The 72,089-nt window shown below is 34.4% G+C and overlaps 1 long non-coding RNA gene across 1 annotated transcript; it reads left to right on the top strand.

Annotated features, from left to right (window-relative positions):
- Window positions 1-32,367: 32,367 nt before the first annotated feature.
- Window positions 32,368-63,034, top strand: LOC103106006 (uncharacterized). Its single transcript, XR_458857.3, has 3 exons — window positions 32,368-32,452; window positions 55,192-55,272; window positions 62,765-63,034. It is a non-coding gene; the product is annotated as an uncharacterized LOC103106006 (long non-coding RNA).
- The last annotated feature ends 9,055 nt before the right edge of the window (window positions 63,035-72,089 follow it).

Below are 72,089 nucleotides of genomic sequence, written 5' to 3'. Positions count from 1 at the left end.
ATTCATTTAGGAGCATAATAGAGGCACTTGTTTTAGTCAGAAGGAAGAAAAGCAAGAAGAATAAGAGACTTTGAACCAATGGGAGGTCACTCCTTATTTAAAAGAATTCTTAAAAACCATGGGAAGTCAGAACAGCTATTATACCATATGTATCACACAAAGAATGAGAGCATCAGCTCCTAATTGGAAGGAAGCTAAAATATATTCTAGTAAAAACTCATTCATTTCATAGATGGGAAAAAAGAAAAAAAAAAAACTAAGGCCAAAAAGTTTATGTGCTTCTCCTAAGGTCATACTGAAAGTATCAGGCATGAGATATGAATGCAAGTTAGAAAGAAAATATTCAGAAGTACCTTCCTATTATGTTATATTTATATAGAGAGATGGGGAGGGTGTTATTTATCTCTTTATCTACCGAGGCATCACCTGATGGAGTGGCTAAACCATTGCCTTTGGAACAAGAGGATCTGGGCTTGAATCTCACTTTTCCACATTATATCTCCCTAAAGAATTAGCTCATACCAAATCTCCAAGTGATCTAAGATAAATTTATGAAACTCTCTGGACTCCAATTTGTTACTGCACAGTGTAATTTCCAAGGCAGTTGTGTAGATGATGTATTTAGGCCAGAGGTAGGGAATTGTGAGCTGTTATTCATGTACAAGCATTTTAACGGTTCAGTTGGGATTCCAGTAAGTGCTGTGGTTCCCTTCTGTCCACCTAAGGACACACTAATCTCCACTCTGTGTACAATCTTAGCCCTCTTCTACATCTGTAGATTCCAGTGTTTTTGAAATACAATGTACTGTAACTGAGTATTTTGTATTCTGTCCTAGCCAAGCATTTGGAAGAAGGAAAGGAGAATAATAGACCCCAAAAGCTTACTCTTAATGGAGATACTGATCTCTATTTCACTTGGTGATAGCATCAGTTCCATGCAGTTATCACCTATCAGTTCATGATTCTCAAATATACTTGTGGCTTAACTTCTCTGATGATCTCTAGTTTTTATTTCATAACCTCCTATTAATGACATCTTGAATTGAGCGTGCAAACTGTATTACTCTTTCCCTCCAAAACCTCTCTATTTTAAATTTTCTTCCTACTCTTAAGGCTCCTATCTTTGTATCCATGTATTACCATTATTTATTCCAAGTATTACCATCATCTCTGCCTCTTAGCATCACAAATGGTTTACTTTCTAGTATTCATCAACTATCATCTCCTCTACACAATCTGTAGCCAAGGTCTATTGAGTTCAACTTTGAAACATTTCTTCAGTGAATACCTGAAGATAGTGGAGAAGGTGGATGGACCTCACTGATTTCTACCAAATTACCTTCCCCAAAGCCTCAAAACAAATTCTGGAGTAGCATAACCCACAGAAATAAAAGGTGAAGTATTCTTTCAGCTCACAACAACTTAGAAGGCCAGCACAAGGGATTTAGTGAATCTCTGTGAAGATGGAGCACAGTGCACAAGTATGAGCCACACAATAGCAACATATTGTGGGTATAACTGACATAGCAGGGAAGACTTCTGGAGCTCTCATCCACAGATGATGAGATTCTGACAACTTTTGGGAAGAAGATTACAAGGGTCCTTTTGCTGGTCTGATTGCAAGATTCTTATTACATTACCCATACACAAAACCAGGTCACATCCCTGAGGAAGAGTTTCATTCTAGCAGAGCACTAGAATATATCAGCACTTTCAGCCACAGGGTATCTATATGCCTTGGTCACAGTTCCAGAGATGAAAAGGGTACTTGAGCTAATTTGTATAAATTAGCAGTGGCCCAGAGAATATTAAACAAATCCCTGCATACATGTTACAACCTTGGAAAAACTGAAAGCAGATAGATCCCCACAGCTATCTCTGAAGACATCTGCACAAAGAACTTGAATCTTGGAATAGAGTTCTTTTCACCAGAGTTACTGAACCAAACTTTAACCATTTTTTAAAGAAAAGAAAAAAGTAGGAAAATATGCAAACAACAACAACATGAAAAGTTATTTTGGTGACAGTGTAGACCCAAATTCAGAAGATAACAAGTTAATCTTGCTGCATCCAAAGCCTCCAAGCAAACTATTAACTTCTTTCAAACCCCAAAGGAATTAGTGGAGGAATTAAAAAAAAGAATATTAAAAATCAAATAAGAGAGGTAGACGAAAAATTGGGAAATGAAAAGAGAATGATACTGGAAAAATCATGAAAAAAGAGTCAACAATCTGGTAAAAGATGTGTAAGAAAATACTGAAAAATTAATAGGTTAAAAACACAGAACAGGCCAATTGGGAAAAGGGCTCAAAAATCCAAAGAAGAGAATGACTCCTTTATAATCTGAATCTTCCACACGGGAAAAAAAGATATACAAAATGTAGTGAAGTAAAAGCTTTGAGAAAGACAGAATTAATTCTTTGGAAAAAATACAACAGGTACAAAAATTGTCTGAAGAAAAGAAATTTTTATTAAGGAGGATTGGCCAAATCACAAAGGAGGCACATAAGTTCACTTATAAAAATCAAACCTTAAAAATTAGAATTGGACAAGTTGAATCTAAAGAATCCATGAGACATCAAGAAACATTAAAATCCAAAAGAATGAAAACAGAAAAGAACATATGAAACATCTTAATGACCAAAACAACTGGCCTGTAAAATCAATATAGGAGAAATGATTTAAGAATTTTTGGGCTACCTGAAATCCATTATTGAAAAAAAGCTTAGACATCATCTTTCAAGAAATCAAGGAAAACTGCCCTAACATTGTAGAACCAGAAGTCAAGGTAGAAATGGAAAGAATCTACTAATTACCTCCTGAAAGACATCCACAAAGTATAACTCCTAGTAATGTTATAGCCACATTCTCAAACTTCCAGGTCAAGGAGAAAATCTTGGAAGCAGACAAAAAAATTGAAATATTATGGAGTCACAATTAGGGTAACACAAGAATTTGATATAGAATAGAGTATTAAAGGATTTGAGGGCCTGGAATATATGTTACAGAAGTTAAACAAGCTAGGGTTTCAAACAAGAATCACTTACCAAGTAAAACTGAGCATAATATTTTAGAAAAAATGAATAGGCAATGAAATAGGGAACTTTCAATTATTCCTGAGGAAAAGACCAGAGTTGAATGGAAAATTTGACGCTTAAATACAAGACTCAAGAAAAGTATTAAAAGGTAAATAAAAAAGAGAAATCAAAAGATAGGGGATAAGGTTAAACTATTTACAACCCTATGTCAGAAGAAGTTTGTTGTAACTCCAAAGAATTTTGTCATTATTAGGGCTGTTAGGAGGAGTATACATAGACAGAGGGTGAAGGTGTAAATTGAATCTGATGTGATGATATGAAAGACAAAATAAAATTAAAGCACAGGAAAGAGGAATCTCTTGGGAGGAAAGGGGAAGGGAAAAATAGAATGGGGTAAGTTATTGAACTAAAAGAGTCATGAAAGAGCCTTCAAATAGATGGGAAGATGTGGGAAGTGCGGTGGAAATCTCATGAACCTTAATCTGATCAGAATGTTCTTAATAAAGGAAGAATATACACTATTATTTTGGTATAGAAAGCTATTTTACCCTATAGGAAAACAGGACAAGAAGAGGTTATAAGATGAGGTGTGGGGCTGACAGAAAATGAGAAAATTGGAGAAGGTGGAGGTCATAAATTAAACCAGTGTAAATAGAATGGAAAATAATAGTAATAATAATAGTATGAAAATTTTTTACAACTTCCTCTAATAAATTTCTCCTTTCTCAAATACATAAAATAATGAGTTGATACAAGGCACTCTCCATTTGATAAATGGTCAAAAGAATATGAAAATGCAGTTCTCAAACAAGGTAATTAAAGCTCTCTATCATCATGTAAAAATGCTCTAAATCCCTATTATTTAGGGAAATGTAACTCCCTTCTTTCCTTTATCTCCTGGTTTCTTGTGGCTTCCTTTATGGATCAGATCAAAAAGTCTTTCCTAATCTCTTAATTCTTGTATTTTTTTCTGAAATTATACCATTCAGTTTTCTTATATTCTCTACTCCAACACATATCTTTCAATCCAGTGAAACTGTCTTTCTTATTGTTCCAAGAAAAAAGACATTCCTTTTCATGATGCTATTGACATTTTCATTGGTTATTTGACATGCTTGCAATAATTTCCTTCCTCTTCTCTACCACTTGTTTCTCTGGCTTCCTTCATGGATCAGCTGAACAGGCCTTTCCTAATTCTTTAATTTTAGTGCCTTTCCTATATTGGTTCTATTCAATTTCTTCTTTAAGAGTCTTTAAGAGTCCATTGACTCAATATAATTGTTTTTCCCCCCTAAATTATCACTTAGTAAATTTCTGTCTCCTGTATTCTTTCACATACAAAGTAAATGTTTGAGCAATTCATATACTCTGCTATCTATGCATCTTTGATCACTTTACCATCTAAACCTAAAAATTAATTGCCTAAAATTATTCTTCTTATCCTTCAAGGCCTACCTCAAGATATCACCTTCTTCAAGAAATTTTTCTTCCCTAATACTTTCTACCATGAGACATTTGTCCCTTATTCTAAAAGTCATTTTGAACAAAAATAATTTTGTTTGCTATTATCTCACTTCTCTACATATCTTGTCAGATTATATTTTCATTGTCCTCAAAGAATATGTCTTTTTCAATCATAGTTCCCTAGTATTAAGCATAGTACCTTATACATCAATTAATCAGAAGGTTCTTCCTTAATAATAATACCTGGGTATTATGACTACAAACATAATTATTAAACAATCTCAGGAACCTAGATATATATAAAATTATATATGAAATATAAATAAATCACTGGTAATAAGGTTAGAGAATAGCATACTAGATTGAAGGATTAGGATTGGTTGCAACAGTGAGGTCCTCACTGTTGAAGGAAATTCATGCTTCCAAGAGGTCAAAGTAAGGAAAATGTCCAGTGGGAGATGGTCATTACAAAGGGTCAGAGATGATAAATGGAATCCTATTTTATGAGAAACAAGTTTAAGTGAGCTATAGATGGAATAGTGTGATAAATTATGTAATAAGAGTGGAGAAATACAGTCAGGTTATTAGTTGATTTAAATATCCAGCAGGATAATGTGGATTTGATTCTAGAGGTTATAAGACAGTTATAGCAGTTTACCAAGTAGGAAAGATTTAATAAGACCTGAACTACATCAGTGAGATAAATATTCCAAACTCTATTCCAATTTGATTTTCCCATTTCAATAAAAACCCAAAAGAAACCATATCATTATCTCAGCACATGCAGACAAAGTCTTAGACAAAACACACCCATTATTTATGAAAACATCAGAAAATATAGCAATAAATAGAGGCTGAAGCAAAGATGTTCATTATCAAGATTACTATTGAATATTATACTTGAAATGACAGCTATACCAATAAGAGCAGATAATGACATGGAAGGAATTAGAATAGTCAATGAGGAAACAAAGTTAGCACTCTTTCTTGATGATAAGATGGTTTACATAGAGAAAAGCAGAGCAGTAACCAAAAGAAGTAACAGAAATGAACATTAGCAATTTTGTAAGATATAAAATAAAGACACACAAATCATCAGCATTACTATATGGCTCCAACAAAGTCCAACAGTTTGAGAAAGAAAAGTAAATTCCATAGGCAATATAAAATACCTTAAAATATCCTTACTAAAATATTCCTTGTAACTATATGAATGCAACTGTAAAACACTCTTCACACAAATATAGTCAGATCTAAACAATTGTAAAAACATTATTTTCTAGTGGATAGGCTAAACCAATACAATAAAATGATCCTGCCCTCATTAATTAATTGTTCATTGAAATAATAATCAATCTGGTTTGTTGCGACTTCCGGTTAAGATGGCGGCTTAGAGATAGCTAAAGCTCAGATCTCCGGAAAACCCTTCCCGACCGATCTCAAAATATAAGCTCCTAAGGCGCCGAAATTCAAAACGATCAACAGCACAGACCCTGGGAACCCTCCTCCTGGACCTGGACCTGGATCAAAAGGTACGGCTCCCCTCAAAAGCCAGAACCCGAGATCACTTGGACCTCAGGGGTAGGACCGCAGAGTCCAAGGCTCCCGGAAGCCGTAGCCTGGCCGGGCTCAGAGAGCAGAACCCTCAGGGCCTTCTACCCGAGTCCGGGTGAAAGTTACTGCCTGGGGCTTCCGCTGCAGAGAGCTGGTCGAAACAACAGCAACCCTCAGGGCGGGCAAAACAGCCTCACGGGCTGGATCCTGCTATCCAAGTCTCAGTGAAAGTCCTTGCCCTCAGTGCTTGGGGAAACTGCAGCCCATCCCCCCGCAGGCCGATGAAACAGCCTCACGGCCAGCGATTCTGAAGGTAATTTCCGGAAAGCGAGCGGGGGGGGGGGGGGGGGGGGGGGGGGGGGGAGTGTGGCCTCCTGGTCCGACCCTTCCATTCCAGTTCCAGTGAGGCATATTCAGTTTAACCCAGGGAAAGCTCATAGAACCAACAATCTGCCCTGGACTAAAGCCTCTGATCACCAGACAGAGATAAGAAAAGCTAATCCTCCACATTCAGAGATGGCAGCAAACTCCACAGAAGCACAGAAGCCCCAAAATACCAAGAAAAATAAGAAGAAAGGGGCGACTCTGGACACATTCTATGGAGCCAAAATACAAAATACAGAGCAGATAGAAGAATATATACAAGAAAATTCTCCAAAATCTTCCAAAGGAAATAGAAACTCTCCACAAACCCATGAAGAATTTGAATCATAAATGACCAAAAAGATGGAAGCCCTCTGGGAGGAAAAGTGGGAAATAATGCAAAAGAAATTCACGCATCTACAAAACCAGTTTGACCAAACTGTAAAAGAAAACCAGGCTTTAAAGCAAGAACTAATAAAGCAAAGCCAAAACACCAAGAAATTAGAAGAGAACATAAAATATCTCACCGACAAGGTGATAGATCTGGAAAATAGAGGGAGAAGAGAAAATTTAAGAATAATTGGACTCCCAGAAAAGCCAGAAATAAACACCAAACTGGACATGGTGATACAAGATATAATCAAAGAAAATTTCCCAGAGATTCTAGAACAAGGGGGCAATAGAGCCACTGACAGAGCTCACAGAACACCTTCTACACTAAACCCCCAAAAGACAACTCCCAGGAATGTAATTGCCAAATTCCAAAGCTATCAAACAAAAGAAAAAATCCTACAGGAAGCCAGAAAAAGACAATTTAGATATAAAGGAATGCCAATCAGGGTCACACAAGACCTTGCAAGTTCTACTCTGAATGATCGTAAGGCATGGAACATGATCTTCAGAAAGGCAAGAGAGCTGGGTTTCCAACCAAGAATCAGCTACCCAGCAAAACTGACTATATACTTCCAAGGGAAAGTATGGGCATTCAACAAAATAGAAGACTTCCAACTTTTTGCAAAGAAAAGACCAGAGCTCTGTGGAAAGTTTGATACCGAAAATCAAAGAGCAAGGAATACCTGAAAAGGTAAATATTAAGGAAAGGGGAAAAATGTTATTTTCTTTTACTCAAACTCTCTTCTATAAGGACTACATTTATATCAATCTATGTATACTAATATGTGGAGAAAATGTAATGTATAAATAGGGGGTAAAGAAAGACCAAATAGAATAATGGTTCTCACACAAAGATTCACAGGGGAAGGGGAGGGGAAGAAAACTCCTATAAGAAGGAGAGGAAGAGAGGGATTTTTTTTTTTACTTAAACCTTAATCTCAGGGAAATCAACTCTGAGAGGGAAAAACATCCAGATCCATTGGGATCTTGAATTCTATCTTACCCAACAAGGGTAAGGAGAAGGGAAAACCGAGGGGGGGAGGGGGAGAGGGAGAACAAAAAGGGAGGGAAAGAGAGGGGGGAGGGGGAGGGAACAAAAAGGGAGGGACTAAAAAGGGAAACATCAAGGGAGGGGACAAGGGGCACTGATTCAAAGTAAATCACTGGACTAAAAGGTAGAGCCGAAGAAGAAAAGGTTAGAATTAGGGAAGGCAATCAAAATGCCAGGGAGTCCACAAATGACAATCATAACTTTGAACGTGAATGGGATGAACTCACCCATAAAACGTAGACGAATAGCAGAATGGATTAGAATCCAAAACCCTACCATATGTTGTCTTCAAGAAACACACATGAGGCGGGTTGACACCCACAAGGTCAGAATTAAAGAATGGAGTAAGACCTTCTGGGCCTCAACTGATAGAAAGAAGGCAGGAGTGGTAATCATGATATCTGATAAAGCGAATGCAAAAATAGACCTGATCAAAAGGGATAGGGAAGGTAATTATATTTTGTTAAAAGGGACTCTAGACAATGAGGAAATATCATTAATCAACATGTATGCACCAAATAATATAGCACCCAAATTTCTAATGGAGAAACTAGGAGAATTGAAGGAAGAAATAGACAATAAAACCATACTAGTGGGAGACTTAAACCAACCATTATCAAATTTAGATAAATCAAATCAAAAAATAAATAAGAAAGAGGTAAAAGAAGTGAATGAAATCTTAGAAAAATTAGAATTAATAGACATATGGAGAAAAATAAATAGGGATAAAAAGGAATACACCTTCTTCTCAGCACCACATGGCACATTCACAAAAATTGACCATACATTAGGTCACAGAAACATAGCACACAAATGCAAAAAAGCAGAAATAATGAATGCAGCCTTCTCAGATCACAAGGCAATAAAAATAATGATTAGTAATGGTACATGGAAAACCAAATCTAAAACCAATTGGAAATTAAACAATATGATACTCCAAAACCATTTAGTTAAAGAAGAAATCATAGAAACAATTAATAATTTCATCAAGGAAAATGACAATGGCGAAATATCCTTTCAAACCTTTTGGGATGCAGCCAAAGCGGTAATCAGAGGCAAATTCATATCCCTGAAAGCTTATATTAACAAACAAGGGAGAGCAGAGACCAATCAATTGGAAATGCAATTGAAAAAACTCGAAAGCGATCAAATTAAAAACCCCCAGCAGAAAACCAAATTAGAAATCCTAAAAATTAAGGGAGAAATTAATAAAATCGAAAGTGATAGAACTATCGATTTAATAAATAAGACAAGAAGCTGGTACTTTGAAAAAACAAACAAAATAGACAAAGTACTGGTCAATCTAATTAAAAAAAGGAAGGAAGAAAAGCAAATTCACAGCATTAAAGATGAAAAGGGGGACAGCACCTCCAATGAGGAGGAAATTAAGGCAATCATTAGAAATTACTTTGCCCAATTATATGGCAATAAATACAGCAATCTAGGCGATATGGATGAATATATACAAAAATACAAACTGCCTAGACTAACAGAAGAGGAAATAGAATTCTTAAATAATCCCATATCAGAAATTGAAATCCATCAAGCCATCAAAGAACTTCCTAAGAAAAAATCCCCAGGGCCTGATGGATTCACCTGTGAATTCTATCAAACATTCAGAGAACAGTTAATCCCAATACTATAGAAACTATTTGACATAATAAGCAAAGAGGGAGTTCTACCAAACTCCTTTTACGACACAAACATGGTACTGATTCCAAAACCAGGCAGGTCAAAAACAGAGAAAGAAAACTATAGGCCAATCTCCCTAATGAATATAGATGCAAAAATCTTAAATAGGATACTAGCAAAAAGACTCCAGCAAGTGATCAGAAGGATCATTCACCATGATCAAGTAGGATTCATACCAGGGATGCAGGGCTGGTTCAACATTAGGAAAACCATCCACATAATTGACCACATCAACAAGCAAACTAGCAAGAACCACATGATTATCTCAATAGATGCAGAAAAAGCCTTTGATAAAATACAACACCCATTCCTATTAAAAACACTAGAAAGCATAGGAATAGAAGGGTCATTCCTAAAAATAATAAACAGTATATATCTAAAACCATCAACTAATATCATCTGCAATGGGGATAAACTAGATGCATTCCCAATAAGATTAGGAGTGAAACAAGGATGCCCATTATCACCTCTACTATTTGACATTGTACTAGAAACACTAGCAGTAGCAATTAGAGAAGATAAAGGAATTGAAGGCATCAAAATAGGCAAGGAGGAGACTAAGTTATCACTCTTTGCGGATGACATGATGGTCTACTTAAAGAATCCTAGAGATTCAACCAAAAAGCTAATTGAAATAATCAACAACTTTAGCAAAGTTGCAGGATACAAAATAAACCCACATAAATCATCAGCTTTTCTATATATCTCCAACACAGCTCAGCAGCAAGAACTAGAAAGAGAAATCCCATTCAAAATCACCTTAGACAAAATAAAATACCTAGGAATCTACCTCCCAAGACAAACACAGGAACTATATGAACACAACTACAAAACACTCGCCACACAACTAAAACTAGACTTGAACAAATGGAAAAACATTAACTGCTCATGGATAGGACGAGCCAATATAATAAAAATGACCATCCTACCCAAACTTATTTATCTATTTAGTGCCATACCCATAGAACTACCAAAATACTTCTTCACTGATTTAGAAAAAAACATAACAAAGTTCATTTGGAAGAACAAAAGATCAAGGATATCCAGGGAAATAATGAAAAAAAACACATATGATGGGGGCCTTGCAGTCCCTGACCTAAAACTATATTACAAAGCAGCAGTCATCAAAACAATTTGGTACTGGCTAAGAAACAGAAAGGAAGATCAGTGGAATAGACTGGGGGAAAGCGACCTCAGCAAGACAGTATACGATAAACCCAAAGATCCCAGCTTTTGGGACAAAAATCCACTATTCGATAAAAACTGCTGGGAAAATTGGAAGACAGTGTGGGAGAGACTAGGAATAGATCAACACCTCACACCCTACACCAAGATAAATTCAAAATGGGTGAGTGACTTAAACATAAAGAAGGAAACCATAAGTAAATTGGGTAAACACAGAATAGTATACATGTCAGACCTTTGGGAGGGGAAAGGCTTTAAAACCAAGCAAGATATAGAAAGAATCACAAAATGTAAAATAAATAATTTTGACTACATCAAACTAAAAAGCTTTTGTACAAACAAAACTAATATAACTAAAATCAGAAGGGGAACAACAAATTGGGAAAAAATCTTCATAGAAACCTCTGACAAAGGTTTAATTACTCATATTTATAATGAGCTAAATCAATTGTACAAAAAATCAAGCCATTCTCCAATTGATAAATGGGCAAGGAAATGGATAGGCAGTTCTCAGATAAAGAAATCAAAACTATTAACAAGCACATGAAGAAGTGCTCTACATCTCTTATAATCAGAGAGATGCAAATCAAAACAACTCTGAGGTATCACCTCACACCTAGCAGATTGGCTAACATAACAGCAAAGGAAAGTAATGAATGCTGGAGGGGATGTGGCAATGTAGGGACATTAATTCATTGCTGGTGGAGTTGTGAATTGATCCAACCATTCTGGAGGGCAATTTGGAACTATGCCCAAAGGGCGACAAAAGAATATCGACCCTTTGACCCAGCCATAGCACTGCTGGGTCTGTACCCCAAAGAGATAATGGACACAAAGACTTGTACAAAAATATTCATAGCTGCGCTCTTTGTGGTGGCCCAAAACTGGAAAACGAGGGGATGCCCATCAATTGGGGAATGGCTGAACAAACTATGGTATATGTTGGTGAAGGAATACTATTGTGCTAAAAGGAATAATAAAGTGGAGAAGTTCCATGGAGACTGGAACAACCTCCAGGAAGTGATGCAGAGCGAGAGGAGCAGAACCAGGAGAACATTGTACACAGAGACTAATACACTGTGGCATAATTGAATGTAATGGACTTCTCCATTAGTAGTGGTGTAATGTTCCTGAACAATCTTCAGGGATCTAGGAGAAAAAACACTATTCATAAGCAGAGGACAAACTGGGAGAAGAAACACCGAGGAAAAGCAACTGCCCAACTACAGCGGTTGAGGGGACATGACAGAGGAGAGACTCTAAACGAACACTCTAATGCAAATACTAACAACATGACAATGGATTCAAATCAAGAACACATGTGATACCCAGTGGAATCATGCGTCAGCTATGGAGGGTGGGGGGGAGGAAAAGAAAATGATCTTTGTCTTTAATTAATAATGCTTGGAAATGATCAAAAAATATTATTTTTAAAAATGGAATGTCATAACTTATCCAAGGTTTCACAGTGAATATGTGTCAGAGGAAGAAATAGAATGGAGGCCTTCCATGACTTCAGTGTGACCTCTCTATTAATGATTCAACATTGCATCTCCTCCATTAAAATTATTAAAATTCCTGAATATGTTTTATCATATAGACATTTCATTTCTTTTTTTAAATAATTTTTGAGCATTTCCAAGAATTCCAAGATTCCACTGGGTTTCACATGTGTTCTTGATTCGAACTGATTTCCATGTTGTTGGTATTTGCTCTTGAATGTTCATTTAGATAGAGTCTCTTCTTTGTCATTTTCCCTCAGCCTCTCTAGTCAAGCAGTTGCTTTTCATCAGTGTTATTACTCCCACAGTTTATCCTCTGCTTGTGGATAGTGTTTTTTAGATCCCTGCAAGTTGTTCTGGGACATTGCATTGACCCTAATGGAGAAGTCCATTACCTTCAATTGTACCACAGTGTATTAGTCTCTGTGTACAATGTTTTCCTGGTTCTGCTCCTTTCACTCTGCATCACTTCCTGGAGGTTGTTCCAAGCTCCATGGAATTCCTCCACTTTATTATTTCTTTTAGCACAATAGTATTCCATCACCAACATATACCACAATTTGTTCAGCTATTCCCCAATTGAAGAGCATCCCCTCATTTTCCAATTTTTGGCCACCGCAAAGAGTGCAGCTATGAATATTCTTGTACAAGTCTTTTTCCTTATTACCTCTTTGGGGTACAAATCCAGCAGTGCTATGGCTGGGTCAGATGGCAGACAGTCTTTTATCACCCTTTGTGCTTAGTTCCAAATTGCCCTCCAGAATGGTTGGATCAATTCACAACTCCACCAGCAATGAAAAAGTGTCCCTACTTTACTGCATCCCCTCCAGCATTCATTAGTATCCATAGCTATCATGTTAGCCAATCTGCTAAGTGTGAGGTGATACCTCAGAGTTGTTTTGATTTGCATCTCTCTGATTATAAGAGATGTAGAACACTTTTTCATGTGCTTATTAATAGTTTTCATTTCTTTGGCTGAGAACTGTCTGTTCATGTCCCTTGCCCATTTATCAATTGGAGAATGGCTTGTTTTTTTGTACAATTGATTTAACTCTTTGTAAATTTGAGTAATTAAACCTTTGTCAGAGGTTTTTATGAAGATTGCCTCCCAATTTGTTGCTTTCCTTCTGATTTTAGTTATATTGGTTTTGTTTGCACAAAAGCTTTTTAATTTGATGAAGTCAAAATGATTTATTTTACATTTTATGATTCTTTCTATGTCTTGCTTGGTTTTAAAGTCATTTCCTTCCCAAAGGTCTGACATGTATACTATTCTGTGTTTGCCTAATTTACTTATAGTTTCCTTCTTTATGTCCAAGTCATTCACCCATTTTGAATTTATCTTTGTGTAGGGTATGAGGTGTTGATCCAAACCTAATTTCTCCCACACTGTCTTCCAATTTTCCCAGCAGTTTTTATCTAATAGTGGATTTTTGACCCCAAAACTGGGATCTTTGGGTTTGTCATATATTGTCTTGCTGAGGTCACTTGCCCCAAGTCTATTCCACTGATCTTCCTTTCTGTCTTTTTGCCAATACCAAATTGTTTTGATGACTGCTGCTTTGTAATATAGTTTAAGGTCTGGGACTACAAGGCCCTTATCATATGTGGTTTTTTTTTTTCATTATTTCCCTGGATATCCTTGATCTTTTGTTATTCCAGATGAATTTTGTTATGTTTTTTTCTAAATCAGTATAGAAATATTTTGGGAGTTCAATGGGTATGGCACTAAAAAGATAAATGAGTTTGGGTAGGATGGTCATTTTTATTATATTGGCTCGTCCTATCCATGAGCAGTTAATGTTTTTCCAATTGCTCAAGTCTAGTTTTAGTTGTGTGGCGAGTGTTTTGTAGTTGTGTTCATATAGTTCCTGTGTTTGTCTCGGGAGGTAGATTCCTAGGTATTTTATTTTGTCTAAGGTGATTTTGAATGGGATTTCTCTTTCTAGTTTTTGCTGCTGAGCTGTGTTGGAGATGTATAGAAATGCTGATAACTTATGCGGGTTTTTTTTGTATCCTGCAACTTTGCTAAAGTTGTTCATTATGTCAAATAGCTTTTTGGTTGAATCTCTAGGATTCTTTAAGTAGACCATCATGACATTTAATTTCTTAAAATGAATAAAAATCACACCCAAGATTTATTTCTGCCTTAGAAAACCAAGTTTCCAAATGAATTTTTCCTTTATTAATATAAGCGTAGCATATTCCATGCATTTCAACTTCTCCCCTATTTAATACTCTCACTCATCTATACCACAGAATCTGAATGCACTCTTCTTTTCTTTCTCTGTTTGCTAACTTTTGCAGCATTTAAGACGTGGACGATCACAGAAGCCATATGGTGCATATGGTCTTGGACAATAACTGAAACAACGGCCACCCACAAAGTCACATTGAAGATAATTTTCAGGTTCCCGCATCCCTGTGGATAGAACATGAATGTTTCAGAACATTTATTTACAGCCATAGAGAATTTATACTGGACTCTGAAACAGAAATGAGAGAATTTAGCCATAAGCCTTAGATTTTTTAATTTGATTTTTTTAACTTTTAAGATTTTTTTCAGTTACATGTAGAAAATTTGACAATTGTTATCTGACATCTTGTTATTCAGATTCTCTCTCTCCCAGACTTCCCACCTCCAAAAGGCAATAAATTGTCTGATATACATTATGACATTATTGTCCTGCAATACATATTTCTATATTCCTCATTCCATGAAAGAAGACAGGTATCAGACAAATAACTTAAAAAACCTCATGAACAGAATTAAGTGCTAAATGTCATATTTCATCTGTAGTCAAACATCAACATTTCTCTTATTAGTTATATAGATCATCCTGAGTCCCTTGGGGGTAATCTTGGAACCATGCTATCCTGACAATATTTCAGTACTGTGAAGTTGATCACCATAAAATATTTCTGTTATCATATATAATGTTTTCCTGGTCCTCACTTCATTTTGCATCAGTGCATAAAACTGTTTTCAGCTTTTTTTACAGTCATCCTGTTCATCATTTTTGTAGTGATTGGTCCTTTTCCCTGATCTCTGATATCTTTACTATATAGACCCACAGTGCACATAATTCTATGATCCTTTGAGCTGGGTTCCATGTTGCTGTCTAGAATGGTTATATCAGTTCACAGTTCCACCAGTTGTATATCAGTGATCCAGCTTTTCTACATCTCCTCCAACATTTATTGGTTTCCTTTTTGGTCATGTTAACCATAAGTATGAGAGGTAAGATGTGATATCTTGGAGTTGTTTTAATTTGCATTTTTAATCAATACTAATTTGGAGCATTTTTTCCTTATTACAATAATAGCTTTAATTTCCATTATCTAAGAAGTGCCTATTTGTAACACTTAACTATATGTCAATTGGAGAATACATTGCATGCTTATAAATTGCAGTTATTTTTCTATATGTTTGAGAGAAGGGACCTTTGTCAGAGACATTTGCTATACTTTCCCTACACCCAATTTGTTATTTCCCTTCTAATATTGGTTGCACTATTTTTTTCTCTGCTTTTTGTAAATGTCATATAATCAAAATTACTTATTTCATTTTTGTAATGTTTTCCATTTCTTGTTTGGTTATTAAATCTAACCAGCAAACTCTGCTGTGTTAATCTAATTTATTTATGATACCACCTTTATATTGAGAATAAATACCATTTTTGACTTTATCTTATTATATTGTTGGAGATGTTTGTTGATGCCTAATTTCTGCCATATTGTTTTCTAGCGTTTGCAGCAGTTTGTGTAAAATGGTGATTTCTTTTCCAAAGAGCTTGGATTTTTGTGTTTATCAAATAATGGGTTACTATGGTCATTAACTATTATGGTTTAATTATCTATACTACTCTCTTCCTTAAGAAATACAAGATTATTTTGATAATTGCCCCGTTATAATATAGTTTGAGATCTGTTTTTCAATGGGCTTCTTTCCTTCAAATCTTTTCATTAATTTCTCTCACATTCTTGAAATTTTGCTCTTCCAGATGATTTTTTGTAATTTTTTCTAGCTGTGTAAAATAATTTTCGGGTAGATTTATTATTATTTCTTTTTTTATTTAAATATATTTTATTTGATCATTTCCAAGCATTATTCGTTAAAGACATAGATCATTTTCTTTTCCTCCCCCCCCACCCCCCATAGCCGACGCGTAAGTCCACTGGGCATTAGATGTTTTCTTGATTTGAACCCATTGCTTTGTTGATAGTATTTGCATTAGAGTGTTCATTTAGAGTCTATCCTCTGTCATGTCCCCTCAACCTCTGTATTCAGGCAGTTGCTTTTTCTCGGTGTTTCCACTCCCATAGTTTTTTTCTCCTGGATCCCTGCAAGTTGTTCAGGGACATTACACCGCCACTAATGGAGAAGTCCATTACGTTCGATTATACCACAGTGTATTAGTCTCTGTGTACAATGTTCTCCTGGTTCAGCTCCTCTCGCTCTGCATCACTTCCTGGAGGTCGTTCCAGTCTCCATGGAATTCCTCCACTTTATTATTCCTTTTTGCACAATAGTATTCCATCACCAACATATACCACAATTTGTTCAGCCATTCCCCAATTGAAGGGCATCCCCTTGTTTTCCAATTTTCAGCCACCACAAAGAGCGCAGCTATGAATATTTTTGTACAAATCTTTTGGTCCATTACCTCTTTGGGGTACAAACCCAGCAGTGCTATGGCTGGATCAAAGGGTAGACATTCCATTTTATTAGACTTGAAGTAATAAAATTCAAACTGCATTGAGAGATAAAGATTCCTCACCTAGAATTTCCCTATATTGAGGAAATCCTGGATCTTGTTATTCTTCCTGTTTTATTCAACACTTCATCCTATTCCAGAATTTCACTGCTGTTTTTGTTTCTTCTACTGATAATTTGAAGTCTCCCTAAACCTAGCTTTAGTTATGGTCTTTGGAGTTCTTCTGGACCAATTATTCATTTCCTGTTAGTTCTTTAATAATCATCCTCTTATTCCTAAATGTGGCTAAATCATAAACATATAAGTGCAATTCATTAATGGGACTCTACTGAAAGCCTCATTGTCTTGGAGGATTTTCCAGACTTTGCTCATAAAGCCTTCGAATATCAAGGATCACCTCTATACAAAATTGAGGCATTATCATAGAAAACTAATATCTAACCTAGGTTATTTTTTGTATTTTTATTCTATGAAGACCAATAGCATCAAGAGATGGTATTAATCTTGTAGGAATTAGATTTAAGTGATGTCAAGTTATAGAAAATCTTCAGCCCCACTTCTCTTTATGAATCTTTAGAGTCCAGGGCCAAGACAAATGGCCAAAAGATTGACTGGATGACCTAGGATGTCTTTTGTGTCTGTGTTCTAAGCTTTCTATACTCCGTTCTGTGATAAGGAATTCAGAGGAAGAAATTCAGGTTGGCAGCAAAAGGGAATGGCATTGGATGTACTTACACAATCAGGGGTAAACTTGTTTAGAATTGTGGAAGGAAGGGGCTGGAGCATTTAAGGGTCAAGCTGGGGAAGTCAGTTGGAGGCTTTAGGGCTGAAGAATTCAGCTCTGAACTCCTGGTCTTCTCTAACCTGCTCCCAATCCATCCTGGTTCCATTCCTGTCATCAACTGAAGTTGCCACCTGATTCCTCTCTACTACTGAATATGAAGAGCTAACCTGAAGGGAGGAAGAAGTTTGAACTGCTTAAGGGAGCCTCTGAGGGGTTTTCTTCTCAGAGGTGAACCAGACCACTTCAACTCTGGATTTCTTGCACTACAAATCTATTCTAACCAACTCTAACCCCTGAGTGGGTTTTAGTTAGGATTAGGCATTTTGGCAAGTGGATCCACGGTTAGAGAGAGCAGTAGTGAGTGGGTTTAGCTTGGCTAAGCAAAGAAGAGTCTTCACAGGGAAGACAGAAGGTGATTTCAAGGTAGCCATCTTTAGAGATAAGGATTTCTCCTCAACCTTCCTATCTAATAGCCTTCCCTAACATCTCCCTGAATAAACAACTGTTATTCTAACCCGGAGTCAGATCTATCTCTTTGGCCTCGGTTGAGGGTGATGGCAGCCGTGCTCTCAGCCAGTGGAGAGAACTGCCCTCTCTGGCAAGGTCTGTCAAATCCTAGAAACCTTTACAACATTTATTGCAGGGTCTCTCTTCCACATAATAGTGTTATCCTCCCCACCTGATTGTATAGGCCTAGGGCTGAGAGTGTATCCATCTTTGCTTTCTTCCTCATGTGATAGAAGAATAATCCAGAGACTTTGAAGGACAGAGCCTGGAAGGAATGCAAAGTTTTCCATTCACAATGGGGGGTGGTTGAGAAGGCTTGGAATCTGGAGGGAAGAGAGATTCCAGGGAGAGGTAGTCGGTCTCTCTCCATCTTGAGATAGCAAAGGTGATGGTCTGATCAGAGACTGAATCCTGAGCCATAAAAAATCCCTCATTGAATTTAGCCATCATCCACCCCCCCAATATATGAAGAGGTGTGGCAGAAATCTGAGAAGAATAAGAAACAGCGTAAGAAGGTCTCATACAGCTCCTGGGACACCCTGGGTCTGGACATTGGCTCTGCTGTGACAAGAGACCAGGGGTCACAAAACCTGAACTCTCAGAGACCAGGCTGTGAAGCCTGAGTCTCTCAACATTGGAGGGAGGGAAAGGGAGATTTGAGACAGACACGGATTTCCTTTCCCCTCTTTCCTATAGACCCTAACCTTCAGAAATCTTTCTAATTCATTCCTACCCACAATTGTTAGAATAAAGTTGTTATTTATCCTAAATTGACTTCCTAGTCATAGTGGAAGAGGGAAAGAGCTGATTTCTCTCTTTCCTGAAGAAAAGAGGTTCATCTATAAAACCAGTTATAAGAGGCGAGTAAAGACAGGGTTAGTGGAGATACATATTTGAAGAAGACTAAAGGGGGGAATCCATCTCACCCTCCTTCCACCTTCTGGGCATATATTATCAACTCTTTCAGCATAATACCCAAACCAACCCTCTAATACACTCATAGGGAGTTACCTTGTGGGATCAGGATATGCAAAATCATGATCAATTGTCTCTTTTAATACCACAAGATCTCCCTCCCTTATAACACTTCCACAGTTGGTTTTATATGGACTTTAGAAAAACAATATTCCCATCTGCCCATTCTGCAAGGGAAAGTCTGCATATGTTTTTGGTAGACATTCTTCAATCTCACTGAAGGATTTGAGGTCTGTGGGTTACCATCACTTGATTTTAGTTCATCTGCTGAGATGATTTTACTAGAGTATGGCTGATATGCTTGCCATAGGGACAGTTGGGTGAAAGATGGATGTTGAAAGTGGATGGATGAACATCCTGAAAAACACTTGAAGAGTCCTTCCCAGAAGAGGTGCCAATCTTGTCTGAATATCTTGTACACCTATCAAATCAGGTGGGAAAAGAAAACTATAAAACAAAACCAAAAATCAATTATGAATATCTATACAAATGTTTTTAGCAAAAATTTGGTAAATAGACTATTAAATTTTTTTTCAAATATACTTCAATTGCCATAGCCAAGTAGGACTAATTGAAGTTAGAAGAACAGTTTAACATTATGAAATCAATGAACATATTTTGAATATTTATTAACATTTTAATATTAATTAATATTGATTATTGATAATTGATAATTGATATTGATTTAATAATGATAAAACAATTTAAGCTACAACTATATGAATATAAGCAAAAGTTCTTTGAATGCAGTATTTATGAATTTTGAAAACAATAAGCATAGGAAGAAATTTTTGTAATACAAAATAAGCATATGCTTATGAATAAAATCTATATCATCTGAATTAGCAATTACAGACTTAAAATGTGGATCTTCTCTTCTTCTCTGTCCAGTATAGGCCAGAGCTCTATGAGAGCTAGTTAGAGCAATAAGAGAAGAAAGATAAAACAATTAATACATTTGCAGAGATATTAGAATTATCATATGCAGTTTATGTGGTGATTAACTCAGAAAACATCATTTAAGTGGTAAAGGAACTAATTAAAGTAACAGTGACAAAAACAACAATAGTAATAAGAATAAGAATAATAACATTTTCCAAGTACCTGCTATATCTCAGGGACTTATTTACTAATCATCTCATTTTATATCAGAATTTGTGCAAATCGTTTTATAACTGTTGTACATTTGAGGAAACAGAGATAGTTTCTATAATATTTCAATAATCACACAATTTGTGAGTATTTAAGGCAAGATGTAAATGGAGATTTTCTTGATAACAACCATAGCACCCTACCACAGGGTCACCCAACTGCCTCAGAATTTGTCACTATTTTAAAAAATCTCAAAAAATTTTTTTATTGTTACATGATTTATTTTCTCTTCCTCCCCTCTTCCTCTTCCACATCTGACAAGTAATTCAACTGATTTATACATGACTTATTACTTGACACCTATATCAATAGTATTCCTTTTTATAACAGAGAAATCTTTTAAAACCAAAACCCCCAATCATGTAACCATGCAAACAAGTGATAAATCATATGTTTTTCTCCTGTGTTTCTACTACCACAGTTCTTTCTCTTCATGTTGATAGCATTCTTTCTCATAAGTCCCTCAGAATTGCCCTGGATCATTTCATTGCTGCTAGTAGAGAAGTGTATTATATCCAATTGTGCCAAAGTATATATGTCTTTGTATACAAAATTCTCCTGTTTCTGATCCTTTCACTCTGATTAAATTCTTGGAGGTCATTCCAGTCCACATAGAATTCCTCTTGTTCATTATTCCTTTTAGCTCAATATCAACTTCAACTTATTGAAACCCTTATTTTTTTTTCTCTTTCTTATTTACTTTTTTATGATTCTCTTGAATTTTATATTTGGGCATCAATTTTTCTCTTTAATTTTGATCTTTTCTCTGTGAATGCTTTGAAATCTTTTATTTTATTAAAAGCCCATACTTAACCTTGGAAGTATATAGTCAATTTTGATAAGTAGGTAATGCATGGGTTACGACCAAATTCTCTTCCCTCATGGAATATCATATTCTAAGCTTTGAGGTCCTTCAGTGGGGAGGTTACCATATCTTGAGTAATCCTGACTGGGGCTCTGTGGTATCTGAATTGTTACCTCATGTCTAGTTGCAGTATTTTCTCCTTGGCTTGGAAGCTCTTGAACTCAGACATAAGATTCATGGAAGTTGTCATTTGAGAATTAAATGTAGAATCTGTGGATTCTTTCAACATCTGTTTTTCTTCTTTGTTCATGAGTATCAGGGAAATTTTCTTAGATAATTTCTTGTAATATGATGTATAGCCTTTTTTGTCATTGTTTTCAAGTAGTGAAATAATTCTCAAATTTCTCTCTTCCACCTATTTCCCTCATCAGTTGTTTTTTCAATGGGAAATTGAATGTTTTTGTCTTCTTTTATCTTTTGATTTTGTTTTCTCATTTTCTGATGTCTCATGAAACCATTAGCTTCAACTTCCCCAATTCTAGTCTTGAAATACCAATTTTCATGCATGATTTTTTCATTCTTCTTTTTGATTTGGACTATTTTGCTTTTCATGGCACTCTTTTCATCTTTAGACTTCTTTGCCTGTTCATTCAGCAGATCAATTCTTATTTTTTAGTGTTCTTATTATGTCGTTTTATTTCAGTGTTTCTTTACATTTGATGAATTTTGCCTTTTACGCTGTTATTTTCTTGTTACATTTTTCCATTTTTCCCACTCTTCTTTTCATTTTCCTTCTATTTGTCTTAGTTTTTTCTTGAACTCCTTATGAGTTTCTCCAGAGCTTGTGATCAGATTCCTTTTTTTATATATTTTGCATGTGTTTGTTTGTTTCTCAACTTGTGTTTTGGCTTCTGTTTTTTGTTCTTTTTTATCCACAGAAATTTTCCAGCATTGAGAGCTTTCTTTGGTGTTGTTTACTCATTTTCCCCTTCAAGAAGGGGACTCCAGCATGTTGCTTGTCATTTTTATCTTAGCTTCTATCTCTCAGGACTTTATCTTGGGGCTCTCTTAACTTCTCTTTCAGAGGGCTGAGGAAGCTGTCAAGATATTTTTAGGGTAGTGACTTAAAATCTAGATTTATTTGGTCACTGGGGAAAATCCCAAATAAAATACCCAAGTCAGTCTGGAAATTTATGGTAATTTAATATAGAGGGTAGGAATTTAATGAGGAGGGGAGAGAATATAGGATTTCTCCTACCTGGCCTGTGCCAGGGGGAGTTTAAAATTCCCACCTCTAGGTCTCTGAAGAAGAATAGAGGCTTCTAAGGGGATAAAGTTGGAACAATAAAGAAGGGAAACTCAGCCAGAAACTCACCACTGTATCAGACAATAGTTTTTAGCCATGCTAAGATGTTGAAAGACCCAGCATGCTGCTAAGAGCCAATTCTCCACAGCAAAAGGTGCCAGAGAGAGGAAGTGATCAAAATATATGCATCATTCACCCTTGTGTCTCCTGCTCTAAATTTTCACATCTACCAATCACATCAAAGGCTTTTCTCCAGGACTGCCCATACTTTTAGTTCTCATTTTCTTTTGATTAAATTATATCTTTAGAGTTACTGAACACTTCTTTGTTAAGTTCACCTTTTGTTAGTTACTTGAACTTTTTGTGACTAATTTAAACTTGATAATTACTTAACATCTTTTTGTATTAAGATCCAAAAATAGACTTAGCTTAAAAGGTTCAATATAAGGTAAGAGTACCTTCATTGTTCAATCAGTAGATGACAACTGTATCTTCCCCTAAAGTATTGTCTAAGTAGGGTGGAGTAATTTTAAAGTTCCCAAGACATTCCTGATTTTGTTAAACTAAGTATCTTCATTTTTACAAATAGGGAATAGCTAAATTCCATCTTCACAAAGCCCAGTATAATTAAGCTCTGACCCTCCATTCCAGTGCCTGGGATTGCAAGGGGTAGGTATTCAGTATTTTTCTTTTAGCGTATTCCCGTTAGCAATATTTGGTCCTTAGGTTATCTTCCTTGACCCTGCTGCTGTTGCTACAGCTGCCACTACTGCCACTAACGCTGTTCCAGAGTGAAGCCAGTGGTCTAGAACTTGAACCCCCAACACCAAAACATGGGATTTCCAGGGGGTAGGTCTGTGATGTATTGTTATTTTTTTTAGTTATTGTTGTTTATGATATAGCAAGCTTTTCAGTGTTTTGCCCAGAAACTATCTTTCCTGCTTCTGTCGCTATCACCTTTGTGCTGCCTCCTTGGCTGCCACTATCACTGTCAGTACAGTGATATTAAACTTAAAGTCTCACTACCAGGACCTGGCACCTCTAGGTGTAGGTTTATAGTGCTTTTGCTTTAGTGTTTCCCACCTTATAGAATTCAGGAAGTTGCCTGGGTCCTGACTCTGTGTTAGGTGAAGTAGGTGGGGTGGGGAAGTGGTGTTGGTCAGCCTGCACTTTTTCTTGTTTGGTTTTGTCTCAAATAACATGGAAATCCCTTTTCTCTTCCTACCTTTCACAGTGTATTTAGAAGGAGACCCACTTTGCTCATTCTGCTTTAACTTCTGTCCTTTACAAAAAAGACAAAAAAGGATGACACCAAGAAAAACACTAAGAAAGAATCATAATAGCTTAAATTATTCCACATAAAGGAGGGCATGGCAGGAGGAGGAATACTTTCATGGAAGGGGAGGAAGAAAGTGTTAATAGGTAATATGTAAACATTCCTCTCAGTGGAATCAGTTCTCAGATGGAAGAACAGCCAGAGTTTTTGAGGTATAGAATCTTATCTTACAGGAAAGTAGAAAGGGAAGGGGAGGGTTGAGGCAGGGTACCAAAGGGAGGGAAAGGTTTGGGTGGGGATCAATGAATAGATCTTAAAGAGAAATAGAAGGGTAATTAGAAGGGATGGGTTGTGAAGGAAGTAAAATAAGGGTGGAGAGAAAGGGGACTGATTAAAAGTAAAACACTCCTGTAGAAAAAATATGGAAAGATAGGGTAGGAATAATAACGTAAATAAAATTGGTGGGAACTATACATGTAATCATATCTCTGAATGTTGAATGGGATGAACTCACCCACAAAATGGAAGCAGATAGCAGAGTGGATTAAAAACCAAAATAATATCATATGTTTTCTAATAGAAACACACATGAGTCATGTATACACACACAGTGTAACGGTAAGAAGTTGAAGCAGAATTTATTTGAAATATACTGAGAAAAAGAATTTAGGAGTTAAAATCATGATCTCTGACAAAGTAAAAGTAAAAGTAGATCTGAATAAAAGAGATCAGTAACAAATTGCCTTCTGATAAAAGGCAGTATGGACCATGAAGAAATATCATTACTCAAAATGTTTATACCTAATGGTAAAGCATTCAGAATTTTAAAGGAGAAACTCTTGGGATTTGAGGAGGAAATAGATAGTAAAACTATACTAGTGGGAGACCTCAACTTTCTTCTAACAGATCCTGATAAATCAAACCAAAAAATAAAGAAGCAAGAAGCAAGAAATGATTTAGAATCATTTATAATGATTTGAGTTAAGAGATATCTGGGGAAAAGTAAATAGGAATAAAAAGGAATACACCTTCTTTTTAGAAGTGTGGGAGAAAAATCTCCTTACCCCTATAAAATGAAGATTCAATTTTAATGTTATCAGTTGTCTTGAGATAATTGTATTTGTAATTCTAATATAGTCAGCATAAGTCATGATTGTAGCAGACTTTTGTGAATATTATGGTATAGGTAGTAAAGTTTTGCATTATGGAACAACTGCCAGCCCCACCCTTCAATGTTGCTCTATCAGGCACCATAACTTATTATCTATTATGTATCAGGATACCTGCCCATTATTTTAGAACCTGGTAACACTCATTACTACCCTCTATTAGCCCAGGCATCACTGCTTCCCTCCTTTCCATTAAGTGATTTTTAATTCATGAATAAAAGATTTCTTTCACTAAATAAGGGGTGCTTCCTAGTTGAACTAACCTATGGACAAATAAGGAGTGATTCCTACCAGACTTAACCAATGCTTATTTGCTTCTGGGTGTCTCTATTTTTGAGGGCTATGACTATTAGTGGTATAAAAGTTGTCTAATTCTTTGGGATATAAAGGAATGTCTCTCCCAGTTTTGGGGGTCCCCTGGTCATGACCAGGGGTCCAGATTTGTTGTGGGATAGACCCTCTCATAATAAATCTCTTTTTTATCGTTTTGATGTTTTGCTTATCATTTGCATACCTGTGGTTAGAAAAAAAAATATGCTACAGTATCACATGGAACATTCACAAAGACTGACCATGTAGTTGGGCAAAAAAAAAAAAAAAAAACCCAAAACATTAAAAAATACAGAATAGAAGAAAGAATGAATGCAACTTTTTCAGATCATTATGTGAAAAAAATTTAATTAGTAAGAGGCAAAGTAAAAATTAATTGGAAATTAAATAATCTTATTCTCCAAAACTGGTGGATTAAAGAACAAATTTTTGAAACAATTACTAATTTCACCAAAGAGAATGACAATAAAGAAATGACATATCACATTTTTTTGGGATAATATAAAAGCAATACAAAGGGGAAAATTTATATCTCTGATTGCCTATATCAACAAAATGAAGAGCGAAGAGATCAATGAATTTGGCTTACAACTTAAACAATTAGAAAAAGAACAAATTAAAAACCCTCAGAGAAAGAGCAAATTGGACAGCCTAAAAATCAAAGGTGAAATTGATAAAATCGAAAGCAAAAGAACTATTGAAGCAATAAATAAGACTAGGAACTGGTATGTTGGAAATCCAATATTAAATAGATAAGGTATTATTTAATCCAATTAAAAAATAGAAGGGAGCCAAATTAAGAGTATTATGAATATAAATGGTGATATCACATGTAATGAAGAGGAAATTAAGGTAATTATTAAGAAATATTTTGCCCAATTATAAGGAAATAAATATGGCATCCTAGATGAAATGGATGAATATTTACAAAAATATAAATTTCCCAGATTAATGGAAGTGGACATACAACAGTTAAATAATCCCATCTCAGACAAAGAAATTGAACAAGACTTCAAGGAACTCCCTAAGAAAAAATCAAAAGGGCCACATGGATTCACATGTGAATTCTATCAAACATTTCCTGATGGATTCACAGGTGAATTCTATCAAACATTTAAAGATCAATTAGTCCCAATACTCTACAAACTATTTGACAAAATAGGCAAAGAAGAAGTCTTTCCAAATTCTTTTTATGATATAAACATGGTCTTCATTCCCTATTCAGGAAGACCAAAAATAGAAAAAGAAAACTGTAGAACTATCCCCATAATGAACATAGATGCAAAATCTTAAATAAAATACTAGTAAAAAGTCTATAGCAAGTTCTCACAATGATTATTCCCTATCACCAGGGAGGATTTGTACCAGAAATGCATGGATGATTTAATATTAGGAAAACTAATATGACAGAGGCTGGCAGTAAAGGAAGAGTGCCAGGCTGAATCTTTCTCCTCATCAGGGGAGAGGCCCCAGGAGATTGGAATCTTGTGAAGCCTGAAGGTTACTTCTGAAGAGCATTTGGTCTCTCAGTTTTGAGAAGCTGAGGAGAAAGGACTTGTTAAGACTTTCTCCGGAGGGTTACCCACCTTTTTTCTGCTAATGACTGGAAATCCTTACCCCCAACATTTCCCAATTGGAAAGACTACTGAAGAGAAACCTGAGAAAAGACATTTTGAGTCTCTGTCAGACTTTATATCAGCTCCTGTTGCCCTGGGTCTGAACTGTGGCCAGGGGGCCAAACCCAGGGTCAGTCAACCTGACTCTCTCTCAGGGGGCTCAGGCTGCCAAAGCCTGAGTTCCCCTCACACTTGAGGAGGGAGGGGAAAGGGGTTAGAGAGAAAGCAACCCACCTTTTCCCCACTTTCATTTTCCATTCTTTCCCCTGCTAGCCATCCCTTTGAATTACCCTAATTGAATTAATTTACATTAAAGTGATTATCCTTTCCTAAATTTGATTCAAATGTGAGTATAACAGCTTCAGGAGAAGAGAAATCTTCCCAGGACCAAACATTTTAGGCCCTAGTAGTGGAAGGGGACAAGACCCAATCTGTGAGAGCAGCCAATGAGGACAGAAGGCTAAAGGGGGAAATTCTTCAAACCCTCTGTCCTCTCTCTGAGCCAATTTTAAACATCACCTGTCTCTCCTAGATCCTATTTCTTTTACCAACTACAAACCTTCTCCATTACACTAACCACACAATTAACCATATCAACAACCAAACTAATAGAAATCACATAATTATCTCAATAGCTGCAAAAAATTCATTGACTTTTTTGTCATAAACATAAGACATAAACACACATTCCTATTGAAAACACTAGAAGATATAGGAATAAAATGACATTTTCTCATAATTACAATGAGTAATTCTTTAAAATTATCAGGAAGTATCATCTGATATGGGAATCTGTTAGATGCATTCCCACTAAGATCAGGAGTGAAGCAGGGGTGCTAATTATCACCATTAATATTAAATATTGTATTAGAAATGCTAGCAATAGCAATTAGAGGGGAAAATGAAATTGAAGAGATCCAAGTTATGGGGCATACGAGTCAATTATCAAAAGAAAAACAAAACATAAAAAATGGAAGGAAAATGAAACTTTTTGGGAGAAAGAAAAATCCAAAATCAGAATCAAAATATCAAAAATCCATGTATACAGAATTTTGAGTAAATTAGAATCAATTCACAATAAGCCCTTCTATTAGGGTCCAATTAAAATAATTTCTATCTTACATGTTTGTAGGACACAATGCAGTAATATTTCAATTACCCAATTGTAGGGTCACATAGCTAGGAACTGTCTGTAATCAAATTTGAACCTAGGACCTCCTCTCTATAGGCCAGCCTCTCAATCCATTGAGCAACCTAGCATTGCCCAATACTCCCAGCTTTGTTTCATATTCACTTTGTGAAAAACAGACTTCATAATCTACTGATGTATTTTATGAAGGAAAATTGCTCGTAATATTGTATTATACTTCATATATTTTAATAAGTATATAGTTTTAATAAAATTTGCCTGTGGCTTCCATATTTCCCTACTTGGCACGTGGTTTTCAGAGAAGACTAGTAGCTCTGTTTCAGGGCTTCCTGAGTTCTTTTAAGAACTTTTTTTCTTTATGTGTGTCCATCTGCCACCCTTTTCTTTCTTGTAGCTGAAAAAATCTATAAAATTTGCAGTGATTGCATTCCAGCAAAATATCTCAACAGGCAGACTAAACTAGGTTGAGGCTAACTGACAACCTCAAAATTGTTGAAGACTAAGGAAGATGTCTATCTGAGGTACACGAAGACTTCTCTTACCCAAAGGGGAAATTATAACATTTTGTTGAAATGGCCATGAAGTTGGCTCTGTGGAATACTAAGAACTTGATTATGTATCAAAGAAGTTAAGGTCATCCACTGCATCCAAAGCCATCACCAGTCATCTCAACTTTTTTTTTCATGCTTCAATAATTTGATGTCTCTGGAAGAGAGAGGCTGTGAACCTTGTTTAACTCTGCCTCACTGCAATCTAATTCATGTGTGAGTCAAAAGACATCACCAGTAATATCATTTTGGTCCCCTTTGAATATGAAAGACAAAAACCAAAGAATCAAAATTGCAAGGAAGCCCAATATCTGTAGATTCAGTATTTTTTAGGCTGCTTAGATTAGAGATCACTTTATCACTTTATCTCTTTACTCTGATAATTGATAGATACTAATTAAACTGAGTGAATTATTATAACCCTATTATAGTTTTCTTTCATTTCTACCTCATTTTTTCCTTTGATAAGTTTTTTTATAATTATGAGTTTGTAGGAAATCTATTTTTTACTTGAACTTTAAAAAAATTCTTATTTGAACATTTATTTTCAATCTTTCTCTGTCTCCTGTTTTGTTCCCCATTGCCTACAAATATAGATATATGATCCACTCCAGAAAAAAAACCCCTGTAATTAATCCTTCTTTCCTAAACAACCATCCTGTTCTTTGCAGCTAAATTAATTAAAAAAAACATCTACTGAAGGATCATTTACATTCTCTTCTCCCATTCCCTTATAATCTACATTCTAATTTTCCCTCAAAATTTCTCCTGCCAAATATTCTACTGATCAGATTGATCTAGTTGACAGATACACTGGCCTTTCCTCAATCCTCATTCTTTGACCTCACATCAGCCTTTGGCATTGTTAGTCATTCTCCCTTCCTTGATACTCTCTAGCTAAGATTATTAGATACCATTTTACTACTGATAAACTATGTTTTTTTAGATACCATTTACCATGAATTACTTGTATTTTGCCTCTCTGACTCTTTCTCCTTTGTTGCATACTCTTCTATCACATTCTCTAGAGATCACATTCTCTAATCATGTGCCCCACCTTAATGTGTACTTAGCCTCACCATTACCTTTGATATTGATTCTGATAACACTAATTTGCTCTTATCAGCAGCTCATTTAATGAACAATCCCATCTTCCCCCTCACCCTGTAACAGAATACTATATTGCTTGTCATGGATATCAGATTCACGTGTTGAGGCCCTATATATGTGCCCCAATTCCCAATCTACCTTCCCTTGGAGTAAGATGGAATCTAATGGGATGTACATCACTAATTGGGATTTCCAAATTAATTGTAATATAATTGGCAATATGTGAAAAAATGTCAAAAATGAAGGGAAAATTCATTTGCTGCCATGTAATTTCAGAAGGGTTTCCCAATGATTTCTAGGTTAATTTCTTATCTTTACAATGACACAAAATCCAATCCAGACCAGCCTTGCCCATAGCATTCCTCTAGCCAAACTCTGAGTTATAAGGAAAGTCTTATAAAGGAGAAGAGATTAGAGGATGAATGTCATAATCTCTGACCTTGAGGAAGAGTGGTGATGTTATGCAAATCCAACAGCCTCATAAAGTCATTGTGGGAAATCATCTATTGCTTTCAGAAAAGTCACTCCTTTCAGGCTTTGATTTTTATTGCTTTTTTTGAGCAGAATATCTTTGTTGCCGGTATTGTGTGAGATAACGAAGTTTATAATCATTGGGGATTGCAAGAAGGAACGAATTGACTAAGAAATTTCAATCTACCTGGTACTCAAAGGAATCTATACTGTCCTGTTATGCCTCTGGTAATGGGCTGACTAGATTTTATCAAGAGCAATTCACAAGGAAAATGCTGTGTCCCTATGACCCAGTCCATTGTTTTGTGACCACATTTGTCTTTTAATGACTTCTTGGTTCCTTCTTACCTATCAGCCCCACTTAACATCCCTTCAGACAAGGAGATCCTTCATGAATTGTCAGAATAACAAGTCTGATGTTATAAACTTAAAGCTAGCAATCTGATGGGATTTTTATTTTTCAGTCTTCTGTGTCACATATAAGGTGACTATCTCTCTTGTTCCCTAATAGAACTAATCATCTAGAAAAATGAAGATGGAAAATAAGGGAAAATGTGTGTGTGTGTTTGTTTATATAAACATATTTCTTTCTTTCATCATTTCTGATTCCTAGAAACACCATTTGGGTTGTCTTGGCAAAAACAGTGAAGTAGTTCACTGCTTTTGTTTCCACCTCATTTTATAGATGTGGCAATTGAGGCAAACAAGGTTAAGAGATTTGCCTAAAGTCAAACTAAGTCAAAATAAGGGTCTTAGAACTCAGGAAGATAAGACTTTTTAGTGTTAAGCCCAATATTCTAACTACTAAGCTTGCCATATACATACATACATATATATGCAAATATATACTATCTATAAAATGTGAAAGATTATTGAAAAATTAACACTTTTTCAAGGTCAAGCTAAAACTTTTAATTGTTATTCCTTAATGTGAAAGGAGCACCCTAATGTCATGTATACAAAGCTTTACTCCTATTCAGCTAAATATCAGTATCATTATGAATGCATTTAATAAAAGTGAAGAGACCCAATCAAATAAACTGAAATAAAAAACAAACAAACATGTATATATGAGGTTTTTACACAATACCAAGGATGAATGATCCCTCTCTTCTAGAACCCGGTAATTCAGTTTAACCAAGAAGGAGTTGCAGGTGTCAACCAAGGGGAAATTCCTCAACATTTCTAATGTATATCCTAGGAGTCAGGATATCAGCAAAGGTTTATGAGCCATTACTTTAGTTTTTAAATTCTTTCACCTTTCATGAACATGATGAGAATTAGGAATCCTAAGTCTTCTCCCTCCATTCTGGAAACACAATGGTGTTCATTACTCTTTCTAGTTCTGATCAATAACAAATCTCTAATAGTAATAACTAATCCCATACAATTCACACTTTAAGTCAAGTTTACACTATTTGATATGATGACAGGGGCTGTCTTCTAACTAAAACAAGCATTGTTTCTATAACATTCTATACTTCTAACTTTAGTGTAATAATTCCAGTAATCTTGAAGCTTTGGATAAATTGTTTCTTCTTTCTAGACTTGATTTTTCATATTTGTGACATAAAAAGCTTTTAATAAGTGATCTCTAATGCCTTTTCTTCATTCAATGCTTTAGTCAGCAGATAAAAAAATGGGAGTGGTACTGAAGTAATACTGATAAGATATCTTTTGAAGGGAGGGATTTAGAAGAGATAATGGTGAAAGAGAAGTCAATTCCTTTCCTCTAGATAATTTTCCAGAGTGCCCCACAAACACTATGGATAGATGACCCAAAGGGAGCTGTTTATCTGTCTCTTTGCCCAGCTTTTGACTATCCTATTAAAATATTAATCAAATAAACTAATATCTGGGAAGCTAGTGGTGGGGGGATTTACCCTTCCCAGCTAAGCAGAAGAGTTGGGGTACCATGGTACATAGTGACCAAATATCAGCACATATAAGAGACCAAAATACATTATGAGAACACGTCATCTTGCCAAATCCTGTCTTTGTTTCTGATCAGTCTTTTTAATAAAAACAAAAAACAACAAAAAAAAACTTAGTACTCAATCATTGCATCTGGGGTTAAACTTGGTTACATTTCTTGGCTCAGAAGGACTGTTTTCAGAATGTTTTTGTTTTTTATGCCCATCGGTTTCTCTGCCAAGACTCCACCTTCTGAAAATATAAATCTGGTTCTCTGTGTGTACTTGTGGGAATGTTATTTGTGTCCAAAGATAGAGAACTAGGTGTTCTGCTTACTATAGCTCCTCTGATCTGATTGACCGAATTTTCTGGATTTCTGGTAAGGAATAGGTAATCATTATTGGTTATTAATTGGAATTAATGTTACTATTTATTGGAAATAAAAATACTATGCCTCCCAGGATTTCTCTTCTGGCCTTTACATTTATTCTGAAATATAGTTATAGCTGCAATAATGTGGCCTGAGAGTCAGGCTCAGGGTCTGGAAGTTCTGGGTTCTAGTGTTGCTTCTGACTGAAATGTTTGGGTGACATTAGTCAAGTCAATTATCTCAGTGCCTCATACACTTCTATAAGATCCTTAGTTATGACGTAGAAATCTTTTATGTTTTTGTGTGATGTCCATAACAATTATGATAGCCAGAAGATTTTCCATTATGACAGATCTCATTTTCAGCATTTTTTAGAATTTTTAATCATTTTTATTTAAGAAATGTAGAAAAATAGTATCATCTTGGTGAGTTCTAAAATTATCAAAAATTTATCAATTAAAAATCATCAATATAAATAATCAATATAAAAATCTTCAGGTAAATGTATATTTTTATTTTTGTAACTTAAAATTATTCCATCCTATATATTACATGCAGCTATTTACTGGGATATTAAAAAGACTGCTTTGACTACTAATTTTATGCCCGATGCATGAGGAATAAAGTAGCTAAATTCAGGGATTCTCTTCATGAGTCTACTCATAATGGAAAGTCTTCTGGCCATAGAACTTGTTATAGACTTCACACAAAATCAGGAAATATTTCTATGCTTATATTTATAGGAAAATTATTATCAATGAAATTAATGACTTTGACATAAAATATCAATATTTGGCTATAAGAGGCATCTGAATAATGACTTGGATGAACTAGTTGCATCAAAATAGTTATTGAGTGGATTTGAATTGAATGCCTCCATTACCTGATATATACTTTTAATAAGTCATTTTATGAGATTGTAAGGTATGATTAGCTAAAACATTGATACAAAACAAATATGGTCACCGTTTTTCTCCATTTATAACAGTGAATCATAATAATAGATATAGTAAATAATATTGTCTGGATTTGGACTTTTTACTTAGTCTTCCTTTATTCTTGCTATCTAAACTGTCTTTTAGTTGCTTATTTTAGCTTCAGTTGCTCTTCTTTATGTGGTTATGTCTGTATCACCAATTATTTTTAACTCTTTTGCTGTTTATGAACTAACTCCAAATAACTCCCCTGACTTCTCTCATATCCATGTACTCCAGGTATCCTCCTCTGGTGTTATGCCTCATCTGGCATCCTATAATTCCCGAAGCTTGTTTTATTGTCATTACCAGACACAAAGATGTCTGCATAGCCCAGGTAGACAAATACCTAAGGTACAATATGGATGAAGGATTCTTGTAATATAATTTTATCACTGACTATATGTATACATATAAATATACAAATAGATACATATTTATTTATTATATATTATGATAGGGAACTTTGTTCATAGTAGTATATAAATATTATGCAGTAAATCAGGGAAAGGTAGATGGATGTGAATTAGATGATGGGTTTTAATACTGGCTCTTCTATTAACTATGTGACTTTCAGGCAAACCACTTATTGGTTCTGATTCTCAGGTTCTTTATGAGTAAAATGAAGGTCTCTTTTGTCTCTAAGTATATTGCATATATACACATTATATCCTGAACTTGAATTTAGTATTTCTTCTTTTATTCATTTAACTAAAGTGTTTAACACCCTAACATATGGTGAATTTTGGGCAGGTACCAAGTACCAATGAGAAAATGGTATTTTTTTAAATTCCCATTCTATTCTCTCTAGATAAGCAGATCTAACTTTCTATTAATCTCTTTGACTTCATTATACTTTTAATTTCCATCTGTATACATTCAAGGAGATTAATATAATCTTAGAAAATTCATCATATATTATAACAATAAAAAGTTTTGTTAAATGTATTTAAGCAGAAATACTTAATTCATCAAATTCAAATCACGACACAATAAATCATGTTTAATAAGGGACTGTAATAACACAGATAAAGTATCAATTGAAAAGTAAGTAATCTAATCTTCAAGAATGAGTCAGTTAAAGAATAAGCCATTTAACTATATAGAAAATAATAATAATGAAAAAACATACCAAAAATATGGATTGCTAAAAATAAAAAATTAGGTGAAAATTTTTAATCTCTAAATACTTACAATCAACATACACAAAGATGAGGTCAATGAATTTAGTGTGCAATGAACAAACAAGGAAAAAATGAAACGAAAATCTCCAATAAAATACCAAATAAGTAATCATGAAATCTACATGTGAGATTAATACAATTTATATCAAAATATTGAATTAATTAATAAATAGAAAAAGGATTTAGTTTAATGAAAAATCCAGAAAATAGATCAATTATTGATTAATATAGTTTAAAAAACAGAAGAAAAAGACATCAGTAACATCAAGAATTAAAAGGGTGAATATACCACTAATCAATATAAAATCAAAGCAGTTATTCAGAACTATTCTGCCAAAGCACATGTCAACAATTTTAATGAAAGCATGATGGAAGAATGACTACAAAAATAGAAACTGCTTAAACTAAGAGGGGAGAAGATATAAAATTAATATCAACCTATCTTAGAAAAATAAATTGCACAGGCCATAAATAAACTTTTTAAACAAAAATCCACCAGGTCATGATCAACTAATTTCAATCTCATATAAATTATTGGAAAATAGGTAAAGAAAGAGTCCAAGAAAACTCCAGTACCGATAACCTAAACCCAAAATAGGAAAAACAGGAAAAAAAATTATAGAGTGATTTAATTAATGAACATAGATGCAAAGTTTTCAAATTCCCTGGTCACCTTCATATTAAAATGTACCAAAAGAGCAAAAAATTAGGAGAGCTTGATAGCTAAATCAGGTAGGAAAAAGCAGAAGGAAAAATACAATATTTGTCAACATCAATACAAGATTAAAAAAAAACTTGCAAAGTGACTATTTATACATGTATTTTCATATATAGCAGTTACTCTCCATCTCCAAGTTTACATACTATTAATATTTGTAGTAGAGTAATCTTTTAACACCAATATCCCAATTCTATGACCATACAAATAAGTGATAGGTCATTTGTTTCTCTTCTGTATTTCTACAGTTCTTCTATACAGGTTGATAGTATTCTTTTGATGAATTTCTCTGGATTTTCCTGGATCATTGCATTGCTGCTAGCAGAAAAGTCTATTACATTCGATTGTGCCAGTATCAGTTTTTGTGTACAATGTTCTCCTGGTTCTGCTTCTTTCACTCTGCATCAATTCTTGGAGGTCTTTCTGGTTTACATGGAATTCCTCAATTCATAATTCCGTTCAGCACAATAGTATTCCCTTACCATCAGATACCACAATTTTTTCAGCCTTTCCCCAATTGAAGGGCAAACCCTCATTTTCAAAAATTTTGTCACCACAAAGAGTGGAGCTCTAAATATTTTTGTACAGGTATTTTTCCTCATTATCTTTTTGGGGAACAAACCCAGAAATGTTATGGCTGGACTAAGGGCAGGCTATTTTTCAAAGCCCTTTGCACATAATTCCAAATTGCCCTCCAGAATGACTGGCTTAAATCACAACTCACCAGCAATACATTAGTGTCCCAATTGTGCCACATCCCCTCCAACAATTTTTACGGTCCTTGGTTGTCATACTGGCCAGTCTGGTTGGTGTGAGGTGGTATCTCATAGTTGTTTTTATTTGCATTTCTCTAATCAGGAGGGATTTAGAACAATTTTTCAAGTCCTTATTGCTAGTTTTGATTTTTCCATCTGAGAACTGCTTATTCATATCCCTTGAACATTTGTCAATTGGGAAAAGGCTTGTTTTTTGGTAAATTTTGACTTAATCCCTTACATATTGGGAAATTAAACCTTAATCGAATTTTTGTTATAAGGATTTTCCCCCAAATTTGTTGCTTTTCTTCTAATTTTGGTTACATTAGTTTTGTTTATACAGATGCTTTTTAATTTGATGTAATCAAAATCATTCATTTTACATTCTGGAATTTTCTCTATCTCTTGCTTGGTCTAAGATCCTACACATCTGACAGGCATACTATTCTGGTCACCTAATTTACTTATGATTGCATTCCTTATATTTAAGTCATTTACCCATTTTGAATTTATCATGGGATAGAGTGTGAGGTGTTGATTTAAACCTGATTCATTCCATATTGTTTTCCAAATTTCCCAACAGTTTTTTTCAAATAGTGAGTTCTTGTCCTATAATCCAGAATGGGTAGACTCATTGAACACTAGCTCCCTGAGGTCATTTAACCCTACTCTATTCTATTGATCCACTATTCTGTCTCTTAGCCAGTACCATATTATTTTGATGAACACTGCTTTATAGTACAATTTAAGATCTGGTACTGTTAGGTCTCAAGTCTTCACATTTTTTTTCATGTTTTCCTTTGGTATTATTCATCATTTGTTCTTCCAGATGAACTTTGTTATAAGTTTTTCTAATTCTATTGAAAGAAATATTTGGTAGTTTAATAATTATGACACAAAATAATTAAATTAATTTTTGTAGAGTCATCATTTTTATTATATTTGTTCTTTCTATTCATGATCAATTAATGTTTTTCCAAATATTTAGATAGAGTTTTAATTTTGTGACAAGTGTTTTTTAGTTGTGCTCATATAATTCCTATTTGTCATGGTAGATAGATTCCTAAATATTCAATTTCTTTTTTTCCTCTAATTGCCACCAATAGGCTTTCTAGTTCAATATTAAATAATAGAGGTGATAATAGGCATCCTTGCTTCATGCCTGATCTCATTGGGAAGGCTTCTGAATTGTTCTCATTACAGATGGTACTTGCTGGTGGTTTTAGATATATACTACTTATTTCTTTGAGAAACATCCCTTTCATTCCTATACTTGTTAGTATTTTTAATATGACTATGTGTTATATTTTGTCTAAGGTTTTTTCTGCATTCATTGTGATAATTGTGTGATTAGTGATGATTTGATTTTTGATATAGTCAATTACATGGATAGATTTCCTATTATTAAAGCATCCTTGCATTCCTGGTATAAATACAACCTGGTCATAGTAGATAATCTTTGTGACAATTTGCTGTAGACTTTTTGCTACCATTTTATTTAAGATTTTTGCATTTATGTTCATTAAGGAGTTAGGTCTGTATTTTACTTTCTCTATTTTTGGTCTGCCTGGATTTGGAAACAGTACCATATTTGTGTCCTAAAAAGAATTTGTTAAAATTCCTTATTTGATTATTTTGTCAAATACTTTGTATAGTATTGTTATTAGTTGTTCTTTAAATGTTTAATAGAATTCACTTGTAAATCCATCTGTTCCTGGGAATTTTTCCCTAGGAAGTTCCTTGATGACTTGTTTAATTTCTTTCTCTAAGATGGTATTATTTAAGCATTCTATTTCCTCTTTTGTTAATCTAGGCAATTTATATTTTTGTAAATATTCACCAATTTCCCCTAGATTGTTATATTTATTGCCATAGAATTGTCCAAAATAGTTCTTAATCAATACTTAATTTCCTCTTTTTTAGAGATAAGATTGCCCTTTTTCATCTTTGATACTGTTAATATATTTCTCTTCTTTCTTTTTTATTAGATTAACCTGTATTTTATCTATTTCATTTGTTTTTTCTAAGTGGGAACCACACTATAGTCTTATTTAATATTTCCATAATTCTTTTACTTTTATTTTCTCCTTTAATTTTTAGGATTTCCAATTTACTTTTATCTGGGGATTTTTCATTTGTTCTTTTTCTAATTTTTTTTAAGTTGTAAGTCAAATTAATTGATCTCTACCCTCTCCATTTTGTTCATATAGAGACTCAGAGATATAAATTTTCCTCTGAGTACTGCTTTGGCTGTATCCCATAGATTTTTATATGTGGTCTTCTCAGTGTCATTCCCTTTAATGAAATCTCTAATTGTTTTGACCCAACTAGTTTTATAAAATTAGATTATTTACTTTCTCATTAATTTTAAATTTGCCATCCCATGCACCTTTATTTATTATAATTTTTTATTACATTATGACCTGGAAAAGTTGCATTTATTATTTCTGCTTTTCTGCATTTGTTTGCATTATTGTTATACCCTAGTATATGGTTGATTTTGTGCTTGTATAATGTATTGCTGAGAAGAAGATATATTCTTCTTTATCTTTGTTCAATTTCCCCCAGATATCTATTAATTCTAATTTTCCTAACATTTCATTCACTTCCATTTGTTCTTTCTTATTTATTTTTTGTTAAATTTATCTAGTTCTGAAGGGAATGGAGATTCCCCACTGATATGATCTTACTATCTATTTCCTTCACAATGTCCTTTAATTTCTCCTTTAGAAATCTAGATGTTATTCATTTAGGGGCATAAATGCTTAGTTATGATAATACTTCCTTGTTTATAGTATATTTAAGAAAAATGTAATTTCCTTCCTCACCTCTTTTAATAAGATCAATTTCTACTTTGGCTTTGTCTGCTATCATGATTGCTTCTACTGCTTTTTTTTTTTTTACTTTGGATAATGTATAATATATTCTGCTCTAGGCTTTTACTCTGAATCTATGTGTGTCACCCTGCATCATACATGTTTCTTGTCAACAACATATAGTAGGAATATGTTTTTTTAATCCAAACTACTATCTGCTCCATATTAACGGATGAGTTCATCCCATTCCCATTCAGCATCATTATTACTATCATTGTATTGCCCTTCATCCTATTTTCCCTTTTTCATTCTCCTCTATTCCCTTTCTCAATGTTCCTCCTCATCTGTATTTTACTTTTTGTCACACCCTGCCCCAGTTATCCCTCCCTCTAATTACCTTATTTTTCCATTGTTTTATTTCCCTTCAATTTCTCTGTAGGGCAAGAGAGAATTCTATACCCCACTCATTAGAGAAGGACTTGTTTTTTGCTCTCTGAATCAGTTAAGATGAGAGTAAAGTTTAAACATTGCTCAACAGCACACTTATCCTCTCCTCTTGTCTCTATAATGATTTTTCATGCTTCTTTATGTTATAGAATTAACCCAATTCTATTTCTCTCTTTTTTTTTCTCTCAGTGCAACTTCTCTTTCAGTCCTAGATTTATTTTTCCCAAGTCATTCATATGCGCAAACATCACATCATATATATTTATCATTTCGTATTATCACATTTATATATACATCAATCTTATCTCTAAAAAAGAGGAAATTATGTATTGATTAAGAACTATTTTGGACAATTCTATGGCAATAAATATAACAATCTAGGGGAAATCGGTGAATATTTACAAAAATATAAATTGCCTAGATTAACAAAAGAGGAAATAGAATGCTTAAATAATACCATATACATCATCATATACATCATCTCATCATAATAAGCTTACTTCTCCAACCTCTTTCTGAATAATTTTTTTCCTTCTTCCCTACTATTAAGAGTAAGTTTTGAGAATTACAGAAATTCTCTTTCCATGTAGACATAAACATTTTGACTTTCATGAGTTCCTTCAATTTGCTCTTTCTTGTTTACTATTTTAGGCTTGTCTTATGTCTCATATTTTAACTGCAATTTTTTTAATTCTGGCTTATTCCTCAGGAATGCTTAGATATCTTCTATCTTATTGAATGCCTGTTTTTTTCTTGAAAGAATATATTCAGTTTTCCTGGATAGGTTTTCAGTTTTGTAAATCCAAATCTTTTGCTTTCAAGAATATTATATCCCATGCCTTTTGATCCTTTAATGTAGAAACTGCCAGGTCCTGTGTGATACTGACTGTAGCTCCATGATATTTGAATTGTTTCTTTCTGGCTGCTTGATGTAATTTTCCTTGGTTTTTTGACTCTTGAATTTACCTATTTATATTCCTGGAAGTTGTCATTTGACAATTTCTTTCTAGAGGTTATTTGTGAATTCTTTCAATTTCAATTTTTTTTTTGTTTGAGGATCTCTGTGAAATTATATATGATAATTTCTTTTAATATGATATGTAAAGGTTTTTTTTTCTTGATCATGCCTTTCAGGTATTCTAATAATTTTCAAATTGTCTCTCCTAGTTATATTTTCTAGGTCAGTTCTTTTTTCAATATTTTATGTTTTATTCTGTTTTTACATTCCTTTGATTCTACTTTATCACTTCTTTATATCTATTGAAATCCTTAGTTTCAAGTGAGTCAGTTTTGATTCTTAAGATCTGGTTTTCCTCTCTGTTTTTTGTCTCTGTTTTCAATTGGCTCATTTCTTTCATTTCTCCTTACATCACTTTCCTTTCTTCTTGCATCAGTTTCATTTCTCTTCCCCACTTTCTCTCTGATTCTATTAACTGGTTTTTGGAGTCTTCTTTGAGCTCTTTGAGAATTTATGTACAACCCATATTTTTCTTTTGGACTTTGCATGTATTTCCTTTGCTTTCACTCTCCCTTTCTGTGTCTGTGCCTTGCTCTTTTTCTCTATAAAAATTCTCTACTGTGAGCTTTCTTTATTGTTTTTAGCTTCTTTATACTATCTAATTGTAGTTACGCTCTTTTTTTGGGGGGGGGAGAAGTTGGGGTGCTCTTTTAAACTTCAGTCCTTGTTTGATGTTATTCTTAGCTTATTTTCTTGGTCTGGGGGTTGAGAGCTCTGGGAGCCATCTACCGCTGCTAATTCAATTGACTCTTGTGATGCTGATGTCTTAATATCTTGCCTCAGGCTTGGTCATAAGCTTTTGATTTCACTGTGATCATATTCTAGCCCTAGACTTAAACTCAACTTTTTGGTTCTGCTGTATATTTGATCCAATCATGCACATCCTTGATGGCTTTGTCTTGGAGCTCCACCCTAGTCTTTAGGCAGAAAGATCCATACGTAGGTGATTAAGATACAGAAAAAACCTTGAGAAGATTTAAAATATATCAATGTCTAAAAGTATAAGGTTTCAAAAATCATTTTAAATAGGAAATAGCTACATGTCTAGCAACAAAAGTTATTGTCTCTTAGAGAAAAATCCTTGATCTTTTCCTATAATTATAGGGAGAAAATGAAGATGTCCTCTTTCTTCTCCTGTATGTGACATAGTACCAAGAGAAATAGCTAAACAAAGAGTGGAAAAATCATTAAAATTTATAAACATTGGCAGATGATAAAATTATCCTCATGTGAAGATGACAAAATACATAAAAACCTAAGAAACAGGTTTTAACAATTGTCATGTAGCATCTGGTATTCAGATGCTCTCTTTCCTTAATTTCTCCACCCTTCATGAGACAGTAAATAATCTGATATATTTTATACCATTGCTGTCATGCAATACATATTTCTATATTGCTCATGTCCTAAAGAAACACATATCACACATACAATAAAAGGCCACAAATGAAACAAAGTAAAAAATGCCATGCTTTTGATGGGCAATCAGACTCCAACAGTTTCTTCTCTGTCAATAACATTTTTCATCATGTGGAAATTTGGAAATTTGCTTTGCTGATAATGGTTTACTCATTCACAGCTGATCACTGTAAAATATATCTTACTTCTTATATTGTTTTGCTTCTGCTCAGTTCACTCTGAATCAATTTATCCTTTTCTCTGATCTCTTTGAGATATAGACCTGAAGCGGTATTACTGGGTCAGAGGGTTTGCATAGTTTTATGACCCTTTGAGTCTCTTTCCATATTGATCTCCAGAATGTTTGTATCAGTTCACAGTTCCACCAACAGTGTATTAGTATTCTAGTTTTTCCACATCCCCTCCAACATTTATCATTTTCCTTTTTGCTTATGTTAACTGAGCTGATAGTTATGAAGTAGTATCTCAGAGTTGTTTTAATTTGCATTTCTGTAATTAATATTGATGAAGAGCAGTTTCTTCATATAAGCATAGATAGTTTTAATTTCTTATTCTGAGAACTACCTGTTCATTTGCTGTGACTCTTTGTCAGTTGACAATGATATAAATTCTTATGAATTCAACTCTTTTCTCTATATATTTGAGAAATAAGGACTTTGTCAGCAACACTTGGTATAAATCTCCCCCCACAAATTCTTGTTTCCCCTCTAACCTTGGTTGCATTGTATTTGTTCAAACCATTTTTAATTTAATGTAATAAAATCTTCTACATTACTTCTTCACTTATCCATGTCTCTAATAGGTAATGGTTTCTATGTTCTCAGAAGTTATTTATGGTGTCATGCTTTATTACTAGATCAAGTATGCACTTTGACATTTTTCTGGCATATATTATGAGATACTGGTAAGTGCCTAGTTTCTGTCATACTGCTTTCCAGTATTTTTCCCACTTTCACTCTAATGTAATATGATGTTGTGAACAGGATGAGGATATATTAGATATGGACATATATATATATATAAGAAAATGTGAAAGTAGAGGTGGTGGTTAAAGGAGGCAGCAAAATATTTTAGGAATATTTGAAGAGGGAGAAAAATTTTTGGCTGACTCCTTTCAGCTGAGCTTAATGGTTTCTTACCAGATTAGAACCTATGGAAGCACTTTAAGGCACTGCACCTGAAAAGTGAAGTTTTTAGAGTGAAGTTTAGTCTAGATTATCTTTAGGACCCATTCATAGCATTAGTGGTTTAGGGAGTGTGAGTTATTGTTGTAATAATGTTTGGCCCCTGTAGGTTATCATTATTAACCTGAGTCTTTCAAAAGGTGGCTTGAAGGGAGACCAATACCAATGATACTGGGAGGTATTGCAGGTTGTTTTTCCAGAATGCCAAAACAAAGCAAATATCTTAAAGGAAGTTAGGAATTTTTTGGTATCCCAATGCATATAAAAGTTAGTTTTATACTATGTTGTAGTCCAAGTCAACAGAATTGTGTGTAAAATGTATATATCTTAATTAAAATAATTTCTTGCTAAAATGCTATCTTTCAACTCTTCAGGAACTTGCATTATTTTTAATGGAGGAGTGTCTCGGCTCCATATTTATGGCTCTCCCTAACTATGGCAATTCATTAAAAAAACAAGAATGAAGTTTGCTGCATTTATTGAATCTTCTTTACACCTGAACATTTAGATATGCTTCTAGGGTTCTTAATTGGCTTAATTTCAACATTACCAGGTTTTTTTCAATAGAGAGATCATAGGAGAAATAGAGACAGGATGGAATGGCCAGTAGGTGAAGAAGGCAGAGCATAAATAACATTCATCAATTAAAACCTCTATTTAATAGTAGTATGCTTCAAGCAACTGATAACAATTACAATTGTGACATCAATGAAACTTGATATAACGAGGAAAAAAGATTAAAACATTGTCTGACTTCACAAAATGTAACAGATGTGATGTAAGCACTTTCTGTTATACCAAATGGTACTGATATACTTGCAGGACACAGGGTTACCACAAACCTTCCAGTTGCAAAAAAACCCACAATATCTTCCAATCACAATAGAATTAGGTACTCCTATACAGACATTTCTAGCATCTACTCCTCCTCTCATTATGCAAGCAAGTCTTAATTATCTACCAGGAGATGAAGTAGTAGTTTGTGGACTGTGGTTGATTACTATGATCTAGAATACAATTGTGCCATTAGAAATGAAGAGTAGGAAGATTTCAGGAAAAAAAGATGCAATAGGCAGAACCAAAAGAGTATTATAATAGCAACAGCAATGATATATGATGAACAACTGAGCATGACCTATTTTTTCTTAGCAATACACTGATCCAGAACAATCCTAGAGACTAATGATGAAAAATGCCAGCTTCCTTTAGAAAGAGTTGATGGAGTCTGCATGCAGACCAAAACATTCTATATTTCACTTTTTTTCTTGTTCTTCCTTTTCTGTTTAAAATTTCCTACAAAATGACTAATATGGAAAAATATTTTAAATAATGTCACATCTAGAATCTCTATCAAATTACTTACCATCTTGGGGAATGAGGAAAAGTAGTAAAGAGTGAGGGAGGTGAGGAAGGGACATTTAAATGAACTTGTTATTCATAATTTTTAAACATTAAAAATTGTTTTTCATGGAAAGCTGGAAAACAAAATATTAAAAAGGCTAATATAAGCTGCAAGATGTCTAAGATATTGTTAGAGGTATCCTCTCACTAGAACATCTCTACATTGAGAAAACCATACCTTGATCAAAAAGGAAAAAAAACAAACCTATTAATTCCTCCCTACATACTAAAAAAAGAACAAACCCCTCACCTTATTCTCCATCAAAATTGTTCATAAAAAAAGAGGCAATCAGGAAGAAAAGCTTTAGACACGTAGCTTTCAAAAGGAATAAGCACAACAAGGAACTTAAAATTTTCATAAAAATCTTCAAATTTTCATTTTCACCATATGATAATCAAACCTCATATATTTGAAAAAAATATGTTTATTAGTACTTTTCATCTCTTTTCTGGAGTTTTTGCCTCTTATTTCTCAATATTCTTGCATCACTCTCATTTCTTTTTATCCTCTCTCTCATTTGATTTCATAATTCTTCTTAAAATTATTCCATTCATTCTTCATGGGCTTCTACACAGTTCCCCTGTCACAAGTAGATAAATCAATCCATAAAATAAATAAGAAAGAAGTTAGAGAAATGAAAAGTTAGATAAAATAGAGCTAATAGGTATCTGAAGACAACATAGTAATACATAGGAATATACCTTCTTTTCATCAGTACATGGCATATACAGAGATTGACAATACACTAGGGACATAAAAGCATTATAAGCAAATATATTAAAGCAGAAATATTAAACAATTTTACAGAGCATAATGCAATAAAAATTATAATCAATAAGGGCTTATAAAAAGGAAGATTTAAAATTAACTGGAAACTAAATAATCTAATTTGTCAATATTCTTGAGTTAGGGGGCAGCTGGGTGGCTTAGTGGCTTGAGAGCTAGGCCTGGAGACAGGGGGTCCTGTGTTCAAATCTGGCCTCAGACACTTCCTGGCTGTGTGACCCTGGGCAAGTCACTTGACCCCCATTACCTAACCCTTTCCACTCTACTGCCTTGGAGCCAATATACAATACTGACTCCAAGACAAAAGGTAAGGGTTAATTTTTTTTAAATTGATGGATTAAAAAACAAATTCAAAAACAATTACTGATTTCATTAAAGAAAATGACATTGAGGAAACAACAAATCAAAATCTGTGGCATTCAGTGAAATCACTACCTAGGGGGAAATTTATTTCCCTGAGTACATATATCAGCAAATCAGAGAGGAAAGACATCAATGAATTGGGCATAAAACTTAAAAAAAAAACTATAAAGAGGACAAATTAAAAGTTCACAGATAAAAACTAAATTGAAAATCCTAAAAATCACAGATTAAATTAATAACATTGAAAGTAAAAGAATTATTAAACTAATAAGTAAGACTTTGTAAAATCAAATAATATAGATAAAGTACTGGTTAATTTAATTAAAAAAGAAGAAAATTAAATTAAAGGTATCAAAGATAAAAACTGTGACCTCACCTTTAATGAGGAGGAAACTGAGGTAATTATTAAGAGTTATTTTGCCCAATTATATGGTGATAAATATGGCAATGTAGGGGAAATGGGTGGGTATTTACAAAAATATAAATTGCCTAAATTAACAAAAGAGGAAATTGAATCCTTAAATAATCCCATCTCAGAAAGGAATTAGACAAGCCATCAAAGAAGTCCCTAAGAAAATATCCCCAGGTCCAGATGGATTCACAAGTGAATTATATCAAATATCAAAGGACAACTAATCTCAATATTATACAAAGTATTTGACAAAATAGGAAAGAAGGAGTTTTACCAAATTATTTTTATGAGACAAATATGTTACTGATTCCAAAGCAAGGGGAATGGAAAACAGGGAAAGAAAACTATAGAACAATCTCTTTAATTAGCACAGATGCAAAAATCTTAAATAGAATACTAGCAAAAAGACTCCAGCAAGGTCTAATGAGGATTATTCATTATGATCAGATGGGATTTATACTGAGAATGCATTGATGATTTAATACTAGGAAAAACATCAACATAATTGACCATATCAATAACCAAACCAACAGAAAATCACATGATTATCTCAACAGATGCAGAAAAAAAAACATCGAAAATTACAACATCCATTCCTATGGAAAACTTTAGCAAGTATAGGAATAAAAGGAACTTTCCTAAAAATAATAAACAGTATATATTTAAAACATTAATCAAACATGATTTGCAATAGTGATGTTAGAAGCTTTACCAATAAAATCCAGAGTGAAGCAAGGATGCCCATTATCACCTCTTTTATTTAACATTGTACTAGAAATACTAGTAGTAGCAATTAGAGAAGAAAAAAGGAATTGAAGGCATTGAAGTAGACAATGAGGAGACTAAACTATTACTCTTTACAGATGATAAGATAGTATACTTAATGAATGCCTGAAAATCAGTTAAAAAGCTAGTGGAAAAAATCAACAACTTTAGCAAAGTTGTAAGATACAAAATAAGCCCACATTTGACATCATTATTTCTATATATTTACAACAGAACTCACCAGCAAGAGTTAGAAAGAGAAGTTCCTTTTAAAATCATCCTAGACCCTTGATGGTGAACCCATGACACATCGCCATTTTCAATAAGACACGGCCAGGTGCAGTAGCCAGGGATACAACATTTGCTGTAGTGTAGTGTAGACACTCTGCGCTGGAGGCCTGTAGGCCAAAACATCATAACTCCGGTACAAAGTGTCTAGTGCTGGGAATTCTGGTTAGGTCGTTAGGGGATCTTTGAACTCACTTCCAGCTGGCAAAGCAGGGAGCAGTGGAATGCCACAGGGGAAGCATCTCTGGGGGACCTCTGATCACCATTACCAGCAACCACATGACCATAGCAACCATCATCCAATCTTCTGCTCTGGGGTGTCATGGGTTTCTAATTGACCATCATTACTGAGATAAGTGAGGTGGAGGCTAGGAGAGGTGAGGGCCTGTGCTATGGGTGTCATTTCCCAAAATTAGAAATAGAGGCAGCCATCTTAGTTTACATAAGGAACACTGTTTTGCAGCATAGTGCAGACTCCATTTCACCACTATTACTACTGTGGTGTGGTATCCTTATTAATCCCCATTTCTTCTTATTAACCCTGCCCTTTCTTAAAGACAGTTACATGTGCCATCTTGTGGTCAGTTAGGCTAGTTAACCTCTAATTGCCTGGAGGACTAACAGGCTATCTATAACTGTATCTTCTTTCACTGCCCCACTGATGGAGAACCCCCCAAAAAAAATAAAAAAAAGGTTAAGTGAAGGAAGTAGAAAGAGCAGTAGCCAATTTTTCAAGAGACATGCACCGAGATGTATAGCATTAAAGGGAAAAAATGGCAGATCATTTTGTGTTGTATGTACTGAAATGATAGTAAGCAGATGTTGAATATAAATAGACATTTTGAAATTAATCATTCCCAGCTCTTGAATAAAAGTGAGTACGAAAGGATGGAATGCATTTCCAGGCATCTACACCTTTATAAAAGCCAATCTAATTCCATCGTTAAATTTGTAAAAGGCTCTTCAAATTTAACATCTACAGGTCTGAGCATTGCTCACTCCATAGCTCAGCATGGAAAAGCACTCAATGAGAGAATTTATTAAAGAAACTCTCCTAAGATGTGCACCAGTTCTATTTCACAATATGCAGAATAAAGATGCAATTATTAAGAGAATATCTGAGATGCCATCCAGTAGAAATATCATAAAAGACCAAATAATGATAATGAACACAAACGTACAACATCAATTAAAGAGAGACATAAAACTTATGTCATAAGTAATTCCAAATAATTTTTGATCTCTCTTGAGGAAACTACAGATGTCACATCACATATTCAGTTGGCCATTGTTGGTCGATATTCTGAGGGTTCATAATGAGAGAAGAGTTGATGAAGTTAGTATCAAAACCAAGAAGTATATCATGAAGCAAAATACGTAAGGTTGTTATACAAGCATTCTGTGACCTAAGCATCGATAGATAGGGCACCAAACATGGTGGAGAAAATAGTCGGCTTTGTCAAATTGTTTACAGAACCTATTGGACATCAGATTGTGTTTTTTCATTGTATTATCCATTAGGCAGCTTTGTGTGCTAAGGCAGGATTCACAGACTTGGTTACAAAAATAGTTAATTTAAGAGCTGCTCTCCCCTTTCACAAGCAAGAATTTTCCCTATTGGAGGTTGATTCAACTTACAGTTGACTGCTGATGTACAATAATGTAAGATTGGTGAACCAAGGCAAAGTTCTTGAGTACTTTGTGGAGTGCTTTGAAGAAATTAAGGTATTTTTGAGGATAAGGATCTGGGATACTTTCTTCAGTGCAATGATGATAAGTGGTCAATACCCTGATGTTATTTTACAGATCTCTCTGTTCATATTAATGAACTGAACATAAGTTACAAGGTTTTGGCAAAAGTATTGATGTTATGTTTGGATGCATAAAAGTTTTTGAAAATGAACTTAAAATTTTCAAGTGAGAAGTAGAAAACAAAACTTAAAAGTATTTTCCTTGATTAAGACAGTAATTTTGAGAAGGCCAGTGCAGCTATACAAAATGAAATGGGACCCTTGCATATGAAGTACTAGTATGTTTTAGACTCATTACTTGGCAAGTTCAGTGATAGATTTAATCAATTTAGAAGCCAGAACCAACCATGAAAACAATTAAGTATCCTGATGTAGTAGTCTATAGTAGTTTGGAATTAAATGGTTTCCAATGGATGGACATTGATGAATGGAGATGCACTTGCAGAAGTTCATTCAAGACAGCATCTCGGCTCAGGTGTTTGTCAACTTGAATTCAAAGCTAGAGAATCCATAAAGATGCCACTTGGACAATCAAGAGGAGTGCTACTATGAACAGGAAATTTGGAGGGCCTGGAATTGATTACCAGACACTTTTAGCACCCTGAAAAATATACCAACATCTTAACTCACAATTTTTCCCACTTTGTACTTTTGAGAGACCTTATCTTCAGTGTTAAATATAGAAACAAACAAAAGAAACAGATTGACAGATGAAGTTAGTAGCACTTGCATGGGCTTGAAGTGTACAAAATACCAACATTCAATTGACGATTAAGCCAATGAAATTCAGCAACAAAAAAGTCACCAATAGACAGGTTAGTTAAAGAATTCCCCGGAACCCCACACAAGTTAAATAATATCAAGACCAACAAAAGAACCCAACTGACAGATGAACAAAGAGATCACTAAGCAGGTATGTTAAATAATTAATTTTTGGTTTATTAAATACATTATATACTACAATTAAACAATTTGTAATTTAAAGCATAACTATAGTGAAATTATGTTTTTTTTTTTCTCGAAGTGACATACCACCTGAGTTATGTTCACCTTTTTAGTGAATTTTGACACACTAAGCTCAAAAGGTTGCCCAACACTGCCCTAGACAATATAAAATATTTAGGAATCTATGTGGTGAGGCAAAAACAGGAATTATATGAACACAAACACCAAACAAATTCCACACAATTAAAACTAGATCTAAATAATTGGAAAAACATTACTTGCTAATGGGTAGGATGAGCAGATATAATAAAAATTACAATCCTACCCAAATTAATTTACTTATTCAGAGCCATACCTATCAAAATGCCAAGAAGCTTTTTATATGGAATTAGAAAAAATTGTAACACAGCTCATTTGGAAGAACAAAATATTAAGAATACCAAGAAAGTTTAAGAAAAATTGTTAAGGATGGGGGCCTAGCAATGATCATTAAAACAATATGGTATTGGCTAAGAGACAGGAGACAGGATTATTAGATTTGTCTCTTTGTAAATGAACTCAGCAAAATAGTGTACGATAAAACCAAAGATTCCAGCTTTTGGGACAAGAACCCAGTATTTCACAAAAACTGCTAGGAGAATTGGAAAATAGTATGGGAGAAATTTGATTTAGATCAACATCTCACATGCTATACCATGATAAATTCAGAATGGGTAAATGATTTAAATATAGGGAATGCAATCATAAATAAATTAGGTAAACATAGAATAGTATACCTGTCAGATGTATGGGAAAGGAAAGAATTTAAGACCAAGCAAATGATAGAAAATATTACAAAATATAAAATGAATAATTTAAATTAAAATCAATTTAAAAGTTATTGTACAAACAAAGTTATTGTAATGCAAGCAAATGGAAGCATGAAATTGGGAAAAAGTCTTTATAACAAAAACCACTGACAAAGGTCTAATTTCTCAAATACATGAGGAGCTAAATCAATTGTACAAAAGATCACGTCATTCCCCACTTGATAAATGGGTAAGGGACATGAATAGGCAGATTTCAGATAAAGGAATTAAAACTATCAATAAGCATATGAAAAAGTGTTCTAAATCTCTCATAATTGGGGAAATGCAAATCAAAACTACTCTGAAGTACTACCCCACACCTAGCAGATGGTCTATATGACAGGAAAGGAAAGCAATAAATGTTGGAGGGGTTGGGGGAAAATGGAACACTGATGCATTGCTGGTTGAGTTGGAAATTGATCCAAACTTTTTGGAAGTCAACTTGGAACTATGTTCAAAGGGTTTTAAAAGAATGCTTGCCCTTGGATCCAGCCATACCACTGCTGGGTTTGTACCCTAAAGAGATAATAGGGAAAATACTTGTACAAAAATATTTATAGCCACTCTGTTTGTGGTGGCAAAAAAAGTGTAAAATGACTAGGTGCCCTTTGATTGGGGAATGGCTGAACAAATTGTGGTATCTGTTGGTGATTGAATACTATTGTGCTGAAAGAATAATGATGAACAAGAGGAATTCCATGTGAACTAGAAAGACCTCTAGGAACTGATGTAAAGTGAAAGGAGTAGTATCAGGAAAAAGGTGTATAAAGAGACTGATACACTTTGGCATAGATGAATGTAATGAACTTCTCTACTAGAAGCAATGCAATGATCCAGGACGATGGTGAGGCTAGTTAGGTGGCCAATTTGGTTAAGTGTGTATTGCATCTGTGATCTATTAAACCTACATAAAATCATCTTACTGCCATATTCTCTGGCATACCTTAACTTTTACTTATTTTAACTTTAAAAAAGATTTAATATATTGGTGATATTAAAATATAAAATATGTTGATGTTAAATAACACTATACATATAGTAAATGCATTTCTGAATTTCTAAACTTTTTCTATGTCACTTGCTGGCCTTTATTTGTCATCTACAGTTCCAAAAATCTTGCAGAAAATCTCACCTAATTTCTTATGGCAATCCATGACATATTGAAACCATGATGACAAAAGTTGTGATGGCACAGGGACACTTGAATTTATCTACTCTTGAGGGACTTATTTTTTAAATTATCTGTGTCCCTAAACTGGCTGTGAACCAATCTACTCTTTTCCAATAGACTTTCAATATATTCTTTGGTGATAGAAGAGATTTTTCAATGGGTCGTCTAGGAACCATGGTTTAGAAATTCTTCAACACCTCTAGGATGTCAAACTTTGGTCCAAAGGCATTTATATAAGAAAGAGCAGCCTCTGAAAGAAGCTAGTATAGCCACAACATTCAAGTTGGTACTCTTGAAACCATTCCAGAGGGAATTGAGTCCCCTTGACAAAGAATCCTTTCAGATTTAAAAAAAAATTATGGGATATTTGATAAGGGTTACTGTAGAACTTCACAATTTTTTCATCAATTGTATATTAAACTTTAATGTTTGTTAATGTTCAATAATTTCCAAGGACAATCTCCAAGCTCCTGGGAATGTTCCTTTAGTCAGTTTCAGACATTTAAGAGGTGATATTAGCCGAACTGAGGTAAATTGGTATCCTGTTCTGGTCTTATTTGTATTTTGTCTTATCTTCTGCTAAGTTGTTTTCCCTTAATGTCATCTATAATTCCAAGGCTCTAAGCAATCATTCATCATGACGACTCTCTACATAATGTATATGATGCTCTTTTTGGTATTTCTTTATGCTGTCAAAGGTAAAATTTAGAATGAATAACAAAAAAGTTTTGGGAAATATTTATATATATATATATATAAATATATATATATATATATATGTAGATTTGGTTCAGTCGAACTTATTACTGAGACTTGCCTAAAGAACAGCAAAGGAAAATAAGATTCAACTGAGACTAAGGAGCTTATTAGATTAGTATTCATTTGGTACATAAATGAGGCATTTTTGTCCAGGAGGAAGAAAATCTAGAAGGATAAGAGACCCTGTAATAGAGGAGGTCACTGCATATTTAAAAGAATTCTTAAACAACATGTCAGGGAAAAGGAGAATATTTCATACACTGTGAGCATCACACAAATGAAAGCATCAGTTCCTAACTGGAAGGGTAGACTCAAACTCAGAAGACAAGTTAATATTGCTGCATCCAAAACCTCCAAACAAAATATTAACTTCTTTCAAACCCCATAAGAATTAGTGGAGGAGTTAAAAATGATCTTAAAAATAAAATCAGAGAGACAGAAGAAAAATTTGGAAATGTGATGAGAACAATACAGAAAAAATCATGAAAAAAGACAATAACTTGGTAAAAGAGATATATGAAAATACTGAAGAAATCAATAACTTAAACAATGGAATAGGCCAATTGGTAAAAGGGCACAAACATCCAAACAAGAGAAGAACTACTTAAAAAGTGGAATTTTCCATGTGGGAAAAGATATATTTATATCTATATCTTTCTATCTATCTATCTATTTATCTATCTATCTATCTATCTATCTATCTATCTATCTATCTATCTCTCTACCTATCTATCTATCTATCTCTACATAAATATATATATACATATATATATAATGCAGTGAAGTAAAACTTTGTGAAATACTAAATTGATTCTTTGGGGGAGGAGAAACAAGCAAAAATTGCTGAAGGAAAGAACTCTTTATGAAGGAAGATTGGTCAAATCAAAAAGGAGGCACATAGCTCCATTCTAGTCCATACTCTAGCCCTGACTTAAGTAGTTGGGGATTCCATTTCTCCTCCTCATTTACAGATTTAATGTTTTTTACAATTGACATATAGTCAAAGGATATGCATAGGTACTTTCTCAGATAAAGAAATTAAAATTCTCTATGGTCATATAGGAAAAAATGTTGCAAGTCAATATTGATAAAAAATGCAAATCTGAGATATCACATCTCATTGCTCATATTGGTTAATATGAACAAAAAGGAAACAAATAAATATTGGAAGGAATTAAGAAAAACAGGATTTCTGATACACTTTTGGTTGGACTGTGATCTGATGCAACCATTCTAGAGAGAATATAGAACCAGGGTGAAAGGACCATAAAACTATGTGCACTGTGGGTCTATATCCCAGAGATCAGAGATCAGGGAAAAGGACCTACCTCTACCAAAAATAATGAAGAGGATAAGTTCAGAAAAAGCTGGAAACAGTTTCATGTACTGATGCAAAATGGAAGTGAGAAGAATCAGCAGAACACTGTCTATGATAACAAAAATATTGTATGATGATGATCAACTTCAAACTACTGAAATATTATCAGGAAAGAACAGTACCACTTTTACCCGAAGAGACTCTTGATAAAGAATGCAATCTTTAACCAATGAAAAAAATATTGGCCTCTAACTGCAAATCAAATATGGCATTTTTTATTTAATTATTTTCACAAGGATTTTTTTTATTGTAAATGATATACACATTTTCTTTTATAGAATGTGGAATATAGAAGTATGTGTCTAATGACTGCACAGTTATTACATATATGAAACAATTTATTGCCTTTTGGAGGAGGGAATTCTGGGAGAGAGAGAATCTGAATAGAAAGATATCAGATAACAATTGTCAAAAACTTTTTACATGAAACTGAAAAATTTTTTAAAGTTAAAAAATGAAATTATTGAATCTAATGTTTAGGGTTAAATTCTCTCAATTCTGCTTCAGAATATAGCTTAACTTCTCTGTGATCATAAACAAAGATTCTGAAACATTCATGTTCTTTCCACAGAGATGGAGGATATCCAAAATATGTTGAAATGTTGGTTGGGGGGTGGCCACTGTTTTTGTCATTGTCCAAGACAATACGTAGCTTCTGGTTTCTGTCAGAGTCAAAAGAGTTAAAAAACCCCAAACAAACAATGATGCATATGTTAGCAAACATAAGCATGAAAGAACAGTGCATCCAGAGTCTGTATAGAAGAATGAGTGTATAAAATAGGGGAGAGGTTAAAATACATGGAAGATGTTATGCTTCTTTAAATAAAGGAAAATCCATTTGGAACCTTAGTTTTCTAAGGCAAAAATGAATCTTGGGCATGATTTTTATCACTTGAAGATACGGTATAGCTATATGATGAAATATCTTCAAGAATTTTAACAATTTTGTATGGAGGAGAAGCAGTGTTGATAGAGGGGCCACACTGAAGTCATGGAAGACCTAGGTTAGTCAGTTTCAGATATTTAAGAGGTAATATTATTTGGAGGCAGCTGTGTAGCTCAGTGGATTGAGAGCCAGCCCTAGAAATGTAAGGTCCTAGGTTCAAATCTGGCCTCAGACATTTCCCAGCTAGGTGAACCTGGGCAAGTCACTTGACCCCCTTTGCATAACCCTTACCACTCTTTTGCCTTGAAACCAATATACAGTGTTGATTCCAAAAGATGGAAGGTAAGGGTTTAAAAAAAAGAGGTGATATTAGCTGAACCAAGGTAAATAGGATATTACCTAGTCTGTTCTTATCTTATATGTATTTTATCATATCTGCTGCTAAGTTGTCCTCCCTTCATGTCTTCTTTAATTCTAAGGTTCTAGGTTGTCACTGACCATGAGGACTCTCTACCTGATGTACATGGTGCTTTTTTTGGTATTTCCCTATACTGCCAAAGGTAAGATTCAGAATGAGAAATGAAAAGGTTTGGGATATGTATATATCCCAATATATCTCCCAATATATATTCCAATTAATTCAATCAGCCCTCTCCTACATTGTTTGGAACTATAGACAATTGAACTTATTCCTGGGACCTGCCTAAAGAACAGCAAGGGAAAATATGCTTTTACTGAGTCCTAGGAGCCTATTAGAAGAGTATTCATTTAGGAGTATAAAAGAGGCATTTTTTTAGCCAGAAGGAAGAAAAGCAAGAAGGATAAGAGTCTTTGAACCAATGGGAGGTCACTCCTTATTTAAAAGAATTCTTAAAAACCATGGTAAGTCAGCTATTATATCGTATGCATCACACAAAGAATGAGAGCATCAGCTCCTAATTGGAAGGAAGCTAAAATATCTTCTAGTAAAAACTCATTCATTTCATAGATGGGAAAAAAAAAAACTGAGGCCAAAAAGTTTATGTGCTTCTCCTAAGGTCATCCTGAAAGTATCAGGCATGAGATATGAATGCAAGTTAGAAAGAATACATTCAGAAGTACCTTCCTATTATGTTATATTTATATAGAGATATGGGGAGGGTGTTATTTAACTCTATCTACTGAGGCATCACCTGATGGAGTGGCTAAACCATTGCCTTTGGAACAAGAGGATCTGGGCTTGAATCTCACTTTTCCACATTATATCTCCCTAAAGAATTAGCTTATACCAAATCTCCGAGTGATCTAAGATAAATTAATGAAACTCCCTGGACTCCAATTTGTTACTGCACAGTGTAATTCTCAAGGCTGTTCTATAGATGAAGTATTTAGGGCAGAACTAGAGAATTGTGAGCTGTTATTCATGTACAAGCATTTTAAAGGTTCAGTTGGGATTCCAGTAAGTGCTGTGGTTCACTTATGTCCACCTAAGGACACACTAATCTCCACTCTGTGTACAATCTTAGCCCTCTTCTACATCTGTGGATTCCAGTGTTTTTGAATTACAATTTTCTATAACTGAGTATTTTATATTCTGTCCTGGCCAAGCGTTTGGAATAAGAAGGAAAGGAGAATAATAGACCCCAAAAGTTTACTCTTAATGGAGATACTGATCTCTATTTCCCTTGGTGATAGCATCAGCTTCCATGCAATTATCACCTATCAGTTTATGATTCTCAAATATACTTTGTGTCTTAACTTCTCTGATGATCTCTAGTTTTTCTTTCATAGCTGCCTTTTAATGACATCTTGAATTGAGTGTGCAAACTGTATTACTATTTCCCTCCAAAAACTCTCTCTTTTAAATTTTCTTCCTACTCTTAAGGCTCCTTTCTTTGTATCCATGTATTACCATTATTTATTCCAAGTATTACCATCATCTCTGCCTCTTAGCATCACAAATGGTTTACTTTCTAGCATTCATCAACTATCATCTCCTCTACGCGATCTGTAGCCAAGATCTATTGAGTTCAACTTTGAAACATTTCTTCAGTGAATACTTGAAGATAGTGGAGAAGGTGGATGGACCTCACTGATTTCTACCAAATGACCTTCACAGATAGTGGGTACAACTGACACAGCAGGGAAGTCTTCTGGAGCTCTTATCCGCAGAGGATGAGGTTCTGACAACTTCTGAGAAGAAGATTACAAGGGTTCTTTTGCTGGTCTGGTTGCAAGATTCTTCTTACATTATCCATACACAAAACCAGATCACATCCCTGAGGAAGTTTCATTCTAGCAGAGCACTAGAATACACCAGCACTTGAAGCCACAGGGGATCCATGTGCCTTGGTCATAGTTCCAGAGATGAAAAGGGTGTTTGGGCTAATTTGTAGAAAATATCAGAGGCCCAGAGAATATTATACACATCACTGCATTCATTATATAACCTTGTAAAAACTGAAAGCAGATAGGTCCCCACAGCTAGCTCTGAAGGCATCTGCACAAAGAACTTGAACCTTGGAATAGAGTACTTTTCACCACAGTTACTGAACCTAACCTTAACCATTTCTTAAAGAAAAAAAAGTAGGAAAATATACAAACAACATGGAAAGTTATTTTGGTGACAGTGTAGATCAAATTCAGAAGATAACAAGTTAATCTTGCTGCATCCAAAGCCTCCAAGCAAACTATTAACTTGTTTCAAATCCCAAACGAATTAGTGGAGGAATTAAAAAAGAATCTTAAAAATCAAGTAAGAGAGGTAGAAGAAAAATTGGAAAATAAAAAGAGAATGATACCAGAAAAATCATGAAAAAAGAGTCAACAACTTGGTAAAAGATGTGTAAGAAAATACTGAAAAATTAATAGCTTAAAAACACAGAATAGGCCAATTGGGAAAAGGGCACAAAAATCCAAAGAAGAGAATGACTCCTTGATAACCTGAATCTTCCACAGGGGGCAAAAAAAGATATACAAAATGTAGTGAAGTAAAAGTTTTGAGAAAGACAGAATTAATTCTTTGGAAAAAATACAACATGTACAAAAATTATCTGAAGAAAAGAAATTTTTATTAAGGAGGATTGTCCAAATCACAAAGGAGGCACACAATTTCACTTATAAAAATCAAACCTTAAAAATTAGAATTGGACAAGTTGAATCTAAAGAATCCATGAGACATCAAGAAACATTAAAATTCAAAAGAATGAAAACAAAAAAAGAACATATGAAATATCTTAATGAACAAAACAACTGGCCTGTAAAATCAATATTGGAGAAATAATTTAAGAATTTTTGGGCTATCTGAAATCCATTATTGAAAAAAGCATAAACATCATCTTTCAAGAAATCAAGGAAAACTGCTCTGACATTCTAGAATTAGATGTCAAGGTAGAAATGGAAAGAATTTACTAATCATCTCCTGAAAGACATCTACAAAGTATAACTCCCAGTAATGTTATAGCCACATTCTCATACTCCCAGGTCAAGGAGGAAATCTTGGAAGCAGACAAAAAAATTGAAATATTATGGAGTCACAATTAGGGTAACACAAGAATTTGATATAGAATAGAGAATTAAAGGATTTGAGGGCCTAGAATATATGTTACAGAAGTTAAACAAGCTAGGGTTTCAAACAAGAATCACTTACCAAGTAAAACTGAGCATAATATTTCAAAAAAAATAATATTCAATGAAATAGGGAACTTTCAATTATTCCTGATGAAAAGACCAGAGCTGAATGGAAAATTTGACGCTTAAATACAAGACTCAAGAGAAGCATTAAAAGGTAAATATGAAAAAGAAATCAAAAGATAGGGGATAAGGTTAAACTATTTACAACCATATGTCAGGAGATGTTTGTTGTAACTCCAAAGAATTTTGTCATTATTAGGGCTGTTAGGAGGAGCATACATAGACAGAGGGTGAAGGTGTAAGTTGAATCTGATGTGATGATATAAAAGACAAAATAAAATTAAAGCAAGGGAAAGAGTAATCTCTTGGGAGGAAAGGGGAAGGGAAAAATAGAATGAGGTAAATTATTGAGCTAAAAGAGTCATGAAAGAGCCTTCAAATAGATGGGAAGATGTGGGAAGTGAGGTGGAAATCTCATTAATCTGATCAGAATGTTCTTAATAAAGGAAGAATATACACTATTATTTTGGTATAGAAAGCTATTTTACCCTATAGGAAAACAGGACAAGAAGAGGTAATGAAGAGGTGTGGTGCTGACAGAAAAGGAGGAAAAATGGAGAAGGTAGAAGTCATAAATTAAACCAGTATAAATAGAATGGAAAATAATAGTAATAATAATAGTATGAAATTTTTTTACATCTTCCCCTAATAAATTTCTCCTTTCTCAAATACATAAAGAAATGAATTGATACAAGGCACTCCCCATTTGATAAATGGTCAAAAGAATATGAAAATGTAGTTCTCAAACAAGGTAAATAAAGCTCTCTATCATCATGCAAAAATACTCTAAATCCCTATTATTTAGGGAAATGTAACTCCCTTCTTTCCTTTATCTCCTGGTTTCTTGTGGCTTCCTTTATGGATCAGATCGAAAAGTCTTTCCTAATCTCTTAATTCTTGTATTTTTTTTCCTGAAATTACACCATTCAGTTTTCTTATATCCTCTTGTCCAACACATATTTTTAAATCCAGTGAAACTGTCTTTCTTATTGTTCCAAGAAAAAAGACATTCCTTCTCATGGTGCTATAGACATTTTCATTGGTTATTTGACATGCTTGCAATAATTTCCTTCCTCTTCTCTACCACTTGTTTCTCTGGCTTCCTTCATGGATCAGCTGAACAGGCCTTTCCTAATTCTTTAATTTTAGTGCCTTTCCTATATTGGTTCTATTCAATTTCTTCTTTAAGAGTCCATTGACTCAATATAATTGTTTCCCCCCCCCCTAAATTATCACTTAGTAGATTTCTGTCTCCTGTATTCTTTCACATACAAAGTAAATGTTTGAGCAATTCATATACTCTGCTATCTATGCATCTTTGATCACTTTAACATCTAAACCTAAAAATTAATTGCCTAAACTTATTCTTCTTATCCTTCAAGGCCTACCTCAAAATATCACCATCTTCAAGAAGTTTTTCTTCCCTAATACTTTTTACCCATGAGACATTTGTCTCTTACTCTAAAAGTCATTTTGAAGAAAAATAATTTTATTTGCTATTATCTCACTTCTCTACATATCTTGTCAGATTATATTTTCATTGTCCTCAAAGAATATATCTTTTTCAATCATGTTTCCCTAGTATTAAGCACAGTACCTTACACATCAATTAATCAGAAGGTTCTTCCTTAATACCAGGTATTATGACTACAAACATGATTATTAAACAATCTCAGGAACCTAGATATACATAAAATAATACATGAAATATGAATAAATCACTAGCAATAAGGTTAGAGAATAGCATACTATATAGAAGGATTAGAATTGGTTGCATATATTAGTCCATGACCTCACTGTTGAAGCAAATTCATGCTTTTAAGAGGTCAAAGTAAGGAAAATGTCCAGTGAGAGATGGTCATTACAAAGGGTCAGAGATGATAAATGGAATCCTATTTTATGAGAAACAAGTTTAAGTGAGCTATAGATGGAATAGTGTGATAAATTATGTAATAAGAGTGGAGAAATACAGCCAGGTTATTAGTTGATTTAAATAACCAGCAGGATATTGTGGATTTGATTCTAGAGGTTATAAGACAGTTATAGCAATTTACCAAGTACAAAAGATTTAATAAGACCTGAGCTACATCAACTACTACTCCAATCTCTATTCCAATTTAATTTTCCCTTTTCAATAAAAACCCAATAGAAACCGTATCATTATCTCAGCACATGCAGACAAAGTCTTTGGCAAAACACACCTATTCTTTTTGAAAACATCAGAAAATATAGCAATAAATAGAGGCTGAAGCAAAGATGTTCATTATCAAGATTACTATTGAATATTATACTTGAAATGACAGCTATACCAATAAGAGCAGATAATGACATGGAAGGAATTAGAATAGTCAATGAGGAAACAAAGTTAGCACTCTTTCTTGATGATAAGATGGTTTACATAGAGAAAAGCAGAGCAGTAACCAAAAGAAGTAAGAGAAATGAACAACACTAGCAATTTTGTAAGATATAAAATAAAGACACACAAATCATCAGCATTACTATATGGCTCCAACAAAGTCCAACAGTTTGAGGAAGAAAAGGAAATTCCATAGGCAACATAAAATACCTTTAAATATCCTTACTAAAATATTCCCTGTAACTATATGAATGCAACTGTAAAACACTCTTCACACAAATATAATCAAATACAAACAATTGTAAAAAAATTATTTTCTAGTGGATAGGCTAAACTAATACAATAAAATGATCCTGCCCTCATTAATTAATTGTTCATTGAAATAATAATCAATCTACCCGAAAATTATTTTACACAGCTAGAAAAAATTACAAAAATTCATCTGGAAGTGCAAAATGTCAAGAATGTGAGAGAAATTAATGAAAAGATTTGAAGGAAAGAAGCCCATCGAAAAACAGATCTCAAACTATATTATAAAGGGACAATTATCAAAATAATCTTGTATTTCTTAAAGAAGACAGTAGTTTAGATAACTAACCCACAATAGTTAAAGATCATAGTTACCCATTATTTGATAAACACAAAGATCCAAGCTCTTTGGAAAAGAAATCACCATTTTACACAAACTGCTGGAAAAGTTAGAAAACAATATGGCTGAAATTAGGCAGGGAAAAACATCTCTGACAATATAATAAGATAAAGTCAAAACTGGTATTAATTCTCAAAATAAAGGTGGGATCATGAATAAATTAGATTAACACAGCAGAGTTTGCTGGTTAGATTTAATAACCAAACAAGAAATGGAGAACATTACAAAAATAAATTAAGTAATTTTGATTACATGAAATTAAAAAAAAAAAAGCAGAGGAAAAATAGTGCAACCAATATTAGAAGGGAAATAACAAATTGGGTGTGGGGATAGTATAGCAAATGTCTCTGACAAAGGTCCCCTCTCTCATACATATAGAAAAATAACTCCAAATTTATAAGCATGCAATGTATTCTCCAATTGACATATAGTTAAGGGTTACAAATAGGCACTTCTTAGATAATGGAAATTAAAGCTATAGGAAAAAATGCTCCAAATTAGTATTGATTAAAAATGCAAATTAAAACAACTCTGAGATATCACATCTCACCTCTCATACATATGGTTAACATGACCAAAAAGGAAACCAATAAATGTTGGAGGAGATGTAGAAAAAACTGGATTACAGATATACTACTGGAGGAAGTGTGAACAGATACAACCATTCTAGAGAGCAACATGGAAACACAGCTCAAAGGACCATAGAAGTATGTGCACTTGGGTCTATAGCATAAATATATCAGAGATCAGGGAAAAGTACCTATCTCTACCAAAAGTGATGAACAGGATAAGTTTAAAAAAAAAGCTGGAAACAGTTTTATGCACTGATGCAAAATGAAGTGAGAGGGACAAGGAAAACATTATATATGATAACAGAAATATTTTATGATGATCAACTTCACAGAACTGAAATATTATCAGGAAAGCATGGTTCCAAGATTACTCTAAGGAACCCAGGATTATCTATATAGCCAATAAAATAAATGTTGGTATTTGATTACAGATTAAATGACATTTTGCACTTAATTATGTTCATGAGGTTTTTTAAGATATTTGTCTGATACCTGTCTTTTTTCATGGAATGAGGAATATAGAAATATGTATTGCAGGACAATAATGTCATAATGTACATTAGACAATTTATTGCCTTTTGGAGGTGGGAAGTCTGGGAGAGTGAGAAACTGAATAACAAGATGTCAGATAACAATTGTCAAACTTTCTACATGTAACTGAAAAAAGTCTTAAAAGTTAAAAAAATCAAATTAAAAATCTAAGGCTTATCGCTAAATTCTCTCAATTCTGTTTCAGAGTACAGTATAACTTCTCTGTGGATGTAAATAAATATTTTGAAACATTCATGTTCTTATTTCCACAGGGAAGTTGGAACCTGACAATATTAATCAATGTGACTCAGATGATGGCCGTTGTTACTATCTTTGTCCAAGACCATTTGAACAATCTGGCTACTGTGAATATCCACGTCTTAAATGCTGCAAACTTTAGCAAACAGAGAAAGAAAAGAAGAGTGCATTCAGACTCTGTGGTATAGACGAGTGAGTGTATTAAATAGGGGAGAAGTTTAAATGCCTGGAATATGTTATGCTTGTATTAATAAAGTAATTCCACATGGAAAGTTAGTTTTCTAAGGCAGAAATAAATCTTTGGTGTGATTTTTTTTTTCATTTTAAGACATGAAATGTCTATACGATAAAACATATTAAAAATTTTTAACAATTTTATATGGAGGAGAGGCAGTGTTGAATCATTAATAGAGAGGTCACACTGAAGTCATAGAAGGCCTGGGTTCAATTTCTTCCTCTGACACATATTCACTGTGAACCATTGGATAAGTTATGACATTTCATTTTATAAGAATTGAAGTGATAAAATTCAAACTAAATTCGAGATAAGGATTCCTCACCTTGACTTTCCCTATATTGAGGAAATACTGGATCTTGTTATTCTTCCTGTTTTATTCAACACTTCATCCTATTCCAGAATTTCACTTCTGTGATTGTTTCTTCTACTGATAATTTGAAGTCTCCCTATACCTAGCTTTAGTTATGGTCTTTAGAGTTCCTCTGGCCCAATTATTCATTTCCTGTTAGTTCTTCAGTAATTATCCACTGATCCCTAAATGTGGCTAAGTCATAAACATATAAGTGCAATTCATTAATGGGACTCTACTGAAAGCTTCATTGTCTTGGTAGTATTTTCCAGACTTTGCTCATAAAGCCTTCAAATATCGAGGATCACCTCTATACAAAATTGAGGCATTATCATAGAAAACTAATATCTAACCTATGTTATTTTTTGTCCTTTTAATTCTATAAAGATCAATAGCATCAAGAGATGGCATTAATCTTGTAGGAATTAGATTTAAGTGACGTCAAGTTATAGAAAATCTTCAGCCCCACTTTCTCTTTATGAATCATTAGAGTCCAGATATAAGACAAATGGCCAAAAGATTGACTGGATGACCTAGGATGTCTTTCATGTCTTTGTTCTAAGCTTTCTACACTCTCTTCTGTGATAAGGAATTCAGAGGAAGAAATTCAGGTTGGCAGCAAAAGGGAATGGCATTGGATGCACTTACACAATCAGGGGTAAACTTGTTTAGTATTCTGGAAGGAAGGGGCTGGAGCATTCAAGGGTCAAGCTGGGAAAACCAGTTGAAGGCTTGAGGGCTGAAGCCAACTCTAGAATTCAGCTCTGAACTCCTGGTCATCTCTAACATGCTCCCAATTTGTCCCGGTTCCATTCCTGTCATCAACTGAAGCTGCCACCTGATTCCTCTCTACTACTGAATATGAAGAGCTATCCTGAAGGTGGGAAGAAGTTTGAACTGCTTAAGGGAGCCTCTGAGGGGTTTTCCTCTCAGAGGTGAACCAGACCACTTCAACTCTGGATTTCTTGCACTACAAATCTATTCTAACCAACTCTAACCCCTGAGTGGGTTTTAGTTAGGATTAGACATCTTGGCAAGTGGATCCACGGTTAGAGAGAGCAGTAGTGAGTGGGTTTAGCTTGGCTAAGCAGTCTTCACAAGGGAAGACAGAAGGGGATTTCAAGGTAGCCATCTTTAGAGATAAGGATTTCTCCTCAACCTTCCTATCTAATAGCCCTCCCTAACATCTCCCTGAATAAACAACTGTTATTCTAATCCGGAGTCAGATCTATCTCTTTGGCCTCGGTTGAGGGTGATGCCAGCCGTGCTCTCAGCCAGTGGAGAGAACTGCCCTCTCTGGCAAGGTCTGTCAAATCCTAGAAACCTTTACAACATTTATTGCAGGGTCTCTCTTCCACATAATAGTGTTATCTTCCCCACCTGATTGTATTGGCCTAGGGCTGAGAGTGTATCTATCTTTGCTTTCTTCCTCATGTGATAGAAGAATAATCCAGAGACTTTGAAGGACAGAGCCTGGAAGGAATGCAAAGTTTTCCATTCACAATGGGGGGGTGGTTGAGAAGGCTTGGAATCTGGAGGGAAGAGAGATTCCAGGGAGATGTAGTTGGTCTCTCTCAATCTTGAGATAACAAAGGTGATGGTCTGATCAGAGACTGAATCCTGAGTCATAAAAAATCCCTCATTGAAATTAGCCATCATCCACCCCCCCAATATACGAAGAGGTGTGGCAGAAATCTGAGAAGAATAAGAAACAGCATAAGAAGGTCTCATACAGCTCCTGGGACACCCTGGGTCTGGACATTGGCTCTGCTGTGACAAGAGACCAGGGGTCACAAAACCTGAACTCTCAGAGACCAGGCTGTGAAGCCTGAGTCTCTCAACATTGGAGGGAGGGAAAGGGAGATTTGAGACAGACACGGATTTCCTTTCCCCTCTTTCCTATAGACCCTAACCTTCAGAAATCTTTCTAAGTCATTCCTACCCACAATTGTTAGAATAAAGTTGTCATTTATCCTAAATTGACTTCCTAGTCATAGTGGAAGAGGGAAAGAGCTGATTTCTCTCTTTCCTGAAGAAAAGAGGTTCATCTATAAAACCAGTTATTAGAGGGGAGTAAAGACAGGGTTAGTGGAGATACATATTTGAAGAAGACTAAAGGGGGGAATCCATCTCACCCTCCTTCCACCTTCTGGGCATATATTATCAAATCTTTCAGCATAATACCCAAATCAACCCTCTAATACACTCATAGGGAGTTACCTTGTGGGATCAGGATATGCAAAATCATGATCAATTGTCTCTTAATACCACAAGATCTCCCTCCATTATAACACTTCCACAGTTGGTCTTATATGGTCTTTAGTAAAACAATATTCTCATCTACCCTTTCTGCCAGGGAAAGTCTGCATATATTTTTGGTAGACAGTATTCAAACTCACTGAAGGGTTTGAGATCTGTGGGTTACCATCACTTGATTTTAGCCTATCTGCTGATATGATTTTACTAGAGTATGGCTGATATGCTTGCCATAGGGACAGTTGGGTGAAAGATGGATGTTGAAAGTGGATGGATGAACAACCTGAAAAACCCTTGAAGAGTCCTTCCCAGAAGAGCTGCCAGGCTCGTCTGAATATCTTGTACACCTATCAAACCAGGTGGGAAAAGAAAACTATAAAACAAAAACAAAAATCAATTATGAATATCCATACAAATGTTTTTAGTAAAAATTTCTTAGACTATTAAAACTTTTTTCAAATATACTTCAATTGCCATAGCCAAGTAGGGCTAATTCAATTTAGATGAACAGTTTAACATAATGAAAGCAATGAACATATTTTGAATATCTATTAAAATTATAATATTAATTAATATTGATTATTGATAACACTTAATAATGATAAAACAATTTAAGCTACAACTTTATGAATATAAGGAACAGATCTTTGAATGAAGTAGTATTAATGACTTTTGAAAACAATAAGCATAGGAAGACATTTTTGTAATACAAAATGAGCATATGTTTATAAATAAAATCTATATCATCTGAATTAGCAAGTACAGATTTAAAATGTGGATCTTCTCTTGCTTCTCTGTCCAGTATGGGCCAGAGCTCTATGAGAGCTAGTTAGAGCAATAAGAGAAAAAAGATAAATAAAATAATTAAAACATTGGCAGAGATTTTAGAATTATCATTATATGCAGTCTATGTGGTGATTAACTCAGAAAATGTCATTTAATGTAGTAAAGGAACTAATTTAAGTAATAGTGACAGCAACAACAATAGTAATAATAATTATAGTAATAATAATAATAATAAGAAGAACAATAGCATTTTCCATGTACCTGCTATATCTCAGGGACTGTATTATGTATTTTACTAAACATTTCATTTTATATCAGAATTTGTGCAAATAGTTTTATAAATGTTGTATATTTGAGGAAACAGAGATAGTGTCTATAATATTTCAATAATCACACAATTTGTGAGCCTTTAAGGCCAGATGTGAATGGAGGTTTTCTTCATAACAACCATAGCACCCCTACAGACAGGGTCACCCAACTGCCTCAGAATGTCACAATTTAAAAAAAATCTTAAAATACTTTTTTGGGATTATATGATTTATTTTCTCTTCCTCCCCTCTTCCTCTTCCACATCTGACAAGCAATTCAACTAATTTATACATGACTTATTACTTGATACCTATTTCAATAGTATTCATTTTTATAACAGAGCAATCTTTTAAAATCAAATCCCCAATCATATAACCATGCAAACAAGTTGATAAATTATATGTTTTTCTTCTGTGTTACTACTACCACAGTTCTATCTCTTCATGTTGATAGCATTCTTTCTCATAAGTCCCTCAGAATTGCACTGGATCATTGCATTGCTGCTAGTAGAGAAGTGTATTATATCCAATTGTGCCAAAGTATATCTATCTCTGTGTACAAAATTCTCCTGATTCTGATCCTTTCACTCTGAATAAATTCCTGGAGGTCATTCCAGTCCACATGGAATTCCTCCAGTTCATTATTCCTTTTATAACGATATCAACTTCACCTTATTGAAACCCTTATTTTTTTTCTCTTTCTTATTTACCTTTTAATGATTCTCTTGAATTTTATATTTGGGCATCGATTTTTCTGTTTAATTTTGATCTTTTCTTTGTGAATGCTTTGGAATCTTTTATTTTATTAAAAGCCCATACTTAACCCTGGAAGTATATAGTCAATTTTGATCAGTAGATAGGTAGATGATTCATGGTTGTAGACCCAGTTCTCTTGCCTTCTGGAATATCATATTCTAAGCTTTGAGGTCCTTCAGTGGGGAGGTTGCCAGATCTTGTGTAATCCTGACTGGGGTTCCATAGTATCTGAATTGTTACCTCATGTCTACTTGCAGTGATTTCTCCTTGGCGTGGAAGCTCTTGAACTCAGATATAAGATTCATGAAAGTTGTCATTTGAGAATTAAATGTAGAATCTGTGGATTCTTTCAACATCTATTTTGCTTCCTTGTTCATGAATATCGGGGCAATTTTCTTAGATCATTTCTTGTAATATGATGTGGAGCCTTTTTTTTGTCATTGTTTTCAGATAGTCTAATAATTCTCAAATTTCTCTCCTCCATCTATTTCCCTCATCAGTTGTTTGTTCAATGAGAAATTTAATGTTTTTGTCTTCTTTTATTCTTTTGATTTTGTTCTATCATTTCCTGATGTCTCATGAAATTATTAGCTTCAACTTCCCCAATTCTAGTCTTGAAATGCCAATTTTCATGCATGATTTTTTCATTCTCATTTTTGATTAGGACTTTTCTACTTTTCATGGCACTCTTTTCATCTTTAGACTTCTTTGCCTGTTCATTCAGCAGATCAATACTGTTTTTTTAGTGTTCTTATTACTTTATTTGATTTCAGTGTCTCTTTACATTTGATCAATTTTGCCTTTTAAGCTGTTATTTTCTTGTTACATTATTTCCATTTTTCCCACTCTTCTTTTCATTTTCCTTCTATCTGTCTTAGTTTTTTTCTTGAACTCCTTATGAGTTCCTCCAGAGCTTGTGATCAGATTCCATTTTATTGGAGACTTTGCATGTGTTTGTTTGTTTCTCAACTTGTCTTTTGGCTTCTGTTTTTTGTTCCTTTTCTCCACAGAAATTTTCTAGCATTGAGAGCTTTCTTTGGTGTTGTTTACTAATTTTCCCCTTAAAGAAGGGGAATCCAGCATGTTGCTTGTCATTTTTATCTTAGCTTCTATCTCTCTGGAGTTTGGCTTGGGGCTCTCAACATCTCTTTCATTGGGCTGAGCAAGCTGTCAATATAATTTTAGGGTTGTGACTTAAAATCTAAATTTATTTGGTCACCGGGGAAAATACCAAATAAAATACCCAAGTCAGTCTGGAAAGTTATGGTAATTTAATTAATATAGAGGGAAGGTATTTAAGGAGAAGGAGGGAAGAATATATATGATTTCTCTGCCTGGCCTGTGCCAGGAGGATTTTAAAATTCCCACCTCCAGGTCTCTGAAGAAAATTAGAGGCTTCTAAGGGGATAAAGTTGGAAAAGTAAAGGAGGGAAACTCAGCCAGAACCTCACCACTGTATCAGACAATAGCTTGTAGCCATGCTAAGATGCCAAAAGGCCCAGCACACTATCAGCCAATTTTCTGCCGCAAAAGGTGCCAGAGAGAGGAAGTGATCAAAATATATGCATCTTTCACCCTTGTGTCTCCTACTCTAAATTTTCACATCTACCAATCACATCAAAGGCTTTTCTCCAGGACTGCCCATACTTTTAGTTCTCATTTTCTTTTGATTAAATTATATCTTTAGAGTTACTGAACACTTCTTTGTTAAGTTCACCTTTTGTTAGTTACTTGAACTTTTTGTGACTAATTTAACCTTTATAGTTACTTAACACCTTTTTGTATTAAGATCTAAAAATATACTTAGCTTAAAGTTGTAGCTTCATTATAATGTAAGAGTTAAGTGCCTTCATTGTTCAATCAGGAGATTACAACTTTATTTTCCCCTAAACTACTGTCTAAGTAGGGTGGAGTAATTTTAAAGTTCCCAAGATATTCCTGATTTTGTTAAACTAAGTTAAACTTCATTGTTACAATCAGGAAATATCTAAATCCAATCTTTACAAAGCCCAGTATTATTGAGCTCTGACCCTCCATTGCAGTGCCTGGGATTGCAAGGGGTAGGTCTTCAATATTTTCCTTTTAGTGTATTCCCCTTAGCAATATATTGCCTTGAGGTAATCTTCCTTGGCCCTGCTGCTGTTGCTAAAGCTGCCACTACTGCCAGTAATGCTGCTTCAGAGGGAAGCCAGTGCTCTTGATCTTGAACACCAACCCCAAAGCCTGGGATTTCCAGGGGGTAGGTCTGTTATGTATTGTTATTTTTTGTTATTATTGTTTATGGTATAGCAAGGTTTTCAGTGTTTTGTCCAGAAGGTATCTTTCCTGCTTCTGTTGCTATCACCTTTGTGTTGCCTCCTTGGCTGCCACTATCACTGTCAATACAGTGATATTAAGCTTCAAGTCTCAAAATCAGGACCTGACACTTCTAGGGGTAGGTCTGTTGTTCTTGTGCTTTAGTGTTTCCCACCTTATAGAATTTGGGAAGTTGCATGGGTTCTTACTCTGTGTTAGGTGCAGTAGGTGGGGTGGGGAAGTGGGGTTGGTCAGCCTGCACTTTTTCTTGCGTGGTTTTGTGTCATATAACAAGGAAATCCCTTTCCTCTGCCTACCTTTCCACTGTATTTAGAGGGAGACCCACTTTGCTCATCCTGCTTTAACTTCTGTCCTTTACAAAATAAAAGACAAAAAGGAGGATGGTACCAAGAAAAACTCTAAGGAAGAATTATAATAGCATAAATTATTCCACATAAAGGAGGGCATGGCAGGGGGAGGAATACATTCTTTAGAAGGGGAGGAAGAAAGTGTTAATAGGTAATATCTAAACATTCCTCTCAGTGGAATCAGTTCTGAGATGGAAGAACAGACAGAGTTGTTGAGGTATAGAATTTATCTTACAGAAAAGTTGAAAGGGAAGGGTAGGCTTGAGGTGGGGTACCAAAGGGAGGGAAAGGTTTGGGCGGGGGTCAATGAATAGATCTTAAAGAGAAATAGGATGGGTTGAGAAGGAAGTAAAATGAGGGTGGAGAGAAAGGGGATTGATTAAAAGTAAAACACTCCTGTAGAAAAAATAGGGAAAGATAGGGTAAGACTAAAAGAGTAAATCAAATTGATGGGAAATATACATGTTGTAATCATATCTATGAATGTTGAATGGGATGAACTCACCCACAAAATGGAAGCAGATAGCAGAGTGGATTAAAAACCAAAATAATACCACATGTTTTCTATAAGAAACACACATGAATCATGTAGACAAACACCATGTAAACATAAGAAGTTGAAGCAGAATTTATTTGACGTGTACTGAGAAAAAGAATTTAGGAGTTAAAATCATGATCTCTGACAAAGTGAAAGTAAAAATAGATCTCATTAAAAGAGATCGGTAAGGTAATTGCCTCCTTATAAAAGGCAGTATGGACAAAGAAGAAATATCATTATTCAAAATGTTTGCACCTAATGGTAAAGAATTCAGAATTTTAACGGAGAAACTCTTGGGGTTTAAGGAGGAAATAGATAGTAAAACTATATTAGTGGGTGACCTCAACTTTCTTCTAATAGATCTAGAAAAATCAAACCAAAAATTAAAGAAGAAAGAAGCAAGAAATGATTTAGAATCATTGAGGATGATTTGAGTTAATAGATATCTGGAGAAAAGTAAATAGGGATAAAAAGGAATATACCTTCTTTTTAGAAGTGTGTGAGAAAAATGTCCTCACCCCTCTTATATGAAGATTCAATTTTAATGTTCTCAGTTGTCTTGAAATAATTATATTTGTACTTCTAAGATAGTCAGCATAAATCATGATTTTAGGAGGGTTTTGTGAATATTGTGACAAGGAAATCACTTTAAAAGACTGATATATATTAATTTAAGGTCGCCAAGGAATTCAGCTATGTAATTCCTAAATGAAAACTAAAGTCAGCAGTCAATCTTTTATGGAGTTTAATTACAATAGGAGGAAGAAAGGAATTAGAGTTAGAGAGAGAGAAAAGGGAGAGAAGGGAATAGGGCTTAAATACCCCTTCTGTTTAGGCTGGGCCAAAAGGCCCAAGCCCTTAGATAGCTGGGGCAAAGAAAAGAGATCAGTCCCTATTACTCACGTGACCAAAATGGAGAAACAGTCTCAGAGGCCCCCACCTTCAGCTTCCTTCAGAACAAGCTTCTCAGAGCACACTCCAACCACTCAGACAACTTCTCAACCCACCACCCTGAGTCTTCAGACCGCTCTCTCTTTAAGAAAACCATCCAAGTTGCCTCCCCTCAGTTCTCACATCTACCAATCACTGTCCATCAATTTCCCTGTGCCAATGGAGGCTCTAGCTTAACCCAGGACCGCCCAGAGGTCTCTGGCTTTGCACATGTCTGTTGAAGGTCATATTTTCAAATAATTAAATCTTTGATCCTTTGCTACAGCCCTTCCTAAATCCTGTTAACCTGAGTAGGGAAGAGATTGGAATAATTAAATTTTGATCTATGCTGCAGCCCTTCCTCAATCCTGTTAGGACTGAGTAGGGTGGAGATTGATTCCAAATATCTCCATTGTATCAATTCTAAAATCAATCATGACTCAAAGAAATTCCTGTTCTATGCTTAAGCATAGGTCAAAGTCCTTTCCATTGTTCAGCAAAAGGTTTCTGTCCTA

This window comes from Monodelphis domestica, chromosome 1 (assembly GCF_027887165.1).
Source record: "Monodelphis domestica isolate mMonDom1 chromosome 1, mMonDom1.pri, whole genome shotgun sequence".
Taxonomy (NCBI): domain Eukaryota; kingdom Metazoa; phylum Chordata; class Mammalia; order Didelphimorphia; family Didelphidae; genus Monodelphis; species Monodelphis domestica.
The sequence above is the reverse complement of the archived record's forward strand: the minus strand, read 5'-3'. Positions and strand labels throughout refer to the sequence as shown.